The sequence below is a fragment of the Musca autumnalis genome, unplaced genomic scaffold (genome assembly GCF_047663935.1).
Source record: "Musca autumnalis isolate F117 unplaced genomic scaffold, ASM4766393v1 scaffold_4, whole genome shotgun sequence".
Classification (NCBI taxonomy): domain Eukaryota; kingdom Metazoa; phylum Arthropoda; class Insecta; order Diptera; family Muscidae; genus Musca; species Musca autumnalis.
The window spans coordinates 64,347,567-64,419,655 of NW_027411977.1; the positions used below are offsets into that span (position 1 = coordinate 64,347,567).

A 72,089-nucleotide genomic window follows, 5' to 3' on the forward strand; every position below is an offset into this window, starting at 1 on the left:
CGAAGATGGGTTATATCGGTCCACTCCTTCCGGTACCTCCTCCACAAAGGTTCGAAAATGTGCGGAAAATTTGTGGGCACGATAACTCTTGATCGGAGTGACCGATTTGGTCCATACTTTACATATCTTAATATATCTACCAGATAGAGATCAGGTTCGAATATGGACTATATTTGTCCACTCCTTCGGGTTTCTCCTAAACAAAATTTTGGATAAATTCAATTTAAGACATGCTCTCGATTCATTTTAGTTTTTGTTGAAGCCGCTTGCATTCACGGCCCCCATACGGCGGTACAAGTTGCATGAGGGGCAAGTCCATACTTCCTGAGAAAATAGCCTGAAAGGTACGCCGTGTGTAGTGGTTGGAGCGCAAGATAACTCTCGAACATATCTGCCAATTCGGTCCAAAATGTGGCCTTCGTAATATTTTGTGCAAACTTAGTTTAAGTTCGAAGATAAGCCATATCGGTCCACTCTTTCAGGTACCTCCCCCACAAAAGTTCAAAAATTTTCCGAAAAATTGTGCGCACGATAACTCTTGAGGGGAGTGACCGATTTGGTCCATACTTTACACATCTTAATATATCTACCAGATATAGATCAGGTTCGAATATGAACTATATTTGTCCACTCCTTGGAGTAACTTCCAAACAAAATTTTGGATAAATTCAATTTAAGACATGCTCTCGAATCACTTTAGTTTTTGTTGAAGCCACTTGCATTCGCTTCCTCAATTACGACAGTAAACGTTTTTTCAGGGGCAAGTTCATACTTCTTGATAAAACAGCCCGAAAGTTGTAAAAACCCCCTATGGCACCATATGTAGTGGTTGGAGAGCTCGAACCGAATACTGCGTTCGTCCACCCTTTGGATATTGTAATATTTCTTCAAATATTAGATGGAATTCGAAGGTGGTGCTAATAGGTCCACTCCTTCCGGTACCTCCCACAAAAGTTCGAAAATATTCTCTAAAATGGTACGCGCGATTTCTCATAGACGTAGCAACCGATTTGGTCCAAACTTTGGATCTCTAAATATTGTCGAAACTTAGTTTATGTTCAAATTTGAGACATTCCTGTCCAATCGTTGTGGTACCACCCACACAAATGTTCAACATTTTAGTGTGGTTCGAGGATGCTTTGGACATTTTTACCGAAGGTTTTCCTAGTGGCCCTGTTTACAGCGATATTGTTTTTTGCAGGCTAGTGTGATAAAAAAGCCATATCTAACGATATCCCTGCAAAGTTTTGAGCTTTAATCCTATCCATACTTTTGTCGGTGCTGAACAATTTCGGAAGCAAAATCGTTCAGATATCGTTCCGATTTTTATACGATTTTTGTAGGGGAATTCGTTCAGATTTCGTTCCGATTTCAGAGGAAATGTCGGAAGTAAATTTCCCTTCCCATTACAGAACATTTTTTCCATAAGCCGAACTAAGAAAAGATCTCTGTTGCTTCGCCTTTTGGAATACAGCGTTTTTCGGTCTCGCCTTCCACTTGTTCGCTCCATCGAAGCCTTGGCCTGCCAGTTCTACGTTTGCCGCCATGTGGGCTTTTTAGCGGGATCATTATCGCTTGGAATACCGTTGAACGTTAGGGGCAGTCGTAGGCTGCTTTATAATGGACAAAAAGGTGGTAGGTGTCGATCTGCATTTCTTTGGTTTTTTCCAGGATTTGTTTTAAGGTAAATATCTGGTCAATGGGTGATTTGCCCGGTCTAAAGCCGCACTGATAGGGTCCAATTAGTTCATTGACCACAGGCTTTAGTCGCTCACACAATATGCCAGATACTATCTTATATGCAATAGGGAGCAGACTTATGCCCCTGTAATTGGAGCACGCAGTCTTATCTCCCTTCTTGTGGACTGGCCATAAGATGCTCACGTTCCAATCGTCGGGTACGCGTTCCTCCTGCCAGATGGTGCTAACTAGCTTATGCATACACCTTATCATCGACTCCTGCTGCCTTATTATTCTTTAGCGGGATTATTGCTGTCTTTACCTCATCTTTGCTGAACGTATACATTTAATGCCATCTTCTGGGATTGGATCTGTGGCATATTCGTCGTCTTCGTTACTATTGGACACCAACAGTTTGGATAAATGCTCTTTCCATATCCTGAGCACACTATCTGAATCAGTTACCAAATTACCTTGCTGGTCTCTACAGGAGGATGTGCCTGTACCAAAGCCATCAATTTGATGTTTTACTCTTTGGTAGAACTTTCGGACTTCATTCTGGCTCCTGTACATCTCGATTTTTTCACACTCCCGCCTTTCCATTTCGCCTTTCTCGTGCGCTAAGCGTTGCTACTGATTGTAAAGTAGCCCTATATGCCGCATTTTTCTCTTCGGTACCAACACGACACTCCGGGTCATACCATGGATTCCTCGGTGGAGGTGTCTGGTATCCTAGTACGGATTTTGCGGCTGTTTGCATGGAATGGACAATACTTTGTCATTGTGCTGCTATGTTATCGAGACGAGGAGTGATTTGATTAAGCAATTGGGCCAGTTGAGTGGTATATGCTCTGGCTATCTGTTATGATTGCAGCTTACCGATGTCTAACTTTCGTATTGTGTCTGTTCGTACTTTATTCGCTACGTTTAGACGGGTACGTACCTTTGCTGCAACAAGGTAGTGGTCCGAGTCTATGTTTGCACCTCAGAACGAACGTACGTTCAGCATGATCGATGAATGCCCTTCATCTATCACAACGTGATCAATTTGATTACATGTTTTCTGATCCGGAGGCAGCCAGGTGCCCTTATGAATGTCGAGATGCTTAAATCTGGTGCTGTTAACTTCAATGTTTTTTGCCGCAGCAAAGTCTATCAGCCTCATTCCGTTGTCAGATGTTTCACTTTGGAGACTGAATTTCCCGACTGTTGGTCCAAAGATATTCTCCTTTCCAATTTTGGCATTAAATTCGCCTAGAATAATTTTAATGTAATGGACAGGACAACAGTCGTATGTTTCTTCAAAGCGCTCATAGAATATATCTTTGGTCTGTTCGTCTTTGTCTTCGGTTGGAGCATAAGCTCAGATAGAGCTAAAGTTGAAGAATTTTGCTTTTATCCGTATTGTAGCAAGTCTTTCTTTCACTGGAGTGAAGATGGAGACCAGATGTTTTAACATCCGACCCACTACAAACCCACAGCCAAACTCATGCTTTGTGTCTTAGCTGCTATAATACAGTATGTCACCTTTATGTTGTGACGCTTTTCCCAATCCATCATATTTCCTGTATGGCACTAATGTCGGCCTTGTACTTTTCCAGTACATTTGCCAATGCATAAACTGCACCTTTTCTATAAAGAGTGCGAACATTCCAGGTGCGCAGATCATGGCCCTTTAAACGTTTGCGGGGGTCGTCAACTTTAGAGGGGTTTGTTTTTTTTTTTCTTTCGTTTTTTTCATAGTAACTCAAGTTTTTAACTTTCTTATGGGTGAACACGTGGCGCATGTTAGCTCACTACCTTTAACGGTTATTAAAGGTACCTCCCCAGCTGACACCAAGGGGAGTTCAGTGTCCACTTGAGATGAAAGAAGGACCATTATAGATAATGGATTTTGCCATGTTAAAGCCGGTCAGGACCGTTCCTTGGTATCTTTCATCCCCTACGCTACCCTTACCTGTAATTCCCTGAAATCTGTACGAAAATTCGGAACAAAAAATTTGCATTCCGAATTTTCCAAGGATTTTCTTCCGATTTCGTTCCGAAATCGATCCGACATTATGTCAACCACTTCATGCAACTTTCTTTAAAATACAGTGCCCGGCATAATTATTTTGACAAAATCTACATTTGTCTTAAAGGGCATATAATTATTGTCAGCATTCATATAACGGGATATTAACAGCTTAGGGCTTTTCTTTGTCCTCTCAGCTAAATAAAAATAAGTGGATCAAAAAAAGTCCAGCTTTATTTGTGATTAGGTAGGCGAATGTTTAAAAAGTGAGGCAAACGCAATACGGCATAAGTATTTTGACATGTCATAATTATATTACTTTTGGTACTTAATCGAATCTTTTGGTAACAAAATTAATTGATTTAGCTAAATTATTAACATTTTAGAGAAAATGTACTTGACAGTCATAGATTTTTAATTCAAATAGGGAATGTTGGTGTCAAAAATTGTAGTGATATTTAAAATTACAGTTTCGGTAATAAATGTGGCTAATGTTTAGACATTGCTGCAGTTATCTATTTATTTTGTTACAAATAAATCTCAAAATACTGAAAACGATGTAAATATGCGCGATCTCGGCAGAAAATGTGAAATTACTGAAGTTGTTCTCCGGTAAATAGAGCAGAATTGCAAATCTTATCTCACTTAAGCACACAAATCTTCATCTACTGAGAAATTTCGATGTCAAAGCAAACTCTCTATTAAGACTAGAACCTCTAAACATTAGAAAAAAATCAACGTGAAGTCATTTTTTGCTATTCCACTCGGTTGATAAATCACAGCCACAGAAATTGTCAATTAGATTTTCGATCAAAATCATTTGCACCCCATCAATCATTGCGGTGGAGGATATTATGGACTGATAAAAATGTATTTGAACATAATTCATTTTTAAATACACTTTTCAGTAAGCTTGAGTCAAAAAACCGCCAAAAAGTTTGATATCTTTGTGAAATAAATGCCCTTCTGATGCTACTGTCATGCCCAAATGTTCCCAGGCATCAGAATAGGTTGATCCACCATTTATAATACTGTGATATTTAATTTTTATCGATAATGCTGTGGACTGTAATGAATATTTTCGCACTTTAAACAATTTTTCACAACTACATGGTAGTAAACTGATCGAAGTGTTATGTATTCATTTGCAGAACACTGCTACTATGGTAAGGCTGAATTTTGTGGTGCAGGTTTGGAGCGTATTTCGGGTTCAAATTAAAAGTAGTTTCATCCAAATGACACATTTGTAAGAGAAAATGGTTCCTACTCTCATTAAAAAGTGGAAATCCGCAAAATATTCCGAGATAATGGGAGAAAACCATCGAAAATGTTGTTTAAAGACAAATTTCTTCAATATCCCTATATCCTTGAAATATCGATCCGTAAATGGGTCCATAACGGTACAGATGTTTGTAAAACACGTTATTTTTGCCGTAACTAATAATAATCATAAGTATAAACAAAACATTTTTAATTTTTGAAGTCTAAAAATCAATAAAACAATTTTGTCAAAATACTTATGCCACGCAGTGAAATTGTATTTACATTACAAAAGTGCAATCGTAAATTTGAATTGCTAAAATTTATTACTAATTTTAAGTACTCTAGTAAAGGATTAGCCAGAATATTTTTTCATATTTTTGTTGAAGTCTAATCCGGTAAAAAACCAAACACATAATTTTTTCAAACTTGACAAAATAATTATGCCGGGCACTGTATCATTACGATTTCAGATACGACATCAGATGTAGCGTCCGAATGTTGTTCGGATCCCGTTACGATGTCGATACGATTGGTTTGCTGGGTAGTTTCGCTGTTAGTAGGCAACTCATCAGACATATCGGCTGTGTAGTGGCTTCTCTGTGATTGAACTTTTCTTCTTTCAAATGCAATTTGTTTTTGGTGATGGATTATTTGTCCATTCGACCCGTATGGCTTTCATGACAAACGCTTAGCGCTGCCTTTGAAGGTTTTGTGTTTGGCTCTGAACGCTGTGATAACACAAGATGTCGAGAATGGGTGCACCTCATGTGTTGCTCTGTATTCGTTCATGTGATAGGCATGCTGCGTGAACATGTCCCTCAGCTAGTCTTTGTCGTCAGCAGAATACTACACTTCCCAGTGTCACAATGTTTGTTCAACATGAGGCAATTGGTCCTATGTAATGGCCTGTGGGGTATATCGCTGGCTGAGCAGACTGATGGCTCACGGCTATAAGCGAGGATTTTTAAAGAATATTTTTTCAGACACCATCACGGCTATAAGCGTGGATTTTTAAAGAATATTTTTTCAGACACCATCACGGCTATAAGCGTGGATTTTTAAAGAATATTTTTTCAGACACCATCACGGCTATAAGCGTGGATTTTTAAAAAATATTTTTCAGACACCATCACGGCTATAAGCGTGGATTTTTAAAAAATATTTTTCAGACACCATCACGGCTATAAGCGTGGATTTTTAAAGAATATTTTTTCAGACACCATCACGGCTATAAGCGTGGATTTTTAAAGAATATTTTTTCAGACACCATCACGGCTATAAGCGTGGATTTTTAAAGAATATTTTTTCAGACACCATCACGGCTATAAGCGTGGATTTTTAAAGAATATTTTTTCAGACACCATCACGGCTATAAGCGTGGATTTTTAAAGAATATTTTTTCAGACACCATCACGGCTATAAGCGTGGATTTTTAAAGAATATTTTTTCAGACACCATCACGGCTATAAGCGTGGATTTTTAAAGAATATTTTTTCAGACACCATCACGGCTATAAGCGTGGATTTTTAAAGCATATTTTTTCAGACATCACCACGGCTGTAAGCGTGGATTTTTAAAAAATATCTTTTCAGACACCATCACGGCTATAAGCGTACATTTTTAAAGAATATTTTTTCAGACATCACCACGGCTATAAGCGTGGATTTTTAAAAAATATTTTTTTTGGCGGCCGACCTAAACGTTGCCTCGAAAGAACAATCAAAACGATAGTTCGACTATCGACAGTGTGCCAGTTCTACAGGCTAGATAAGGGGTAATTTTTTAACATCTTCTATTCTATTTTGAAAAGTTATTTTATTACCCCTCTTGCATATTCCAAGATTATGCCACAATATTTGTGTCGCTTTTTGCCCTTACGCGTCCTTAGATACTCTTGTCTCTGATTGTTTATGAAATCCTGATGACAAGAACCCCATTCTCCAGACTGTGGCTGGTCATTTCCCATTAGACTATCTGTATCACGGGAGCAGCCTAGCGATCTAGATAATTCAATCCGGGATTGCTATACTTCCGAAGGATTAAATAAGTTATCATTGAGAATAAATTTGCCCATACGTTTTTTTTTTCAAGTGTAAGATAATACATAACATTTTAATTGTCATACAATCCGGCTACTTATTGTCCACATTATTTACTTCCTTTAGAACAGCAGCACTCAGTGAGAACGACAAAAGAGAAAACATGTGTTACGCCCCATTAAAAAGTGCAAATTATTAGTTGATAGTTCCGCCAGGTGCTAGCTAAAGCCACTGCTATTTGTCTTTATGGTTATGAATTGATCAGAAAAATTCCCAGCGTTTGCTTTTAGCATACCCACACACATTCACAAGAACACATCATGTTTCTCCATCCTTCAACAGGGGGTTCATCAAAAAACAAGTTAGATTAGTTAGTTGCCCACTGAGATTTTACAATGTCCCTTTGGACATTATGCGTAGAACCTAAACAAAAGTAACCTTCATTTAGGTCAAATGGGGTTTCTGGTGGATGCACACATGCGTATGTATGTAAACATTTGTGTACATCTGTTCGAATACATATATTTTATTACACGTATAAAGTTATCATCATTCGCTTTACCATTAATTTATCCCGCCCTATTGGAGACTATTAATTACCCATCACTTGCTGGAGTAGCAGGTTTCTCTCTGTTGTCGTTGGTATCTCCCTCTTGGGGTTGCCTTTCGATTTTCTTGTTTAAGATAGGCGAATGATAGGTGGTGCAGTCTTCTGGTCTTCCCCCCTTTAGGTAATTTTATGAATTTTTATTATTCATTTGTAATTAATTCACTATTTCTAGTCAATTTATTGTTGTTGTGTTGATGGTGCTGCTGCTGATGATGACGACGATGATGCCTTTTGCACACCTGCTAGAAATGCCTCCAATCACTTCATGCGTAAAGTTGTTCCTTTGTTAATATTTCTGTGATTTTGCATTTTTCTTAACATCTGGTTTCTGTGGGATTCTTCTTCTTAAACATATTTTATCATTATTGATGAACTTGCATGGAATTAAAATGGAAAGACGATGTTTTTTCGCAGTATTTGGGGGTTTGGGGAGTTAAAAGAAGTTTCCTTTAAGGACTGTCATATACATACATATGTAACAGCAAATCGATGCACAGTGGTCCCACATGTATGGGAAGGTGCGACAAAAATATTTTTAATCGTCGGATCAATCTGATTTTTTCAGTATATGCTAAAAATAATTAAAAAATACTTTAGCCAAAAAATTATCAATATGGGTCCAGTTTTTACTATAGCCCTATGTAGCGGTACCACCCGATTTCAGGTATTTTGAAGCTTTTATCTACATTTTCGGCCCTAATTGGCTGTACTTTGGTATTTGGGGTTTCCAATAGTCAAAAACCTTATGCACCAAAAATTGTGGTTTTAGGTCCAGGTTTCGGTATAACCCTCATATTGCGGTACCTCCCTATTTCAGTTATTTTGAGGTTTTTATCTACATATTCGGTTCGAATTGGTTGTAATTTGCTATTTGGAGTTCTTAGTGGTCAAAAAACGTCTACGACTGGTATCGTTTAAAGTAAAGGAAACAAATTATACCATGTGAGGTCAGAATATTTCATGGTAGGGGATATAATTAAGTTCGGTGCGACCGAACTCTACGTTTTTACTTGTTTTTCATATTATATGTAGCATCATACATACATATATCAAAAATATACAAATGTAAAAAAATACACTCATAAGTAGATCCCAAAGCAAAAATGTCTAACCCCCCAGTTTATGTATTTCGAAAAGAAAATGTGTGCGCATGAAAGACACCCAAACTTTAGTTTTTGAAATATTATTTCATTTGCTTTTGCTTCAAAACAAAAAACAAATTTGAAATACACACTCAAATTTGGTAGTTTTTCTTCCGCATTCTTCTAAATCTTTAAAGAAAAAAAAAAACAAAACAATCAATTAAAACACAAAACAAAGAAGAAACTGAGAATACAGTAATACGGCATATTCACTGAAACGACCAGAGGCATCGTCAGTATTTTTAATGTCACACACGGAAATGCAAATATATGCAGCTGGAACCAAATTTTTTGTAAACTTGACACTATTTCGAACATTTGTCAAAAAATTTGGAGAGTAGCGAAGGATGGCGAAGTTAGTAAAACTCAACTTCAATTTTTAGGACCTGGAAAAAAATCCACAAAAAAGTATTATAAAAAATGTGATTTCCAGCACATTTTATGCGAATAATGTGCACACATTTTTATGTAAAGTTAAGTAGAACAACTTATACTAAAACTTCCATTTCGAAAAAAAATAATTTTATCCTTTCAATTTTGAGTTACTTGCCTTGTATGAAGTCACAACCTTACTGATGTTTTTAAAGTTTTTAAGAGATCATACGTAAATGTCAACTTCTTCTGTTTTGTTTTGTTAAATACCGTTATAAATTACAAAAACAGTGCTGGAATATTAAAATATGATAGTTTTATAGAAAACTTACTGAATTGTCGCAGAGAATTGCTGATATAGATTTTTCGATTTTTGTCGCAGGTTGGGACCAGTGCGCGATGTTCTTAACGTCGTACAGTGGCTCAGAATCATTTTTTCTGGTCAAAACTCGGTAACTTTTGAACGGATAGAGATATTTTCACATTTCGACAGATAACAGTATCAGCTTTCCGATGCATTAAAACATTCGAATTCTGTCTAGTAAATGCAGAGGAATTCAAGATCAAAGGTGCAAAATTTAGTTTTTTTCATATTTTACTTCAAAATATGAGTTTTTTAAGCTTTTCATATGTTCTAACTATTTAAAAAAGGTCAACCGCCAACAATAAAACCATAAAAATACAAAAAAAATCTTAAAATTTTTTTCCAAAAATAACTCTTATAAAAACTTATATGTGTATGAAAAAAGTACATTTGTGTAAAAAAAGGTATAATTGTCGGACTTCATTCTGGTTCTTGTACATCTCGATTATTTCACACTTCCGCATTTCCATTCCTATATTTTTCCTGCGGTTTTCCTCCCTCCTTTTCTTCCGATACCTCTCCCGTGCGCTACGCGCTGCTACTGATTGTAGTGTAGCCATACACGGAGGAAAAAATTACCTCTCTAACATATGTCCCAAACATATTTTGCAGCAAACATATACATACATACATATATGTTTGCAACAGTCCCTAACAAATATATGTTTAGGTGCAAAAAAATATTTGTTTGGGTGCAAACAAATATTTGTTTAGATGAAATATAAATACAGACCCAAAATCCACAAAAACATACACACATCTATAAATGGTGGTAGTTTTTCTTTTATTGAAATGTATAGAAATACCAATCTGAAATGATTATATAATATAAATAGGTACATCCATATTTCAAATATATGCATGTATGTATATTAAAAATGTATTGTTGTCATTACCAATTATTATAAATTTCGTTTCTTCCTTGTCCAATAAAATACTTCCATTCACCTTTTTGATTCAATTATAAAATTTCCAATTATAAAATGTATTGAGCATTTAATTAAAAAAAAAATACAATTTCTTTAAGAAAACACTGATCACTAGTTTATTCATGCACTTTACCGTCTATACTCAACGACTGCCTTGGGGAAACTGAAGAAAAAAATGTCTTTGTCGCAAAAAGAACAAAAATAATTCATACAATTTTTTTTCTTTTCCTCTTCGCTTGCTTGGTTGGTTTACTGTTACAGAACCCTCGCCAGGGGTAACAATCTTGACGCGATGCGAGGGCTTAAGGCCACAATCTCCCCCACCCAGTTCTGGAAACTGGGCCGAGGAGATTGTGGTCGACCAAAGGTTACCCACGTAGTGATCTCCTACGTAACAGAGATCCCCTAACGCCGGGGTGTTAAGCGAACCCGTGCCTATCGGTGTTCAAGGTTTGCAGTAAGGGTACCTACTGTAGTAGAACGGAGCCTCATTGAGATACCTGACAAGTCCTTGCCATGGTACAGGAGGGCTATGCCATGGTCGACCTCCATTCCCCCATCAATTCAATGACGCATCGATTACAAAATTAAAACTAAAACAAACCCACCAAAAACCCCAAAAAATAAAGATGCCGACAAAACCGCAACGCCCATGGACTATGATATGACCACACCAGACAGAACATTATCTTCGGGAGGGGACGGACTAGAGTCACCAAACATGGGACTGGTTGAGGACAGTCTTGCCGAACAGAGTAGGCAGCTCCTGGCCATGTTGGAGAGGATGGTTTCCCCAGGCCCTAGTCGGAGCTGTGTTTCTGAAGAGACCGAGGACAGTTTATCTGATGACGAACTAAACAACACATTTGTTCCAGCAGCTGCAGTCACAGATAAACTGTCCTCGGGCTCAGCGGAAACTACAATTCTTGCGGATATGGAACCATCACAGACCCGGGATAATTGTACATCGGCCGAAGCCGATAAGCCAACCTTGCACAGGCAGGATGCCACTGAGGAGGGTACCACGACCAAAGCCTCGGACGACAAAGTTCCGACAACGACCAAGGCTTTGGACGACAAAGTCCCCACTACCTCAGGCAACACAGCAGGTCGACTGGCGAAGGATAAAGGGGCTTATCGGAGGTCCTTAAACTATCATAGGAAGTGCATCGGCATGGAATCTTCTGCCATCTCGGTAAGGGACTGCAAGTTGATCAGGATTAATCTCAGGGTGGTGAGCAAATTCGGAAGGAAGTACCCTCACCTACCCAGGAGAAATCCTGAGATCGATAGGCTCTCCCTTATCCAGATGGTCGACAAGATACTGCTGTCAACGTCATCATCCACTCCCACTACCTGTAAAGGTCAAACCAAGAGCGATGGTGACTTGATTCAGCCTCCAGGAAAGCCTGAACTCCTATGTAGGAAGCCCCAAAACACAGAGGAGGAGAAAACTCGGATACCTGTCCCGACGACGGACTCTACACCTACGAGTGTGGCATCTTCCAACCCCTCTTCATCGAGAAATCCGGTGAAGAGGGTTAGATCCACAGAGGAACCACACCCTAAGGCCAAAAGACCCATTCCGAGACAGAACTCCAAGCCATCCACCTCCTCTGTCCGTTACCAAAGGAACGAGAGCGAGAAGTCCACCAATACTAAGGCAACCTCTAAGGCCAACTTAAGTCACAAGGTGACTCCTAGCTCTCCCCCCAAGAGTAGCGGGACGGGGAATAAAAGGACTGTCAGACCGCTTGTGCCAGACGAATTGCGCGTAGCGGTCATCGACAGAGCGGATCCTGAATGCAGGATCAACGACAAACACTGGCGGCTGATTGAAAATCAGCTGCGTGAGATAGTGTTTGCTGGCGAAGGGGAGCCTCCCAAGCACACACAATTCGGCAGTGCAGCTCCTTTCAGAGGCATCAGGATCGTCTGTTGTGAGAACAAGGAATCCTTGAATTTCCTTGTTAACACAATAAACGGCCTTGGTGAACTCTGGGAGGGCTGCCAATTGGCGGCTGTGGGTGTAGACGAGGTCCCCAGAAGAAAAGTATTGTCGGCGTGGGTACCCCCGCCTGCGGTGGACCCAACAAGGATTCTGACGATACTTGCCAGACAGAACCCTAACCTCCAGACCAGCTCATGGAAGCTCATCAGCCACAGTCCGGAGGGTGAGGGTATGGCGATAAGGGTGTCAATTGACACACATGGGCAGGAATACCTGCGGGCTCGAGAGGGGAAACTGCACTTTGGCCTAGGATGGATAAGATTCCGTCTAGGTCAAAGACAGTAAAGGAACGACGGCAGCAGCCGCTTCGCATTATGCAGATTAACCTGCATCACTGCACAGCGGCTGCTGCTGAACTTCTACTCTCCCTCTCAAAGTCAGAAGTTGACATCGCTTTAGTCCAGGAACCCTACTTATATAAAAATAAGGTTGCTGGGCTAAGCGATAGCAACTATACTATCTTCGCCACATCCAACGGAGACAAGGTAAGAACCTGTATAGTTGCAAAGAAGAACTTGAATTTAATGTATCTCTCTAATTTCAGCGCTGGAGATACAATGGCTGTAAAAATGCAAGATGTGTCACAAAAATCTACCATCTTTGCAATAATTTACATGCCATATGAGAGCCCTGACCCACCCGGCCAACACGTGGAGAGACTTGTAGAAGAGATGGGTAGCAACTGCCTCATTATATTGGGGTGCGATGCCAACGCCCATCACTTCCACTGGGGTAGCAGCGACACGAATGCACGGGGTGAGTCCATTTTCGAATTTATCTTAAAACATAATTTGAGAATATGCAATAGGGGAAATGAAAGTACTTTCCAAAATATTATAAGGGAGGAAGTTATTGATATAACCCTCGTAAACAAAGACGATTCCCATATCACGGACTGGAAGGTATCCGAAGATTGCTCCTTTTCGGATCATCGGAAGATATTTTTCAAAGTCTCAGTTGATGGAATTCGGCAACCACCACATAGGAATCCACGGAAGGCCAATTGGGACAAGTTTTCAGAGTTAGCAACTTCAATGCTGGGGGTACCCTGTTATCCTACAACAGCCGCAGAAGTTGATAACGCTGTGAAACATGTAACAAAGGTTCTGGTGGATAGCTATGAGGCCTCCTGCCCACTAACTCACCCTGGTAGGAGAAATCAACCGGCCTGGTGGTCAAAATATCTTGCCAATCTAAGGAAGATTAGTAGGAGGCTTTATAATAAAGCAAATAAGTCAAAGTTGTCAACCGATTGGGAGAACTACAGAGTATCTTTCAATAAATACAACAGTGAAATTAAGAAGGCTAAACGCAAATCCTGGATTTGCTTTAGTGAGACTATAGAAGGAGTAAAGGACGTGGCTAGATTCCGTAAAGTATTATCAAAGGACCCCAAAACCCATTGGTAGTATTAAACGGGCTGACGGCACATGGACGAACTCAGGCCTAGAGACTCTAGATCTCCTTGCTACCACTCACTTCCCTAACTGCATGGATGTATCAGAACTAACTGACGTTCCAACGATACAAACCCATGCCACCGTAGATGCAGATGTGAGTGCTATTGATGAGATCATCAGTCAGCCAAAAATAAGATGGGCAATAAACACCTTTAAGCTCTTTAAATCACCCGGACCAGATAGAATCATACTCGCAATGCTACATAATGCCTTGGAGTCACTGATTCCACATCTGGTACGTATCTTCAGGGCTTGTTTGTGTTTATCGTACATACCGGTTCTATGGAGGGAAGTGACTGTGGTATACATCCCTAAAGCGGGAAAGTCAAGCCACACACTTCCAAAAGACTATAGACCAATTAGTCTTTCCTCCTTTTTACTAAAAACTCTAGAAAGGCTGCTGGACCTTGGCATTAGAGCCAAGTTTTCAGCCACAGACCTAAGTTCCGCCCAACATGCCTAAAAGGCAAATCGGTGGAAACAGCATTTAACGAGGTAGTTGGACACATTGAGAGGAATATGGATGGCTCAGACTATACGCTAGCGGTATTTCTCGACATAGAGGGGGCCTTCAATAACGTTAGACTTGAATCCATACACAGCTCTCTAATAAAACTAGGTGTCTCGACTATACTGGTCAATTGGATTGACGGCATGCTCAGTAGCCGAATAATCAATTCAAGCATCGGTGGAAGTTCCATTCGGAAGCAGGTCACTAGAGGTACACCTCAAGGTGGTGTAATATCACCACTACTGTGGCTTCTAGTGATAAATGAAATACTCAAGGATTTTGATAGGCAGCGCATAAAGACGATCGCGTATGCAGATGACGTTGTCATCATGTTCAGTGGGAAGTTCCCACAGACACTATCAGAACTCTTGCAAGGAGCTCTAGTCAAATTATCTAGATGGGCACTTAACAACGGACTCGGAGTGAACCCATCAAAAACAGAGCTAGTATTGTTCACAAATAAAAGGAAGGTCAGACCATTCACCCTACCAGTGCTGGATGGAGTTAGTCTTGAACTCTCTTCGGAAGCCAAATACCTCGGCGTCATTCTTGACCACCAACTCGGCGTCATTCTTGACCACCAACTTACTCCTGCAAGAACTCCATTGGTAAGAGTTGGGGCCTGAGACCAAGGGTCGTTCATTGGATCTATACGACCATTGTCCGCCCAATTCTTACTCATGGCTCTCTGGTTTGGTGGAACGCTCTGAACAAAAGGACATATCTAAACAAACTGAACAGCGTCCAAAGAGCGGCATCAATTCTAATAACTGGTGCCATGAGAAGCACTCCACAAGCTGCCTTAAATGTGCTACTAGATCTACACCCACTGGACCTAGTAGTGCAGGAACAGGCAGCAATGAGTGCCCTTCGGCTGAAGGAGCTAGGTTCATGGCGCAGTTCGGAACACGGACGAGCTGCAGTCCTACGTCGATTCGGACTACCGAATCAAAACTTGCCCAGCTGCAGCACATCAAGGGCAATCTGGCCAGTCCCGTCGAAGACAAGAACCGCCTCACTGCTCTCAATGAGGAAACCAGACCTGAAACTAGCAGTGGGGATCATCACGGGTCTTTGCAGAACGAGATCCATGACAAGTAAATGAGAAGAAGACTTGGCCGACTACTGTAGGCTTTGCGAGGATGAGGAAGAAATAGAGACGATTGAGCACCTTTTATGCCGCTGTCCTATGCTCATTTCCAGAAGACTGTGTACCATGGGGGTACACACCATCCAATCACTAACAGCATTTAGCCAAGCAGAGCCGACCGATCTACTTCACCTTGCTAAAGGCCTGAAATGGCTCCAACGTACTGGGATTGCAACAAACACCACCTCTGCACAGTAGCGTTGTCTAACGCATTCCAGCTACATTTCATTTCTCATACACAGGCAACACACCATCACACCATATCATCACACCATATCACCACACCTATGGTCTCTTTTAAATCACACCCATAACCATCAATTCACCAACAATCATCACCACTAACTAAGATGTCAAAATGTCATACACAGACCGGATCAGAACCCACAGAACCTACATCCACAACCACATCACCTTGTGGATGAATAAATCGCCTTTGGCCTCATATTACATACACACCACCAAAGCAAAAACAAACATTTTCAACCTCCCGTCGGCGCTTCTACGTCTTCTATTGCACTATACGCACAGTTCTTTGTTATAACATAAGCAAGAGCCCTGTTGTTACACTCTATGACAAAAATCATCTCTCCACACCTAAAAATATGTTCTAACATAAAAAATATGTTGGTACCCAAACAAATAAAATTGAGATATGTTACAAAATGTTGCAAACATATATTTGTTCGGATCCAAACATATTTCCAACATATATTTTTCGCATTTTTATCTTCGGTAGGTCTCTGGTATCCACGTTTGGATTTCACTACTGCTTGCATGGAGTAGACAAGAATATTTGTTATGCCATGGACATGGCAACGGTCATATCGCTCATTTACTCAAAGATTGTCATAACTCAAAAAATGCGTTTTCTGAGTTAGCAATTTCTATTTTTTCTACGACCTTGACTTTATCTTGGGTCAAATTTTCATGTTGATATATCTAAATCTCAAGGAGTTACAAATTACCTCCAGTAAAACAAATGCCATATTCGAAGTTTCAGGGTAGCTGAACATATATAAAGCGAAGTGTGGGGCGGGCCTGGGCAGATGTTTTGCACGATGTCATCGATCCTTGCCCTATAGGAATTGAGACGGCGTACCATTCTGAACGTAGTTGACCAAAGCTACTCTGGGTTGTTGTGGCAGATGACTGTTGCAGTTCTCAGATCGGCATTCTGACAGGTTTGAATAATCTTTCATCGCGTTGCACTTATATTCATGGACCACTCAGGCACCGCATATCTTACCACAAACCGACCTATCGCAATATATTGGCCACAAGGCCCTTCACAAATGACATCTAAGAAATTACTTGGGCGCCAAAATCGTACAATCACCCGCGTACGTTACGATCAGAAAGCCGTCTGGAGGGGGTGGAATACACGAGGGGTAGAGATTAAACAGTTCCGGAGATATCACACCACCTTGAGGAACTTCCCGTTTCATAAAACGTGACCGAGGTCCCATCTTGATTTAACGTTCCTTATGGCATTTGCAACATCATGCATTGTAAATTGTGGTGGTTCCTCCTCGGCAGGAAGAGATATAATGCGACGCAATGCTCTTCTCTTCGCCCGACAAATTGTCGATTAAAATATCTTGCGCACCTCTTCGGATAAGTCTTCGCAACATCACCAAACGTAAATGAAGTCATATCTACCTTATTTCCAGGGTTCGAGAGTGACTTAAATTGTACCCCACTTATTCTGCCTACAATGTTGCATTTCTTCACATGATTTAGCCACTTGTTACGCTTATGCTTACCGACCAACCTGTTAACTCCCAGTGGTCTTGTGGTCACAGGAAGCTCATCACACTCATTTGCTAGTCCCGTCACCTTGGTCTCACCTTGGCTATTCTACCAGCAGGAACGATTATACGGAGAGCGCCTTTCTTCTATCAGAACATCAATTAACTTTCCAATAATTGATAAAAGTGCGTTCAGAGGTGATTAAGTCGGTCGGTCTGCTTATGGAAACCATTATAGGGAGACGGTGTGACCAGAGAGAAACGGCGGTTGTCAGGTGAGATCATTTGTCAGACCAGTTGACACGGTGTTTATAACTGGCGAACAGTAACTTACTTACTTAGCTGGCCCATTACAGAACATTTGTTCCATAGGCCGAACTAAGAAAAGATCTCCAATTGTCTCTATTTGTTGCTTCGCACTCTGGAATACCGCGCCTTTTCATCTCATCATCCACTTGTTTGCGCCATCTATTCCTTGGCCTGCCAATTCTGCATGCACCGCCAAGCGGTCCGTGTTTATACACCTTTTTAGCGGGTTCATCATCGCTCATTCTTATGTCGATGTATAGCAGATACAGCTCGTGGTTCATGCGACGTCGGTATTCACCGTCAACGCAGATTGGTCCGTAGATCTTTCGAAGAATTTTTCTCTCAAACACACCAAGCACTGCCATGTCTGCTTGCGCAAGTACCCAGGCTTCGGGGCCATACATCAGCACGGGTAGTATCAGTGTTTCGTAGAGCGTTATTTTTGTTTGACGAGACGTGGCTTTGTTTTTAAACTGCTTACTTAAACCAAAGTAGCATCTGTTGACCAATACAATTCTTCTTTTTCTTTCACAACTGATGTCGTTTGTTGTGTTTACGGAGGTGCCGAGATAGACGAAATCTTTTACTACCTCAATATTATAGGAACCAACTTCCACAGTCGGTCCGAGCTCAATGGACGCATTGCGCGTCGACACCATCAACTTGGACTTCTCACTGTTTACAGCCAGACCCACTTTAGCAGATTCTCCTTCGACCTTCATAAAGGTATGAGTTACTTCTTTTACTGATCGGCCATGATGTCTATATCATCAGCACAAGCAAGTAACATGTGACTATTGGTGTAGATTGTGCCACTTCTTTTGACGTTTGCCTCTCGTAAAACCTTTTCCAGCAGGATGTTGAAGAGATCACACGAAAGGCTGTCTCCTTGTCTGAAACCTCTTTTGGTACCAAACTCTTCGGAGAGGTTCTTTCCTATTTTAACTCAGGACCTCGTGTCAGTTAAAGTCATTTTACAAAGCCGGATGAGCTTTTCGGGGATACCAAATTCAGACTTGGCTTGGAATAACTTTGAACGCTGGGGAACTGCCTTTAACACCCGTTAAAGGTAGTGAGCTAACATGTACCGCGCGTTCACCCATAAGGACGTTAAAAACTTGGGTTTGGGCGTCGGGTTAGTAACCCTCCCCTAGAAAAAACAGCCTACTATGCAAAAACGAAAGAAAAGAAAAACCAACCCCTCTAAAGTTGACGAACCCCGCAAGGACCATGATCTGCGAATCTGCAGCTGAATGTTCGCACTCTTTATAGAGAAGGTGCAGTCTTCGCATTGGCAGACGTACTTGAAAAGTACAAGGCCGATATTACTGCCATACAGGAAATACGTTTGATTGGGAAAGCCGTCACAACAACACCTAAAGGTGACGCACTGTATTATAGCTGCCATGACGTAAAGCATGCGTTTGGTTGCGGATTCGTAGTTAGAGGCTGATAGACTTTGCAGCTGCAAAAAACATGGTAGTTAGCAGTACCAGATTTAATCATCTCGATATTCATAAGGGCAAATGGCTGTCTCCAGATCAGAAAACAAGAAATCAAATTGATCATGTTGTGATAGATGGAAGACATTCATCGAGCGTGTTGGATGTACGATCGTTCCGAGGCGCAAACATTGATTCGGACCACTACCTTGTTGCAGCAAAGGTACGCACCCGCTTAAACATAGCAAACAAAGTACGAACAGGCACAACACGAAAGTTAGACATCGGTAAGCTGCAATCACAACAGATAGCCACAGCATATTCCACTCAACTAGCCCAATTTCTTAATCAAAGCACTCCTCATCCCGATAACATATCAGCGCAATGGCAAATCATTGCCCACTCCATGCAAACAGCCGCAAAATCCATACTTGGATACCAGAGACCTCCACCAAGGAATCCATGGTATGATCAGGAGTGTCGTGCTGCCACCGAAGAGAAAAATGCGGCATATAGGGCTACTTTACAATCCGTAGCAACGCGTAGCGCACGAGAGAGATACAGGGAGAAAAGGTGAGAGGAGAAACGTCTTTTCCGCAGGAAAAAAAGAGAGATGCAAAAGCGGAAGTGTGAAAAAATCGAGATGTACAGGAGCCAGAATGAAGTCCGAAAATTCTACCAAAGAGTCGAGCATCAAACTGATGGCTTTGGTACAGGCACATCCTCCTGTAGAGACCAGCAAGGTAATTTGGTAACTGATACAGATAGTGTACTCAGGATATGGAAAGAACATTTTTCAAAACTGTTGGTATCCAATAGCAGCGAAGACGACGAAGATACCACAGTCCCAATCCCAGAAGATGGTATTGAATGTATACCGCCCAGCCAAGATGAGATAAAGGAATAATAAGGCAGCAGGAGCCGATGGCTTACCAGCCGAGCTGTTCAAAACCGGTGGCGACATGCCGATAAGGTGTATTCATCAGCTAGTTAGCACCATCTGGAAGGAAGAACGAGTACCCGACGATTGGAACCTGAGTATCCTGTGCCCCGTCCACAAGAAGCGAGATAAGATTGTATGCTCTCTAACTATAGGGCATAAGTCTACTCCCTATTGCCTACAGGATCGTGTCAGGGATATTGTGCGAACGACTAAAGCCTATGGTCAACGAGATAATTGGACCATACCAATGCGGCTTTAGACCTGGCAAGTCCACCGTTGACCAGATATTTACCCTGCGGCAAATCCTGGAGAAGACCCAAGAGATGCAGATCGACACCTACCACCTTTTTGTCGATTATAAAGCAGCCTTCGACAGCCCGCTGCGTTCAAAGGCGAACAGTGACACTCTCCACTAATTCTTGTAGGGTCTTCCCCATTGACCGTGCAAATCGTAGAGCTATCAATCTGCCGAGCCCCCAAACCGCTCTGGTCATTACCTAGAACCGAATATTACAAATCATGATGAGCATTAATGCCTCCCTAAGACCCGTCGATGACGACCTTGCAAAATCGTGTTAATGTTGTGCCTATAACCTGGAGCACAGCGGAATGGCGGGATATATAAGTTAAGAAACTCTATCGTTGCGATTCCAAACCTTACTGCTACCCCCATACATTCCATATGAGGTTTAACAGTGTAATTAATCCCAACCTCCAGTTCTGGTACGATCTTTCAACAGTACGTTGTAGCCATGACAACGCTGTAAGCCGTAGTTGTTGATGAGCTCTGTTTCCTGTACCGCCGAATCCAACGACCGATTGTTAAAAATGTTCGTTGTGTCTCACATGTACAAGTACAGAGCAAGCCCTGAGATCGACCTACATCTCACGGCAGCTTGAGTGTGGCGGATGCAGATGTGACAATCCGAGCACATACATATTGGTCCTGGATTTTCGTACATTCCGGCATATACCAACAAATCTGGAGAAGGCAGCGCCGGACACGGGTAAATCCCGTCGCCATGTAATAATAATTGTTCCACAACATCACATAAGGAACATAGAGGAGTTTTTTCATATCATTGAGTGCACCCCGATTCAAATTATTTCAATGATATTGGACCTACGTTTTGTCTTAAGAGACCACTTGCAGAGAAGTCTTACATGGCGGGGATGCTAAGGAAATGTCGCCAAAATATGCTGAGCGGCATTTTTGCCCCCTTTGAAAATTTGATGTTGCCTGGTCTGGGAATCGAAAGGGGCATTCGGCGTACAAGGCGGGTGTGCATATCATTGCATTGTTCGGCTCATAACGTGCTGCTAACCAGTCAATCCGATGTCATGTCGGCATTCTTCAACTGGTCCCTTCACCTACACCACGAATTTAAAATGTTGTGCTTAAACTTCTACCACTCCTTATGGTATTAGTTTGCGTATATCGAAATACAGTCGAATTTCTCTATAAAGCACTTCCCTGCAACGAATACTTCTCTATAACCAAGTTGTTTTTAAGGCACAAGTGGAAATTCTTCAACAAAATAATCTCTTTATAGCGAATTTTCTCTATAACGTAGTAACCTTCGGTCCCCAAGTGCTACTTTATAGAGAAGTTCGACTGTAATTCTTTAAATGTGGTGTCGTATTATGGTTCAACTTCCTTCTAGCGACGTCCAAGCCCCATTTTTGGGTATATCGCTTAAGAACAATTCTTGTAATGTGGTGTCATACTGGAGTCCGCGTCGAGATAAAAAGGAGTTGGCATACCATTGAGCTTTATATACATATTAAATAATTTAACTTTTTATTTTCAAAATTTCATATAACTGATATCTGCATTAATTCTACAGATGTTGACCGTATAAATTTTCGTTTCCATGAACAAAAAATCCCAATAGTAATACAAAATAGCAATAATATTGCAAGCAATACAAAGAATACTAGAAATTTGCTTAGATCAACCGGTTTCCACCGTCGTTTTATGCCCTCTTGAGGCTCGTATAGGCATCAATGGGACATTCATTTTGATTTTGTAAACACCATACGGGTTGCAATGCTTCAGCGGCAATACCATTCTCTACCAAACGTTCACGATGTACCAACATACGGGGTTCAGCTTGACGCCAGCTATCTTTGCTATCGGTCCACAAACGTTCAGCCATAGCACTGGCACGTGGCCAAAAACGTTGGTCCAAGGTGTGTTCATCGATTTGTTCTGACCATATGGCAGCCTCAGCACCCATAACAAGTGGTACATAATCACCGGCAATACGTTCCATGCGATTCTCATAGACCTTTTGCCAACCAATATAGGGGGAACACCAATTGTTACCATCCGTTACCCAACCAGCACCACCACAATCAAAATAGAGAGCATCATAATTGGAAACAATGACACGGAAACCTCGTTTCAAAATATCTGTAACTTTTGGATCCATACCGGTGGTCCATATTTGTATTATATACCGTTCTTTATCCAAATAATCATCCAAATAGGGGACATCGGTTAGATGGCTTGTCCACAAGGTAATGGGCACCTTTTCTCCTCCCGAAACCTTGTCAACTCGTTCCAAGGCTTTGGTTTGGAAATGACCCCATAAACGTATAAAATCACTTTCCTGTAAACCCCAGCCTTGCTTCGAAGTCATCCAATTACGTATTTGTTCACTGCTATTCCAGCAATTTACAGAAACTTCATCACCACCCATGTGGAATACATCAGGCTTGAAGAGATCGAACATTTCCTGGTATATGTCTTCCAAAATGGAATACATTTCATCTACAGTGGGATCCAATTGGCCACAAGGTGGTTCAACGCAATAATCTTTCCATGGTTGGGCATTGAAACAGGCGGTCATGTTTTTGTGTTGCCAACCCTCACCAACATGGGCTGGAGCATCAAATTCAGGCATAACACGTATACCTCGCACTCGGCCATATTCCACAATCTCGGCAATATCTTCATGGCTATAAACCTTGCGTGGGGAGTAGGCACCTAATTTGTACAATTCTGGACGGGATTTTACCTCCAAGGGGAAACTGTGGGAATCGGTAATGTGCCAATGGAATGTGTTGAGTTTTACCATGGCCATGGCATCTGTAAATGAAAAATATACAATGTCAGTGTTATGCTGATAAAGTGTTACTTGATTTTTACTTACCCAATGTCCTCTTAATAGCCTTGGTGGAATAGAAATTTCTCGATGTATCCAACAACAAACCACGCCATTTAAATGCTGGCCCATCTTCAATGGATGCCTTGGCCAAAATTTGCAATTCACGCCTAATATCATCATAGACAATCAATTGACTCAGGGTCTCCAAACCATGGCGGGCACCAAAATAGTTGTTGGCCGAAATTTTAACCTCAACTTGATTATTACCCGTTGTCACAATGTCCAGCTTATAACTTTCATCTGTATTTAAAGTTAAGCGTGGCACTTCTTCATTAGCCCTATTCGTATCATCCAATTCAATGGTAATTTTCAAGGGATGTCCTTCTTTCCGCAAAACATTATGATTTGGCACCTTATTGTTTAATATATCCATAAAACGTTCCCGATTAGCATCCCACAATTTTGCTTGTTTCGTATATGAAGGCACATTGAATTCAATTGAATCTTTACTAATGTGCAGTAGCACATTATCCATGTTTACATTTCCACTTGGCTTAGGCCAGAGAGTACCAATAGTGTCACCACAAAACATACGACATACTGGTAGACTGATGGCGGTATTCCAGTTCTTTTCCGATAATTCTTCTTTCATACATTTTCCCTGGCGGCACACATATCCATAAATTAAGCTGAAAGTTGAGGGGAAAGGAAAGGAAAGTACACAAAATGATTAGTACACAAATTAAAAGATGGAACATGTTCTTATATCCAATGTAACCAATGCCTAAAAGCTGATAATATTGTGTTGTATGGTATCTAGGAAATATATCGATCCACTCTTTCAAGTACTTTTGGAACATATAAAGTATATTTTAAGGGCTGTTCCAGAATCTTTTTGGATTTTTACCGAAGATTGTCATTGTGGTTCTGATGGCCCAAATGGACAATAGTTCAAAAACTTTGCCGTGCAAAGAATAAAATTTTTACATTCCTGTTCGACGATCGTTTTAAAATTGTTTCCGACGTCAGTGCATGTGGTTCTTTTTGCAACGATTAACGGACCCAAAGCTGCTATGGTAACCAACTTCAATGGTTGGTTGGCATAATAACTGTTGGAAGGAATGGCTCCAAAATAAGGTCCAGATACAATATGGACCATTCCTTCAGGCACCTCCTCCACGAAAGTTCAATACTTTTCCGCTTAAACTAAGTTTAAGGCAACTTAAATAGTACTTGATTATGACCACATCTTTTGTAGGATAAACAAATACTTTCCCAGATATTGGCCCCGAAATGTTCAAATATGTATGTAGGATAACTCCTTCATGAATAGTGTAGATTTTATAACGATGTGCTACAGGGTGCCTATATAATCCCTTTGCAGCGGGTTCCTTCTACCAGATTGACCCAGAACCACACAACATCTGTGTTCCGGCCAGCGACTGCCACCTCAGTGTACATATCTTTGTATTGGTTGGAAGCAGCATATCCCGGAATGCCTGCTCCAAAAAGAATGGTCCGTGCTCGGAAGGAGGAAAACCCAGGACCATTATATTTGTCCTCGGTTTGTCACATCCGCATGTTCACCCATATCCATCCTTCGCCCATATCCAACCTTCAGGAGTGAGTGCATCTAAGGGCTTGCTCTGGACTTTCCCACATGAGGGACTACGACAGGGACTATGTTAATGCATGCTGCGTGAAAACAGTCCCCAGTGAGTCGTCGTCAGATTACGAAACTCCCCCGCAGTACCCCCAACAGAAACTGCACACGCAGTATTTAACACCAACCGTTGTTGTTCCAATCCCAGAAAATTCATGCTTTTTGCAATTTAATTGCAATAGACACCGAGTTATGATCGAGGAACGTCATGAGTGGACGACATGAGTCGGAAGAATATCAAGGTCGCGACGGTGCAGGAAACCGAGATCAACAACAACTGCAACTTACAGCGTTCTGATGGTTACAACGTACAGAGGAAGGATCGTACAACGTACAGAGGAGGTGGGTGATTAGCTTTTCTTTTGCACCAGTCTGTTCAATACAGACCTATCTCGCTTGGGCCTGATTCTAATGACCAGTACATGGAATGTATGGGAGCAGCAGTAGCTATGTGTGGAACTGCCAACGTAGAGTTGCTGAACATCCCGCCGATAAATAGCTGTACCTCAGGTTACATGCCTGATATTAGCCCGCTTTTGGAAGGTAATAACCGTCTGTACTTGGGGACTTTAATGCGCAACATGAGATATGGCATCCGGCCCTCGGAGAGGTACAGAGCTGGCTGAGCAGATTGATAGCTCTACGTTTTGCTCGGTCAATGAGGACGCCCCTACCAGAATTAGAGAGTGTCACTGTTCGCCAGACATAACCATCGTGCCACCTAGTCTAACAAATGGTGTCACCTGGTAACCCGTAATTTCTCTTGGATCAGACCATCTCCCCATAATTGTCTCCATTAGAGAGTTCACCAATCACCACTTCAGAGAGCTGCCCAATTCTACTTTTGTTCGGGTAGCGGAAAGGACGTTCCGAGATATCACCACTGCTGCTGCCGCTCCCCATATACCTGCTGGTCGAATACCCGAAAAGAGACCAAACTTCCCAGCAGAGGCGACGGGACTATTAGCGTGATTAGTAGCGAGCCAACCCCAATAACCCCAGAGTCAGGGAGCTGACACTGGAAGTTAACAGGTTGGTCGGAGAGCATAAGCGGAACAAATGGTTAAATCATCTGAAGAGTTGCAGCATCGGAGCCGGTATCAGTGAATTGTGGGCAACGGTTAAGTCACTCTCGAACCCTGAACGTCACGTTGACTGACCCGAAGAGGTGCGCAAGTTATTTCAATCGACAGTTTGTCGAGAACCCCGGGAGTGACAAATCTGATATCTTCCTGCCGAGGAAGAACCACCACAGTTTACAATGGATGATGGGCCCTGATGGAATTTCCTATATTGCTGAAACATGTGGATGAGCCAAGTGTGGATTATCTCAATAAAGTTACCATTTATCGCTAGCCACCCTTATTGTTCCCGATATCTGGAAAATGGGCAAGTCCCCCTACTGAAGCCAGGCAAGTATTCCAGAAAAAGTGAATCGTACAGTCCGATTTCGCTTTTGTCACCCGTAGCAAAGACCCTTGAAGCCTTAGTCCTCCCCAGCGTCAGAAATTGCTATCCACTTGCCGATTATCAGCACGGATTCCGTAAGCAGCACAGCACGACAACAGTGCTGCACTCCATCTCCACACATATTTGTCGAAGACTCGACCAGAGTCCGCAGTGTGATAGAACAGTGATGATGACGCTTGACTTACACTGTGCAACATTTTTAAGGTGATCTTGTGCAAACAATTCGAAGTTAGGATTTTTTGAAAGTACAGACCCAAACGACAAGAAACCCTAGTTTGGTTTTGTTGTGTCAAATCCAGCTCGGATTTTATAGCCCCATCTAAACATGGTTAAATATTTTTAAAGAAATTCGGTGCTATATCTCTGAAACCAATGCGAATCTTCTTCTGACCTCTGAAGCAAATTTGTAGATAAGGACAAGAATAAAATATTTGGAGAAATAATGAACTCGAAAAACTACACTTAATGCCTCAAATTTCAAAATATATGCAAAAGTTCCAAAATTTTTTTACATTTCGCACTTGGTTCAGCTCCCAATGTTTAGTCGTTGTACGTACTTTCAAATAATGCATACTAGAAGTTGTTTGCATTTTCAGTGTTGCATAGTGTTATCAAAAGCCTTTGATACTGTCAGGCACACCACGCTGTTTGAGGACATTGAGCAGACAACATTGAGCATTCACACTGACGCAGTTGCGAAGGCCATAAGCAAATATAGTGTGAATAAAGCCCTCGGGGTACATCACCCATCTATCACAGCTGAGAAGCGTCAGCTGGCACGACAAACGAGAGTATTTTTGGCTCAGCTACGATCGGGATACTGTAGTCGCCTAAATTCTTAAAGGACAAAGATCAATCGCACCGTGCAAAACATCTGCCCAGTATGCAACTGCCCTGCCAAACTCCAGTGGACCTGTGTGTACATCCCATCGAAGCAGCCACTTTCCTGGAACAGGGGATAGACCCAGAGCCAGATTGAGCAGAAGAATAAACACACAAACGCACAATAACACTCTGCAACACGAAAAAAATTAACCATATTCTGACACCGCAGCATGATATAAGACAAAAAAAAGAAGACACGTGTCTCGGCGTTTCGTCCCATCACTTCGAATTTCGCGGTTATGGGCTTCCAAAAGTCAGAGGCCTTGGTATCAAAAAGGATCAAATTGTCAGTCTCATATGATAGCATGATATAAGACAAAAAAAAAAAGAAGACACGTGTCTCGGCGTTTCGTCCCATCACTTCGAATTTCGCGGTTATGGGCTTCCAAAAGTCGGAGGCCTTGGTATCAAAAAGGATCACATTGTCAGTCTCATATCTCCCAAACTATTAAGAATTTTGATTTCCACTCCGAGGCAAAGTTGTAGTACTTGTCATAAGGAACAAAACTTGTCAATACACAAAATCCTTCAAAGGACATCTTCAATGTTATAACTATCTCATGTTATGGTTAAATAATGATAAGCATGGCATGGAATATTGTAAGCACGAGAAAAAATATTTATAAAATACACACTTTTCAGGATTTTTGTTATTTTGACTTTTAAGATAGATTCATAGAAAGTTCGTATGCTCTAAAAAGTTGTTTATTGTGATGTCAGATAGTCCCAATTTACATTAGGCGAGTTTACTTGCGGCAATTGTCAGTTTGATGGAGAGAGAGGTGAGGTATATGGTAACCCTTTACCTCTCAACACCCTCTCTCACCCACAAACTGACAATTGCCGCAAGTAAACTCGCCTAATGTAAATTGGGACATACATTTGTGTACTTGGTTGTTTCCTTGAATTTTGAACGGTTCGTGCCCTATGGATTAAAGCACGAGAAAAAATGATTAAAAACACATTTTTTCAGGTTTTTTGCTATTTTGACTTTTAAGATCGATTCATAGAAAGTTGTTTATTGTGATTTTAAATACATGCTTATAGTTGGTTGTTTTCTTGAATTTTGAACGGTACCCTATGGACTAGGTTTTTTTGTTATTATACCCTCTGCATTTATGCTAACGAGGGTATATACACTTTCATACGAGCAAAATGTGCCTCATCGAAATAATCGTTTTAGACCCCAGGAGTCGATTGAGCAATGTCCGTCCGTCTGTCTGGCTGGTGCGCACCATAACTCTCGAACGGATTAACCGATTTGGTCCAAAATTTGGCTTTCGCAATATTTTGTCCAAACTTAGTTTAAGTTCGAAGATGGGCTATATCGGTCCACTCCTTCCGGTACCTCCCCCACAAAAGTTCGAAATTGTTCGGAAAAAACGACGGTACAAGTTTCATCAGGGGCAAGTTCATACTTCCCGAGAAAATAGCCTGAAAGATGCAAAAAGCCCCTATGACACCGTGTGTAGTGGATGGAGCGCAAGATAACTCTCGAAAGGATCTGCCGATTCAGGCCAAAATTTGGCCTTCGTAATATTTTGTTCAAACATAGTTTAAATTCGAAGATAAGCCATATTGGTCCACTCCTTCAGGTACCTCCCACTCAAAAGTTCAAAAATGTTCGGAAAAATTGTGCGCACGATAACTCTTGAATGTAATCCAAACTTTGTACATCCTAATATATCTACCAGATATAGATCAGGTTCGAATATGGACTACATTTGTCTACTCCTTCTGGTACCTCTCACACAAAATTTCGAATAAGTTCACTTTAAGACCTGCTCTCGAATCACTTAGATTTTTGTTGAACCGATTTGCATTCGCTACCTCCATTACGACGGTAAACGTTTTTTCAGGCGCAAGTCCATATTTCTTAGGAAAACAGCCCGAAGTGTGTAAAAAATCCCTATGTCACCATATGTGGCGGTCGCAGAGCACGAAAACTCTCGATTTGGTCCAACTTTGGTCTTCGTCATATTATATCCAAACTTAGTTTCATGTGGCAGTGCCGGCCCACAACTACCGGTACTACTCCCCAATATTTAAAAAATGTCTCTGAAATGCTAGGACGATATTACTTGAATGGGACAACCAATTTGGTCCAAACTTTAGATCTCCTAATATTTTGTCAAAATTTAGTTTAAGTTCTAAAATGGCCCATATCCATCCTCCCAAAGGGTACCTCCCACACAAAAGTTCAACATTTGTGTCTTAGTACAGTTAGTTCCTAATCCACATTTTTGTCAGGAAGTTCAAATGTCCAAAAAGGGCCACAAAATTCGGAAGAGACCTTAAATACATGCGATCTGTCCGTAGGTGAAAGTTTCACTTCACATTGGCTGAGGGTATATGGCAAATAACAAAATTCCTTTGCAATTCCATTTGAAAAAAATTAAAAAAATTTTCGCGAGCACATCTACGATTTTTGGTATAGACTTAAAGGAAAAAAATTTGGTTTCAAACCAGCTCGCGTTCACGAAATTGGCCGATGCGCGCAAAAGCTATAGCGGCTTTTATCCTCTTATAAAGAAAAAATATTTTAAAATTTTTATTTTTTATATTGAGAAAATGTAAGCATATATCAGTAACAGCATTTGATATCCATCCGTAGATGCACCAAAATTTCCAAAATGTGTTTTTATTTTCGCGGAAAATCAAACAAATTAAAAAAATCTAGCAATAAATTCAATTTATTCTAACTCAGAGTCCGTATAAACCTCTAAAAACTAAATTAAAAATAAACAAGTAAAAAAGCATTAAGTTCGGCCGGGCCGAACTTTTCATACCCTCCACCATAAAATATTCATTCCTGTCCCCAACTTTAAGTGAGTACGTTAAAATGTCAGATAATGTACATAAAATGCTTCATTCGGGAGGCCCTTTTTTATGGTGCCTATATCTAACTGTTGACAATTTTGGTGGGCTAGAAATTGGGAGGTACTGTTATATAGGGGTTATAATAAAACATGGGCCTATGTTGAAAGTTTTTGATGGGAGCCTTTAATGTGAAATAACTCCTAATTCGGTTAAAAAATTTAGCTAGAATCCTCAAAATATCGAAAATCGGTACATAACGTGGGAACTTCAAATGTCATTAACAGCTAGTTCGGAGGTATCTGGGCTATACGAAAATATGAACTTAAATGAACAATTTTTGTTGACTTTTAAATTTCAAATTACAGAAAGTTCGTCCAAAAAATACAGCTAAGGTACGGAAAATCGGGAGGTTTGTTTTGGGGCTATACAAAAACATGGACCTACCTTCGGTTAAAAATTGTTGATGCAGATGTGTGGTGACCACTACAACCTTCAAATGTCAAATTACAGTTAGTTCTGTTAAAAATTGTGGCTAAAATTGCCAAATTACTGAAAATTGGGAGGTACCGTTACATGGGAGCTATATCCGAACATGGACCTATGTTGACAATTTTTGATGGAGAGGTGTTGTGACCACTAAGAACTTCAAATGTCAAATTACTGCTAGTTCGGTTTAATATTGTAGCTAAAATCATCAAATTACTGAGGGCTTTCTTGACAATTTTTGGTGCAGAGGTGTGGTGACCACTAAGAATTTCAAATGTCAAATGTTCAAATTACAGATAATTCGGTTAAAACTTGTTGGTAAAATTCTCAAAATACCTGAAATCGGGCGGTAACGTTATATGGGGGCTATTCCAAAACATGGACCTATGTCCACTAGTTATATAAATTTATTGACATTTAAGAACCCTAAATGTCAATTGATAGCTAAATCGGTCTGAAAATGTAGATAAAAACGTCAAAATGCCGTAAATCGGGTGTACTGTTATATAGGGGCTATACCAAAACGTGGACCTAGGTCCCCAACTTTTGTTATATAAGTTTATTGACATTTTAGAACTTCAAATGTCAAATTATAGCTCCATCGGTCCGAAAATGTAGCTAAAAACGTCAAAATGCCGTAAATCGGGGGGTACCGTTATATGGGGGCTATACCAAAACGTAGACCTATGTCCACAACTTTTGTTATATAAGTTTATTGATACTTAAGAACCCTAAATGTAAAATTATATCTAAATCGGTCTGAAAATGTAGCTAAAACCGTCAAAATACCGTAAATCGGGGGGAACCGTTATATGGGGGCTAAACCAAAACGTGGACCTATGTCCACAACTTTTGTTATATAAGTTTATTGATACTTAAGAACCCTAAATGTCAAATTATAGCTACATCGGTCTGATAATGTAGCTAAAAACGTCAAAATACCGTATATCGGGGGGTACCATTATATGGGGGCTATACCAAAACGTGAACCTATGTCCACAACTTTTGTTATATACGTTTATTGATACTTAAGAACCCTAAATGTCAAATTATAGCCAAATCGGTCTAAAAATGTAGCTAAAAACGTCAAAATACCGCAAATCAGGGGGGTACCGTTATATGGGGGCTATACCAAAACGTGAACCTATGTCCACAAGTTTTGTTATATATATTTATTAACACTTAAGAACCCTAAATGTCAAATTATAGCTAAATCGGTCTAAAAATGTAGCTAAAAACGTCAAAATACCGCAAATCGGGGGGTACCGTTATATGGGGGCTATATCAAAACGTGGACCTATGTCCACAAGTTTTGTTATATGTGTTTACTGACACTTAAGAACCCTAAATGTCAAATTATAGCCAAATCAGTCTGAAAATGTAGCTAAAAACGTCAAAATACCGTAAATCGGGGGGTACCGTTATATGGGGGCTATACCAAAACGTGGACCGATATAGCCCATCATCGAACTTGACCTGCCTGCAAACAAAAGACGCATTTTCCCAAAATTTCAGCGTCCTATCTCCATTTTTGTGGATGCTAGAGTGATTACCACAGACGGACGGACGGACAGACGGACGGACGGACGTGCTCAGATCGACTTAGAATTTTACCCTGATCAAGAATATATATACTTTATAGGGTCGCAAATGAGTATTTCAATGCGTTACAAACGGAAAAACAAACTTAATATACCCTCCATACTATGGTGGAGGGTATAAAAAAATAGAAAAAAATATTTGAGAGTTATCCAACTATTTCGCTAAAATCTAATACATAAATTAAAGTATACTGCTAAAACTTTATCAAAATATATGGTTTACCATCGTGAAAGCTTAACTGCTTACTGTGATTACTTATAAGGATAAGAAATTAAGAGTAATATTGAAATTGCTGTCATTAAAAAAATATGAAAATTAAAAAGCCTGTAATTCGCGAATTAGTTAAAGTCGGCTGATGCGCATCCGATTTTGGATCCGGTTTCGTCAGCGTCCATCAAAAATACGTCATTATACACCTATTTCAAATAGATTCTTCAAAAACCGCGGATGTGCCGCCACATTCAATTTTTGGCGAAATACCTATATTACACGTGTTTTCGAAAATATTATATTCGCGAGTATAGGTTTCCATTTATGTAAAAATTTTTAAAGAAAATCGCGGTTTAGTACGCGGATTTGTCAAAATATATGTTTGCTGATTTTCCGATTTTCAAGGTATCTATATCCGCGGTTTTAGTAGATGAATTCGATCGCGGAAGGCTTCATTAGAACCGTCGCGTAAAAAAACTAAATTCACCCGGGTTTCAAAGAATATTGAGTGACAGTTGTAAATTTTACGCGCAAAAAATATGTTTTGTAAGAAAATTCACGCATGAAATTTTGGCCTTTCGACTTCAGTTACTAGGATGCTGTAAGGAGCACACTCATGAGATATGCACCAAACGACGTAAAATCACGAGTTCTATAATCGTGTTATGAGTTTGGAATATGATCTTCTTGCGCGTCCGAATTATTAAACAAATTCAAAAAACCCCGAAATTCCGGCTTTAAAATGTCAGCATCAATTTTAGGTGGATGCAGTGGATATATCGAAAAATCATGCACAGCTATGTTATTGCCCATGGAGTATTCTGTGATTCATTCTTTGGGAATAGGTCTATAAAATGTAAGGTTAAGCCAGAAATCGCATGGGAACATAAAAAACTTGTTGGTATGCTCCTAAAAGTTGTTTATTGTGATGTCAGATATATTTTTGTAGTTGGTTATCATTGAATTTTGAAGGGTTTAGGCTCTATGGACGAGAACCTGAGAAAAATCGATTATCTAAGACTTTTTCCCCATTCTGACCTTTCAGAATGGCTCCTTGGAATTTTGTTTATTCCACAAAATTATGTATTGAGATTTAAGGCATATTTTAGTAGTTGGTTGTTTCTTTAAATTTTGAACGGTTTGGTATCTATGAACCAAAATCGAAGAAAAATCGACAAAAATTTAATTTTCTTATAGTTTTGTTGCTATTTTCACCTTTAAGGACTGCTCCTAGAAAGTTCGTGCAGTCAAGAAAGTTCTTTGCTGATGTCTACGGTACAATTTTGTAGTTGACAGTTTCCACGAATTGTTAGCCGTTAGATGTCTATGGACCAAAAACCCGAAATACAATTTAAAAGAAATTTGACCTTGACGATTTTTGACCTTGAAGATGACCTTTGATTGATTTTGTGTATTGACAAGTTTTGTTCCTTATGACAAGTACTACAACTTTGCCTCGGAGTGGAAATCAAAATTCTTAATAGTTTGGGAGATATGAGCCTGACAATGTGATCCTTTTTGATACCAAGGCCTCCGACTTTTGGAAGCCCATAACCGCGAAATTCGAAGTGATGGGACGAAACGCCGAGACACGTGTCTTCTTTATTTTGGTCTTTTATCATGCTGCCGTCTCATGACTCAAAAAATGACACACGGTATAATAAACACTATTACAACAACACAACAACAACAGGTTGCCTATAAGGACTATCTTCAAAATCGTCGGAACATGGCAAAATGTTGTGCTGTGCACACCGGACACTGAGCTTTTGTTAACCATGGAACCAAACAAGGAAAAATAGAAAACGGTTTAGGACCTGTAACGTGACAAAATTACTACTTATGGAAAATAATTCTCGTTCAATTTATACCTTAGGCCACATAAGCATTAAGCTACAAGGGTTGGGACAAAAAACTATTCTAAATCCGCCAACTTTCACCTTGGTGTCATAACGTCTTGTTAAGGTCTGCCCATTTCGTTGGAGTAGCTGATATATAAACAGGGCCTTTGGGTAAGCAGTTCCATAGGGTCTTCATAACAGCTGTTCCACTGGGCCTTCGTTCCTGACCATCTACAGCCAAACGCCGAATATATCGTATTCCCGAAAAACTACAGCCGTACACAAAATACATCATGTTCCAGATCATCTCGTTTTCCGATCATCTATAGCCGGAAGCCCAATACGTCGTGTTCCCGATCATCTACAAACGAATACCCAATATGTCGTGTTCCCGATCATCTACAGCCGGACACCCAATACGACGTGTCCCGGATGGTCTACACCCGAACACCGAATTTTATAATTATGCACTCAGCCTTTAGGCTAATGAGGGTACATACACTTTGATACGACCAATAGTATGTTTGGACGAAATGCGCACGATATTTCTCTAAGACAGTAAGACATATCCGCCACACAAATTTTCGCAAAAGTGCAGTTTAAGAGCTGCTCTCGATTCCATTTTATTTTTGTTGTAACAACTTGTATTCGCTGCCTCCATTGCGACAGAACACATTTTTCAGGGGCAGGTCCACACTTCCTGAGAAAAATGGCTCAAAAGGCGTAAAAGCTTCTATGGCATCAAGTGTAGAAGGGATCAACCGATTTGGTTGAAATTTTGGGTATCGTAATATTTTATATCGGTCCACTCCTTCCGGTACCTACCCCACCTAAAAGTTTTCGCTAAAATGGTGCGCACGATAATATCCGAAGGGAATAGCCGAATTGATCATAACTTAATTCCAGGCATAGATCAATTTTGAATATGGTCTAAAACTTGTACCTCCCACACAAAATTTGGTAAATCTACAGTCAAACAGCTCGTCTCCGTTCGTTGTGAAATTGTTTGCAACAAGTTCTTCTTGCGGGCAACGCAATTAATTTCGGGGACAAGTCCTTTCTTCCTGAGATAATGGCCCGAAAGCTCCATAATTTCTTACAGACTCGGATTTTTCCGAATATTGAATAAATGGGACTCGTCTGGTACATGTTATGCATGCAGCCCTAGGTACAATGGGACATTTTTTCCGGGACAAGTCCATACTTCCTGAGAAATTGATCCAAAACCCAAAAAACTCCTATAGACGACAGATGTATTGCATATACAGATCACTGTCGGCACAACTGATTGATTCTTTCTTACTTGTTCTTCTGCACTTTTGCAACTGAACTGAAACTATATGGAGACATTATTGCATTAACTTGATCATACCCTTGTGCCAGACATTGAAAATAACACATGAAATTATTTTAGCTTTTAGGTGAGAACGGAAGTGAAGGCGCTTTCTCGCTTCTTACCCATAAGTTCATAACATTTTCATGAAAATTTGCATAGTCTGGCACAAGAGATACTTACGGACTATTCTGACAATCTAGATTCCAATTAAGGTAGTAATACCCTAGACAGACGGCAACGTTAATTTGCATTAACTGTCTTATAGCTTATTTAGACTGGCCATAAATCCTCGACTGGATTTAATAAATCCAGTACAAATCTCATTGCATTTAGATATACATTTTGGAGGATTTAAATGGCAGTCAGCTGATTTTTGTTCATAGCACCATTACCAAGGTAGATGCATCAGCCCAACTGAACGAATGTGAAACGTCAAAAGAATTTTTTTGTCTCAAAAAACATACGTCAAATTACAAATGTATTGCTTAATAATAAAAATGTTAGCACATTATGCTACTAATGCTAACTAAAGAGCAAATAAAGAATTATTTTATCACAGTTTGCCAATCTAAAATAAATAAACGAATTATTTTATCGTTTAGACATGGAAAATATTAGTCTTGGTTGATTAAAATCAACTTTGTACATCAAAACAAATTTAATTTTTCCGCCTTGTTTGCAAATTTTTACATTTTAAATTATTTTTAGTGTAGCAATTCACCGATGCATCTACATTGTTTCTTGTGCCAGCTTGCAACTTTTTGTATTTTCTAGCAACATGTTGCAAAAAACAGAGTTGTATACGAGGCTTTATGCCAGATTTAAAACAAATCCACTCAATAGGAGGATTTATTTTTGTATGGGAAATCTGGTAGATTTTGGCTTTGGATTCCGGCTAATGGTGTCATATCTAAATGGCATATTAATTCAAATTAATTCGTGCATTATCCACATTCTTAATGCACAAAATCAAAGGAAATTTGAACTGAATTTAGGTATTTCAATATAGCAATGCTGTAAAAGAGAGCCCATATTCATGTAGGAGAGAGAGCATATTCATGCTCTGAGACCATGGCAGAACTACCAGGTAGTGGTATCACACCAGCTGAACGAATATGAAAAGTCAAATCCCTTTATAAAAAAATTATTTTTGTTGTAATTTCCCCAACAACATTAAGAAAGTTTTGACATAACATATTCAAAATTTTACAATGCCACTACCTGGGTAATTGTGCCATGTCTGAGACACAATTTGCATTGAAAATCAATTGTCTTTTGTCAAATTTCAATGTTTATGAAAATAAAAAGGAAAACAAATCAGAAATTTTCGCGTTTCTTTCAAATAAGTAGTGGTCTTTCTCGAATAGATTAGCAGCTAATCGTTTTTCGCTCCTTCTATCAAATCTATTTTTAAAATTTTTATTTTCACAAGCATTTCATTACCCACCATACCAATTCTATCGAAAATAATATCTTCTTCAAATGTTTCTTTAGAGTTATATAATATAATGTAAAAGGACTCAAAAATATCGCGAATAAATTTAATTTATTTTTGCATTATCGTGGTGAAAAGGTCAATGGTAGAAAGTATATTTGTTTCGAATATTTTGGCGAACTTTTGTAAAACTTTATGAAATGGTCTGCTGGGTACAAACAAAAAACACAAACAGCTGTTTCATAAATGCAGAAACTATCGTCTGTCAGGGTAAAAAGTTAATTCAAATTAAGGAATTTTTAATGCAAATTAACTCTGCCGTCTGTCTATGGTATTACTTTAGTTTAGAATACTTGGTTATTTACTTTCAATTGTTCCTCTCTATTTATCAACAAATTCCACCCACTGTGTACCCGATATTCATCGATTTGGTACAGAAATTTAATATATTCTACGTTTACAACTTTTTGACAGTTGAAACCCGAAGTAAATGTCATACAAACCATATATGTAGGTATGTATTTTTTATTGCTTATAAGCCTTCGTTGACAACATTCACATGCAACAATAGAAGCCAATGACCCCATCCATGGATGAAGAAAAATTGTCTTAACACCAGCTCTCAATGTTGCGCATGCTTCGTGATTGGTGTTTCAAAATTCTATTCTACCTTTCATACACTCCGTGCATTAGTATTCAAACACTTTAAGAATAGAAAGAAAGTATAAACGCCGCATACATTTCTTTTTCAATTTTTTTCATTTTGATGTCAAGCAAAACAGGTATTGAATATGAGACAGATCGAGTACCTCAAAGCGGTAGTGGGTGAGTGGTTGATAAGGCCAAAATAAAAAATACGTCTTTGTTGCTCACTAAAGAAATCAATGGATTAATTAGCATTTTATGGTTATGATATTAATGTCTGTGTGTGTGTGAAATAATTCAATCAACACGACTTACGGATAAACTGAAAACCACAATATGAAATGTTTGGCAAAAAAGCTAACAAACATTTTGCAAAGAAATTGAAATTTTCGATAATAAAAGTAACTTATTTGATTTAATGATATATTGGAACTGAATTTAATGATAAAATTAAGTGAATTTAAATCCATAAATTCTTGGCAATATTGGCGACTAGTTGCACTTGAATTGTTGACATACTTACAGTCAATGGCATTGCACTTGGTTATCAAGAGATTAGAAAATAAATCAATAAACAATAAAAGCTAAACTGTTGTGAAAGGTCAGCCAGCTAGTTAGTTACTTTGTCGGCTAAGACGTGGATTTTGTTCAAAGCACCCACAAAATTTATTTCGAAATAATTACAAAACACTTTAGGAGTCATCCATGGTTGGAAGATATTACTTATATTTGTGTAGAAGTTTTTTTTTTTTTTTTTGTTGTTGCATACTTACTCTTCAGGTGATCCTGATGAAATGCCAATATTTAATGCCAGTAATAGACTAGTTAGTGTTATTAAAATTGTCATGCTTGTGTTGCTTTTGGTGGAGTTACAGACCAGAGGGATATGTCGATGGCCTAAAACTATTTCGTTGTAATGGTTATTGTTGTTGTTGTTTATTGTTCACTGTTAACGCAGGCACTTTAACAAGGCTGTAGAAAGATACTGGCGGCCGTAAACAATGCCAGCACACGACTGAAATACAAAAACCAAACAAAGTAAAATCAAAGCTTAAAAATACAACAATTATTTTTAGACATGAATAAGGTATGTTTTTTGTTTTTCTTTTTTTTTTTTTCATTTTTGTATTGTTATATTGGCTGGCATATGATGATGAGATACCAACCAACAACAGCCAGCCAGCCACAAGAGATACTCTAACACGACCACTGCCACTTGGCTGTTAACGTCTTCAAGCATAGGTTTTTTTTATTATTTTTTTTTCACTTGGTTTTTTACTCTTTTTTATATCTCTTTTTTTGTTTTGTTGAAACAAAAAGAGAATTATGTTTTTTTTTGTTTTAAAATTGTTGTTTGTTTAAAGATAGCAGTAGCATGAAAAACATATTTTCTAATTAAATTTCATTTTGCTTGCCACTTTGTTACAAATAAAAGTTCGTTGTTTCAATAATTGTGAAGATTTGTTTGCCTTTTTACATTTTTGTATATTGAAAAATTATTCATTAATTTTTAAACTTAAATGCAAGATATATCGGGCGGTATCGCGGAACAAGCCAAGTTTAAGGCCCGATCACAGGTCTTTTTGACATACATATCTACAGTCGATAGCCCTAGCGCCCGAATTTATTTTCAGAGCCAACCAAGGCAATATTGGTATCATTTTGAAGCTTGTAAAGACTAGATTCGGGCGGTATCGCTATACCGTGTCTCTCAAAAACGTATCAACATATTTACATATTTTCCAAATTTAACATTTTTGCGAAGCTCAAAAATTGTGGTGCCCGGACTTAACACCAAGACGATTTTTTAATTTCAAAATTATTTTTTCTTAATTTCGAAAAAAGTGATTTCATATTTTTACAAATAAATGGTAATTTCTTTAAAAGCGAAGCTATTTTGTTATTTTTTTAATTTTAGCCGCTTTCCAATTTAGAAAAAATATTTTCATATTCTTACTACAGCTTTACATTTTCTTAAATTGTCGAAATATTTTAGTAAAAAATCGGGCGATTTTTTTTTTCAACAAAATATGAAAATATTTACAGCCTGTTTCGCTATGCCGAACGATATAGAGGGAGCCTTCAACAATGTGAAGCTGGAATCCATTCATAATTCGCTCACTAACGCAGGAGTTTCCTCTATCCTTGTTAGGTGGGTTGATGAAATGCTGAAGAGCAGAATCATCAACTCCCATCTAGGAGAGAGTTCCGTAAGGAAAAAGGTTTGCAGGGGTACGCCTCAAGGAGGAGTTTTATCACCCCTCCTCTGGCTCCTTGTAATAAACGAAATTCTTTTAAATTTCAACCAACTAAGGACGAAGGTGGTAGCCTATGCTGACGATGTTATCTTCATAAGCGGCAATTTCTTGTCGACCATATCAGACCTTATGCTGCGTGCTTTAGTGCAGCTGTCTCGCTGGGCTCGCACCAATTGACTTGGTGTGAATTCAACGAAGACTGAGCTCGTACTCTACACGAAGAAGCGCAAAATTCCCGATTTCCCGCTACCAGAGCTGGACGGTGTTGCCCTAAAACTCTCATCGGAAGCCAAATACCTCGATGTTATCCTGGACCAACGCTTAAATTGGAAAAGGAATACTGAGGAGAGGGTTAAGAGGGGTTTTATGGCACTCTATTCCTGTAAGAACTCCATTGGTAAAAGTTGGGGTCTCAAACTAAAGATCATACACTGGTTGTATGATACCGTGGTTCTCCCAATTCTTACCTATGGTGGGCTTGTCTTGTGGCATGCACTCGGGAACAGTGCACTTCTGTCCAAATTATCTAGTGTTCAAAGAGCCGCATCTCTGCTAATCTCTGGAGCCATTAGAAGTACACCTCAAGCCGCCCTGAATGTGATACTTGATCTCCAACCTCTGGACATCACTATGTTACGTGCCACCTACAGCGGCGCTACGGTGTGGTACCAGTCAGCTCAGGGGGGCCATCTTCAGGGCGGTCCCAACCCATACACCAGTAGCCCTAGGGGACGAACAATTATATATGATAACTACACTAACATAAAAATGAAACGATCACGAACACGAGTCCACTCGAAACAAAGGAGCTTGACGTACTTGCCCCCACACTTCGCCCGCCCATCCTTGACCCTTAGATCCATGGAAAAACACAACATCATTATAAGGGCCCCACCTCCCTCAAACACTCACATCAGGTCAAACTCACCTCTCCTCTCCCACAGATAGAACTCAGAACATCAAGTTACTTCATTACATTCAAACAGGAATACAATTTATTAAACTTATCATGATTAGCCTTAAATCTAACAGATAGCCGATAATAACAAAAAAATGAATTCTTGGAACACTAACGCCAAGAGGGATGTTTTCTATGAAGAAGGCATTAATTAGTTCAGATTACCCTTACCTATTAATGGAACCCAATGATGCCAAATTTTTAGGCCACTAATTGCTACTAGATTTCCTACCTAAGAGAGCTCTTTTAGGGGGACCGTGAGACACTTCAATTTGTCCACACAACTTTAAGCAAATCTCGAAAAATTGGAAATAATTCCATATAGTTTGGGGTAACCCTACTCTCAAAAAAATCAAAAAAATAAACTGGAGTTAATGTCCCTCACAATAATAAAGAGATCTGATTTACGCTTAACACTTATTAGACACCACTTAAACAGCACAACTTAACCTAGGTTATTGTTAATAATGATAATTGCAAAATTTAGTTTTTTTTTTTAGTTAGACGTTTTGATATTATTTCATTATAGGTTTTTCATTTTCTCAAACAAACAAAATCTGCATTGAGTCGCCCTTTTTTTAAACTTTCATAAATTCATTGTACTCATAAACATTCTGTTGGCAATTACTGGATTTCATTATCTTCTTTTTTCTTTTTGTATTTCTAGGCAACGATTTGGTGCGCCGCGGTTTTTCGGGCTTGGGACTAGATCACTTTGGCTACTTTTTACCTGGATTGTCCATACCGAAACTACTTTTGGATCGGTGCGTTTTCCTCCAGGGAATCCCATACACTGGTCCAGATGGATTTAGCAAACAACAACCTCATCAATACTTCTTTGTGAAAGGAATGAGCTGACCTCTCCGCTTAGATAGCCGGAGAGGTCAGTGAATGACATCGATTTCTGTTTGGCGATATCTTAAAATAAATACACAAACACAAATCACCGTCACTAACTGGGCACCAAAAATATATAACCAACTTACAATTTGTTTTTATCGCCCACAACATGGGTTTAAGAAAACTATATTTTTAATAAATGAAATTCACGATAGCTCGCTTGTTTTATTTGAAAAAATGGGGGTTCGCTTTCTTTAAAAAAAACGGATAACAATTACCGTCTGCGGCACAACTCTGGAAAATGAGAGCCATTTTAACCATTTTGGCCCTTTTATACTCCGGAAAACACGCTTACATTTTCCTCATTTTCTTATCCTTCCGACATTTATTTTGTTATGATTGTATTCCAAACTAAGAAGGCCTATAGACCCCACATGGTTGCCTTTTCGCCATACGTACAACTTTATGAACTACCTCTGTCAATGCAACTGTGTACATGGCATCACTTGCCTAACACCTCCCAGCATGACTGTTTCCGTTTTTTTCTTTTTTTGCCGATGGGAAGTGGAGAGTCGCTGCGGGCCTTCAACGTTTTTTTATTCAAATTTAACTAAATAGACATCAACACGCAACAACTATCAACTTTCAGGCGGCGAGGACGGCTTTCAGGCATAGAGAGGCAGGTATGTGGCAGTGTTCACGATCTGGACATGCAAAGGTCCTCTTCCCCTTCACCGATTTACTTGAGTTCAGTGGAGCCGATCACATCAGTGATTATATACCCACTGTACTCAACTTCAACCAAATTAACGTCACAATCCCAAGCAGAGATGCCTGGTCTAGTGGTAGCCCTACTCTTGGCGGTCTGGCCATCTACACAGACGGTTCAAAGATGGAGGATGGCACAGGTGCCGGGGTCTTCTGCGAAAACCCACAAATTAAGCAATCCTTCAAACTCAACGATAACTACAGTGTCTTTCAGGCAGAGATTTTTGCAATTAGGAAAGCAGCGGAGATGGTCAAAGAACTTGGGAGTATCCTTAAAGGACCGGCGACTATTTTTGTCGATAGTCAAGCGGCCCTTAAGGCTCTCAAGTCATGGACCATAAACTCAAAAGCTATCCTCGACTGCAAAAACGCTCTGCTTGAAGTACGCAACTTCGTTGGTCTTTGCTGGGTTCCAGGACACAGTGATATAAAGGGAAACGAAGAGGCGGATGAACTAGCACGGGGTGGCTCTCAATCGACTGACTTGCCAGTTGAGTCATCTATCAGACCACCAAAGTGCTACCACATCCGGAAACTTCGCGGTTACTTCCTTGAGAAGGCGGGGCAAAGGTGGCAAATGGAAACTGGCTGTAAGGTATCCAAGGCAATCTGGCCCAGCTATTCTCAGCATAGAACCAACTCTCTTTTCTCACTAAATAAGTTAGGGATAAAGACCACTGTAGGTCTCATTAATGGTCACAACATGGTCAGGTCCCTAACTTCTAGATGGGACAACAGTAGTGTAGACTATTGTATGCTATGTCAAGATCCAGAAGAAACAGAGACGGTCGAACATCTACTATGTAGATGCCCCTCGTTACTCACAAGGAGACATCGATTCTTCGGTAGATATGAGATAAATACTCTGACTTTCTTCCTTGACATAGACTCCATCTAATTGTACCAATTCGCCAAAAATCTCACATGGCTGGCAAACAAAACTAATTAATCACTGTTTTTCTTTCTCCTTCACACAGGGGGATAGAAATCGGCTCAACACTGAACAACACCCTCAGCGGCAACACACCCACATCACACCCACATCACATCCACTACATCATCATCTTTGCCACAATCACAGCAGCCGCGCATCCATATCCATTACTCATCGCACCCATCACACCAAACCACTCTACATCAACAAACCTGCAATAGACCAACCACCGTATATTACTTCAGAATATACCAGTCACCACTTTCAACACCCATCTTATAAATCAGCATCCATCATCATCACATCCAACCCACCAAAACCACTCTACATCAACAAATCTGATGCTTACCAATCACCGTTTCATCTTTATAGACCAACCACCGCACACATCCATCATCACAACCTCAGCAACAACCTATAAACTCACATCCATCATCACAGCATCACCTACACACTCAACTTCACAACAAATCCGCAATAGTCCAGCATCTATCATCATCACATATAGTCCAACCACAACACACAGTTTCATTAAGGATGATCACAATGGACCTCAAGGTCTCCGAGTGAAGTAGCTGCCAACAACGGTAGCTGCGCGTCCTAAAACCAAACCAAACCATGCCGAACGAAAATGAAAACGAAAGAAAAACAACTAAACTCGTGTATGATTTTTATACCCTACACCACCCTGTGGTAAGGGTATTATGTGTTAGTGCATTTGTATGTAACATGCCTAAGTTCGCCATCAGACCATCTGCTTTTTAACATGTATGGCATCAGCTGTTCTGTATATTAGTATACCCAAAGGGTGACGTAGGGGATGGAAGATACCAAGCAACGGTCCTGACCGGCTTTAACATGGCAAAGCCCAGGATTTATCTTGGTCCCTCTTTCATCTCAAGTGGACACTGACCTTCCCGTGGTGTCACCTGGGGAACTGCCTTTAACACCCGTTAAAGGTAGTGAGCTAACATGTGCCGCGCGTTCACCCATAAGAACGTTAAAAACTTGGGTTTGGGCGTCGGGTTAGTAACCCTCCCCTAGAAAAACAGCCTACTATGAAAAAACGAAAGAAAAGAAAAACAAATCCCTCTAAAGTTGACGACTCCCGCAAACGTTTTAAGGACCATGATCTGCGAATCTGCACCTGGAATGTTCGCACCCTTTATAGAGAAGGTGCAGTTTACGCATTGGCAGACGTACTTGAAAAGTACAAGGACGATATTACTGCCATACAGGAAATACGATGGAACGGGAAAGGCGTCACAACAACACCTAAAGGTGACGCACTGTATTATAGCTGCCATGACACAAAGTATGAGTTTGGTTGCGGATTTGCAGTTGGTCGGAGGTTAAAACATCTGGTATCCAGCTTCACCCCACTGAATGAAAGACTCGCTGCATTTCGATTAAAGGCAAAATTCTTCAACATCAGCTTTATTTGCGCTCATGCTCCCATTGAAGACAAGGACAAACAGACCAAAGATATTTTTTACGAGCGCTTAAAAGAAACTTATGGCCGTTGCACTGCCCATGACATTAAAATTATACTAGGCGATTTTAATGCCAAAATTGGAAAGAGAATATCTTTGGCCCAACAGTCGGGAAATTCAGTCTCCAGAGTGAAACATCTGACAATGGTATGAGGCTGATAGACTTTGCAGCTGCAAGAAACATGGTAGTTAGCAGTACCAGATTTAAGCATCACGATATTCATAAGGTCACCTGGCTGTCGCCAGATCAAAGAACAAGAAATCAAATTGATCACGTTGTTATAGACGGAAGACATGCATCAAGCGTGTTGGATGTACGATCGTTCCGAGGTGCAAACATAGACTCGGACCACTACCTTGTTGCGGCAAAGGTAGATTAAACGTAGCAAACAAAGTGTGAACAGATACAACACGGAAGTTTGACATCGGTAAACTGCAATCACAACAGATAGCCACAGCATATTCCACTCAACTGGCCCAACTGCTTAATCAAAGCACTCTTCGTCCCGATAACATATGAGGACAGTGGCAAAACATTGCCCACTCCATGCACACAGCCGCAAAATCAGTACTTGAATACCAGAGACCTCCACCAAGGAATCCATGGTATGACCAGGAGTGTCGTGCTGCTACCGAAGAGAAAAATGCGGCATAAGGTGCTTCTTTACAATCAATAGCAACGCGTAGCGCACAAGAGAGGTATCGGGAGAAAAGGAGAGAGGAGAAACGAATTTTCCGCAGGAAAAAGGGAGAGATGGACAAGCGGGAGTGTGAACAAATCGAGATGTACAGGAGACAGAATGAAGTCCGAAAATTCTACCAAAGAATGAAACATCAAACTGATGGCTTTGGAACTGGCACATCCTCCTGTAGAGATCAGCAAGGTAATCTGGTAACTGATACAGATAGTGTGCTAAGGATATGGAAAGAGCATTTTTCCAAACTGTTGGTATCCAATAGTAGCGAAGTCGACAAAGATACCACAGATCCAATCCCAGAAGAATGTATACCACCCGGCCAAGATGAGGTAAAGACAGCAATAAACCGGCTGAAGAATAATAAGGCAGCAGGAGCTGATGGCCTACCAGCCGAGCTGTTTAAAACCGGAGGCGACACGCTGATAAGGTGTATGCATCAGCTAGTTAGCTCCATCTGGCAGGAAGAACGCGTACCCGACGATTGGAATCTGAGCATCCTGTGTCCCGTCCATAAGAAAGGAGATAAGACTTTATGCTCCAACTATAGGGGCATAAGTCTTCTCCCTATCGCATACAAGATAGTGTCAGGGATATTGTGCGAACGACTAAAGCCCATGGTCATCGAAATAATTAGACCATATCAATGCGGCTTTAGACCTGGCAAGTCCACCATTGACCAGATATTTACCCTGCGCCAAATCCTGGAGAAGACCCCAAAGCAGCCTTCGACAGCCCGCTACGTTCAAAGGTTTTCCAAGCAATGTCTGAATTTGGTATCCCCGCAAAGCTCATTATACCCTCAGCATTTATGCTAACGAGGGTATATACACTTTCATACGGGCAAAATGTACCTCATCGAAATAATGGTTTTAGACCCCAAGTATGTTTGGACGAAATGTGTTTCAGACAATTTGGAGTCGATTGAGCAATGTCCGTCCGTCTGTCTGTCTGGCTGGCTGGTGCGCACGATAACTCTCGAACGGATCAATCTATTCGATCCTAACTTTGGCTTTCGTAATATTTTGCCCAAACTTAGTTTAAGTTCGAAGATAGGCTATATCGGTCCACTCCTTCCGGTACCTCCCCCACAAAAGTTCGAAAATATTCTGAAAATTTGTGCGCACGATAACTCTTGAAGGAAGTAACCGATTTGGCCTATACTTTGCACATCTACTAAACTTAGATGAGTTTCCAAAATGAACTCAATCGGTCCGCTCCTTCGGGTACCTCCCACACAAAATTTCGGATAAGTTCAGATTAGGACCTGCTCTCGAATCGCTTTTCTCTTTGTTGCAACAACTTGTATTCACTGCCCTCCATACGACGGTACAAGTCTTTTCAGGGGCAAGTCCGTACTTGCCCCTGAGAAAATAGCATGAAAGTTGCAAAAAACCCCTATGACACCGTGTGAGTGGTTGGAGCGCAAGATAACTCTCGAACGGATCTGCCGATTCGGTCCAAAATATGGCCTTAGTAATATTTTGTCCAAACATAGTTTAAGTTTGAAGATATGGCTTGGTCCACTCCTTCAGTTACCTCCCCACAAAAGTTCAAAATTTTTCGGAAAAATTGTTCGTACGGTAACTCTTTCTTTAATCCTTATCAACATTTTTGTCGGTTCAAACGCCCAAAATGTTTAAAACCCCCTAAATACATACGTACATACGAAAAAAATTGTTTCAATATACACAGGCTGAGGGTATATCTCTGTCGGCAAAGCCGACTGATACTTTTTTTACTTGTTATTACAAATTTTAAATTAGTTATAAATTTTACTATGAAATACATATGAAATTAAAGTTAATTTTTAATATCCTAATACATTTAAAAAATTGTATTTAAAAAATACAGTCGAACTTCTCTATAACGAATGCTTCTCTATAACGAAGTTATTTTTACAACACAAGTGGGAATTCTCACACAAAATTATCTATCTGTAACGAATTTTCTCTATAACGTAGTAATTTAATTCATCGGTCCCCAAGAGCTGCGTTATGTTACGGCACCGTAATTGTGGTCAATAAAATAACAAATTTTTCCAATAATACAACAGTAACATTTTTTTCGAATCTTTAGGATATAAGTTTATTTAGATTTGCGTATCCCGATTTGTTTTAAAAAATCTATTTTAATTTTGATAATTTTGAGCTTTTAAATCTAACTATTAAAATTAAAAAAAAAATAATTTTTATTTTCTTTTTAATTTTTTTATTATTTATTTTAATAATATATCAAAATAAAGTACTAATATTGCAAAAATATAACATAATTATTACAAAGTTTCAAAAAATACAACAAAATCCTCAATACGTATTTCTTCATTCAATCTTCGTCATCCAATAGTATGGTCTTGGTTTGAAAACGCATACGTTTGGTATTTTTAATAATGCCATTGGTGAGAAGATTTTTTCCAGGACCAGGACATGGTAATTCATTCCAAATACGTTGCAATTGTGCAACGGCAGTAGAATTATAGTCTATTAACTTTGGCATCATACCACTTAGTGGTGCATCTTTAGAAGATGCGTCTAAATCGATTTTATGCAACTTCAAGGTAGGTACTTTTTTCAACAAAAGTTTATCCAATGCTGTGTTATTATTATCATTAATATTAGCCGGTGTATTTTCCAATTCAAAACAATTTGCCGATGTGCTATCATCTCTAAGCGCTAGAGAACAACCACGTTTTTGTTGTGAACCTTCAGAACATTCAGAAGATTTTCTCTTCAAATAGGTATATTTGTTAATCGTTGGCGGTGGAGCTGGGCAAATTTTTTCCGGTTCCTCTGGATGACAGCCGTAGTCTACTCCCCTCAACCAATTAGCATAACGTTCGGGTTGAAAACGTTTTACAAATGTCTCCATTGAAATTTTCACCATATCTTTGCGGCAATGACATATTGATGCCCTTTTACCATATTCGATCCAACGTTTTGAGGCAAAGTTCGTAGATTCAGCTCCATTGAAACCGTGATTAAAACCAGCATGGTAACCATATGGAAATGTTATCATTATTTCACCAGCTTCTTGTGTGATTCGGTTGTAGGGTATTTTATTTTGCTTCAGTACTTGTGGACTGATTAAAGTCATTTTATGTCTCAGATGAGCATTACAGTTCTGATAGTTTTCATAGAAAATACGATTGGCTAATTTCTCCAATTGTCGCCCATATGCTGGCGGTATGGCATACCATGTTTTGGGAGCACCAAAATGAAGATAATTTATTGAATATAGATCCATATCTTCGGTATGCCAAGCAAATGAACTCTTCCACATGCCAAAATATAAATACGCAGTATTCACCCCATCAATTTCTATGCCATAGTCTTTATTGACATAGTCCAATATCGTTTCCAAACGATCTATATTCCATACATCTAGATCGGGATCGCTCAGCGATCCCTTGACATCTGCCGCATACATTGGTGCTATATATGTGACATTTTTCCAATATTTGCGTTCAAGATCATCATAATCAAAATGTTTGGGAGTTTGATGACGTTCCGATTCAGCCAATTCCTTAAACTGACGCAATGTCATGGACTTCTTTAAAACATTAATTTGTTGGTATTCTCCTTGTTTGCCAGACACCACCTGGGAAATTGGTGCCGGTATTGTCATGTTGATGTTGTCAATATCATAGCCATCTGACCTAGGTTTCCATTCCGGTGGCGGTATAATTTTTGCAATGCCACCTAAATGGGCACCCCTAGACTCCATATAATCAATATAAGCTGAAAAATTGTTGAACTCTTCATAGCTGGGACGAAATGTCATTATACGTGGTATTTTCTTGCGACATCCATCTTCTGAATTGCTGGACATTTTTCAATCGAATTGTGTTTTAATATTTTTTGTGTTGCGTATTTTATGTTCAGGAAAATAAGCCGGCTTTGCTGGGTTTGCTGTTAACAATGGGGAAAATGAAGAAGAATTAGGTCACCCTTTTATTTGGAACAATCAAACTGGCAGAAAATAATTTTAAAAGGTAACTTAAAGTGTCTTTATACATACATAATTATTTTCTGCCAGTAATTTATGTACAAGCAAAGTAAAGTTCAGCAGGACAAACACTAAATTGAAACTAGATCAGGACATAGAAAGAGAGAAGAGACAGACTTCTTGCAAACTATGTAGCAACAGTAGAGCAGAGACTACCACATTTAAAGATTTATTTCAATTTCAAACGTTCACAGTAGAACCCAAAAGTATGAATTTTTCTTAACAAAAATATTGTACTAAGGAACGATATCATAAGCTTCAGTATTGTATCTTAGGCAATGATCAGTAGGGAAAAATTTAGAAAGTCTGACGACATCGTCTGGAAATTTTTGTTTTTGTTTCATATAACCCTAGTATTCCCTACTCGACGGTTTAGGTAAAGTGACCTTATAGACATCATATAACAGGACAGATCGTTCTGTGGTACGTTATGCGGCGCCGATGTGATCCATGAATACAAGTACAACGCAATGGAGGAGTATATATACCTGACTCATGTCTGTATGCGGAGATAAAGATTGTTCACGTACGTCACCTTAACAATATGCTTGCGTCACAGTGACTGGCACTGCATTAAGACTTGCTAAACTATTTCCACATACATACAAAAAACATTTATAGTGCGACAGCACTGGTAGAAGAGATTACGTGACGTAAGGCGTGAAGTCCTTGAAAATTATACTGTTTTCTTGAAGACTCAAACTCACAACCTGATGTAGTGCATACATATATTTAACCGACAGTTTATTGAGTCCTTCATCGATGAATTTTATATGAGCCTGGATCCAAAAGGTGCTATTCATTTTTTGATCCAAATCATGTCATTTACACCAATGCTTTGACATGTCATTTTCACCAACCCTTTACAATGAATTATCATTACGATGATAGTTTTAACAGGGGGTGACGTAGGGGATGGAAGATACCAAGCAACGGTCCTGACCGGTTTTAACATGGCAAAGCCCAGGATTTATCTTGGTCCCTCTTTCATCTCAAGTGGACACTGACCTCCCCGTGGTGTCACCTGGGGAACCGCCTTTAACACCCGTTAAAGGTAGTGAGCTAACATGTGCCGCGCGTTCACCCATAAGAACGTTAAAAACTTGGGTTTGGGCGTCGGGTTAGTAAACCTCCCCTAGAAAAAACAGCCTACTATGAAAAAACGAAAGAAAAGAAAAACAAACCCCTCTAAAGTAGACGAACCCCGCAAACGATTTAAGGACCATGATCTGCGAATCTGCACCTGGAATGTTCGTACTCTTTATAGAGAAGGTGCAGTCTTCGCATTGGCAGACGTACTTGAAAAGTACAAGACCGATATTACTGCCATACAGGAAATACGATGGATTGGGAAAGGCGTCACAACAACACCTAAAGGTGACGCACTGTATTATAGCTGCCATGACGTAAAGCATGAGTTTGGTTGCGGATTTGTAGTTAGTCGGAGACTAAAACATCTGGTATCCAGCTTCACCCCAGTGAATGAAAGACTTGCTGCAATTCGAATAAAAGCTAAATTCTTCAACATCAGCTTTATTTGCGCTCATGCTCCCACTGAAGAAAAGGACGAACAGACCAAAGATATATTTTACGAGCGCTTAGAAGAAACATATGACCGTTGCCCTGCCCATGACATTAAAATCATTCTAGGCGATTTTAATGCCAAAATTGGAAAGGAGAATATCTTTGGCCCAACAGTCGGGAAATTCAGTCTCCACAGTGAAACATCTGACAATGGTATGAGGCTGATAGACTTCGCAGCGGCAAAAAACACGTTCGGTAGCAGTACCAGATTTAAGCATCTCGATATTCATAAGGGCACCTGGCTGTCTCCAGATCAGAAAACAAGAAACCAAATTGATCATGTTGTGATAGATGGAAGACATTCATCGAGCGTGTTGGATGTACGATCGTTCCGAGGCGCAAACATTGATTCGGACCACTACCTTGTTGCAGCAAAGGTACGCACCCGCTTAAACGTAGCAAACAAAGTACGAACAGACACAACACGAAAGTTAGACATCGGTAAGCTGCAATCACAACAGATAGCCACAGCATATTCCACTCAACTAGCCCAATTGCTTAATCAAAGCACTCCTCATCCCGATAACATATCAGCGCAATGGCAAAGCATTGCCCACTCCATGCAAACAGCCGCAAAATCCATACTTGGATACCAGAGACCTCCACCCAAGGAATCCATGGTATGATGAGGAGTGTCGTGCTGCCACCGAAGAGAAAAATGCGGCATATAAGGCTACTTTACAATCCGTAGCAACGCGTAGCGCACGAGAGAGGTATCGGGAAAAAAGGAGAGAGGAGAAACGTCGTTTGCGCAGGAAAAAGAGAGAGAGATGGAAAAGCGGGAGTGTGAACAAATCGAGATGTACAGGAGACAGAATGAAGTCCGAAAATTCTACCAAAGAGTCAAGCATCAAACTGATGGCTTTGGTACAGGCACATCCTCCTGTAGAGACCAGCAAGGTAATTTGGTAACTGATACAGATAGTGTACTCAGGATATGGAAAGAAAATTTTTCAAATCTGTTGGTATCCAATAGCAGCGAAGACGACGAAGATACTACAGTCCCAATCCCAGAAGATGGTATTGAATGTATACCGCCCAACCAAGATGAGGTAAAGACAGCAATAAATCGGCTGAAGAATAATAAGGCAGCAGGGGCCGATGGCTTACAAGCCGAGCTGTTCAAAACCGGAGGCGACACGCTGATAAGGTGTATTCATCAGCTAGTTAGCACCATCTGGCAGAAGAACGAGTACCCGACGATTGGAACCTGAGTATCCTGTGCCCCGTCCACAAGAAGGGAGATAAGACTGTATGCTCTAACTATAGGGGCATAAGTCTACTCCCTATTGCCTACAAGATCGTATCAGGGATATTGTGCGAACGACTAAAGCCTATGGTCAACGAGATAATTGGACCATACCAATGCGGCTTTAGACCTGGCAAGTCCACCATTGACCAGAAGACCCAAGAGATGCAGATCGACACCTACCACCTTTTTGTCGATTATAAAGCAGCCTTCGACAGCCCGCTGCGTTCAAAGGTATTCCAAGCCATGTCTGAATTTGGTATTCCCGCAAAGCTCATCCGGCTTTGTAAAATGACTTTAACTGACACGAGGTCCTCAGTTAAAATAGGAAAGAACCTCTCCGAAGAGTTTGGTACCAAAAGAGGTTTCAGACAAGGATACAGCCTTTCGTGTGACCTCTTCAACATCCTGCTAGAAAAGGTAATACGAGAGGCAAACGTCAAAAGAAGTGGCACAATCTACACCAATAGCCACATGTTACTTGCTTATGCTGATGATATAGACATCATGGGCCGATCAGTAAAAGAAGTAACTGATACCTTTATAAAGGTCGAAGGAGAATCTGCTAAAGTGGGTCTGGCGGTAAACGGTGAGAAGACCAAGTTGATGGTGTCGACGCGCAATGCGTCCATTGAGTTCGGACCGACTGTGGAAGTTGGTTCCTATAATATTGAGGTAGTAAAAGACTTCGTCTACCTCGGCACCTCCGTAAACACAACAAACGACATCAGTTGTGAAATAAAAAGAAGAATTGTATTGGCCAACAGATGCTACTTTGGTTTAAGTAAGCAGTTTAAAAACAAAGCCACATCTCGTAAAACAAAAATAACGCTCAACAAAACACTGATACTACCCGTGCTGATGTATGGCTCCGAAGCCTGGGTACTTGCGCAAGCAGACATGGCAGTGCTTGGTGTGTTTGAGAGAAAAATTCTTCGAAAGATCTACGGACCAATCTGCGTTGACGGTGAATATCGACGTCGCATGAACCACGAGCTGTATCTGCTATACAACGACATCAATATAGTTAAACGTATCGAGATGCAGCGATTGCGTTGGCTAGGCCATATCATAAGAATGAGCGATGATGAACCCGCTAAAAAGGCGTATGAATACATGCCACATGGCGGTGCACGCAGAATTGGCAGGCCAAGGAATAGATGGCGCAAACAAGTGGATGATGAGATGAAAAGGCGCGGTATTCCAGAGTGCAAAGCAACAAATAGAGAGGAATGGAGATCTCTTCTTAGTTCGGCCTATAGAACAAATGTTCTGTAATGGGCCAGCTAAGTAAGTAAGTTTTAACAACGTTGGTCTCCGACAACATCAAGCCTATTGTAAATAATTAATCTTATATATTTAGAAAAATCGATGAAATGGGTTCAAATGCTGATGAAAATATCGGATGTTTCACGACTTTCTTCGCATTGGTTCAAATGCTAATGAAAAGATGGGATCTTTCACGAATTCGTTTGAACCAATGCAAAAGATGCCATGAAATCACGTCATCGCATAGAACCCCTTCCTTCAAATTTTGCTAGGATATATTTTTTTAAACAATATAGTTTTTAAATTTAGCATTATTGTTTGGCATTTTAATATTTATTTTAGGTTTTATTAGCATTATTTTAATGCTGATTTAGCTGCAATACTTTTTTAAATCTGGTCGTATTGGCAGCCACAGATCCACTGGAGATAGATGAGTAGTTTTGGCGGGCAGTTGAAAAGGTGCTTTGTGTCGTACATATGCCATTATTTGTGAGATACAGTCGGACCTCGATTATCCGTGATGGTCAGGACCGGAGGCATTACGGATAATCGATTTCCCCGGATAATGGAGGCAATGATTTTATGTAGTTTTTGAACATAGAGAATTTCCAGTTTTCGTTTGTTTACCTTTTGTTTACTTAATCAGATTAATTGGAAAGTGTGTTTTTACTCCCCGGTAATGAAGTTTATAACGAAAATAGAACAAATGGAAAAAAAGTCCAACATTTCTTTTCTATCACGGATAATGGAGGTTCCCGGATAATCGATTCACGGATAATCGAAGTTCAACTGTATTTTAATTAATTTAATAAATCGAGTTATATGATCTAAGAAGATTTTATTGAAAAAAAATTTTCGATAGAATCTTCTTAGGTCCTATAGCTCAAATAACTGCGTCTAACACGAGTACTAGAATACATATCATTTATATGGATTTCATTTTATTATTTTTATATTCTTATAAATTAATCGTCATTATGCCTAGATGTATGCTACATATATATCGTCACCATAAATGCCCGAAGACGTAACCGACATGAAAATGGAAATTCGTTTTTTGACGTAATCTGATACATAAAGCTAAAATACATGCTCTGGCAAAATTTCAAGCTTCTACGTTCAAAAACAACGATCCTATTCAAAAAATGGCATTTAAGAAAATGGGATAATATTGCAGATTTTGTTGTAATGGAGGATCTCAAAACTAAGCAATTCAGCGGTTTTGGTTTCACTACTTGTTACCCTTCGTATATGATCGATAATATCCCATATACTCGCCTTCATAAGATTAATATTCCGTAAAACAGTTTTTAATTTTATAACGTTTTTTGCTTCTCCTGTAAAGTATTGGTTTTGTGGGTTACGTCTTCGGGCATTTATGGTGACGATATATTGTTTCAAATATATTCACTAATGGTTTTCTGCTGTCGTTTTACAAAAAAGCCACAAACAAAGCGGCTAAAAAAATTAGGCCTTATAATATTTAATAAATAATATAAAAACAAACTCACGACCACATAGGAGCTTCAAGTGAAATTTATGCTTTTAGGTATAAAGGTAAAGAAATGAGAGTTCGTTCGGAACAAATTTCCTTTAGCGGCAGTTCACAATTTTGGCTTATCTTTCCTTTACCGACCCACCTCAGAAAATTATGAAAAAATTACCACAGATAGTGCTTTTTATCCCGATTCCAACCATGTATTGTTTTGTTGCGGAAATGTACACTTCCCGAGATATGGGCCTCCAAAGTTTCACAAAGGCCCTAGTATAAAATGTTGGCAAACCACCGCAGAAAATTATGAAAAAATTACCACAGATAGTGCTTTTTATCCCGATTCCAACCATGTATTGCTTTTGTTGCGAAAATGTATACTTCCAGAGATATAGGCCTCCAAAGTTCCACAAAGGCCCTAGTCTAAAATGTTGGCAAACCACGGCAGAAAATTATAAAAAAAATTACCACAAATAGTACTTTTTACACCGAATCCAACGAAAATATTTAATTTAAAAGAAAATGTTGTTCCCGTTCCCAAGATTTGCACCTGTCCATAGGAGACAGTCTTAAATCCCGGCCGAAGGCCTGTTATTTAGAGAAAAATAGGTTAGGGCCTTTGTGGATCTTTTGAGGCCCATATCTCGGGAAGTATACATTTCAACAAAAGCAATACATCGTTGGATTCGGTGTAAAAAGCCCTATCTCCTGTAATTTGTTCATAGTTTTCTGCGGTGGTTTGCCAACATTTTAGACTAGGGCCTTTGTGGATTTTGGAGGCCCATATCTCGGGAAGTATACATTTTCGCAACAAAAGCAATACATGGTTGGAATCGGGATAAAAAAACACTATCTGTGGTAGTTTTTTCATAATTTTCTGCGTTGGGTCGGTAAAGGAAAGGAGTTCCACAATTTTTTATTTATCTTAAGTTTCTTTTAATAGCCGATCTTCGGCCGGGGATTTAAGACTTTCTCCTATGGGCAGGAGCCAATCTCGGGAACGGGAACAACATTTTCGTTCAAATTAAAAATGGTCTCTAAGTAGCAGGCCTTTCAACAAGGGAATTTTCGGAATTTCAGAGTCCCATATCTCGGGAAGTAACATTTACCCAACAAAAGTTATACAGCACTATCTGTGGTAATAATTCCATATTTTTTAAAATACTGTCGGTAAAGGAAAGGTATGCAGTTCGTTCTTCTTCACGAAAGCTTTAAAACTACACTAAATAAGTTATAATATTTCTTCCCGTACAAAAAGTGCGATTTGATGCTGCTCCGCTCCTGGATAAACGTAACAATCCATTCAGCCTTGTTACGGCATTGGTGGGGTGGCATTGGTTTGGTAGGAAGGCGTGGTGGTGCAACGAAACTATTATTTAGTATATTAGTTCCCGGATATTTTTGTTAATTTTATAATGTCCCTCCCCATCGTCCTTTACTACACATAACTTTCACTACAATTTACAATTTGATTTACCTTCTTACGTCAAAAAGGCGTCACTATTACAATCCACGAAAAATGGATTTTTGTAGCAATATTTTAGTGTTTGTTTTTTTTATTTCATTTATTTTTTTGTGAAAATTTATTTTTTTCACTACAAAGAAAAAACATAAACACAAAAACAGCTGTTTCAAGAAGGACGTTCAGAATATAAAATGCAATAAGTGCTGTCAATTTTATAAAAATAGAAGAGGAGGAACAACCAATCAACTAAAGATACGTTCACATCATGGTGGAATAATAAGGTGTAATGCTTGGTTTACATTTACGAAATCCACTCGATTTCAACTGTCAAATCCATAGGTTAAACGTCAAATGAAATCCAGATGAGATTTCATTTGACGTTTGAGCTATGGAATTGACATTTGAAATCGAGTGGATTTCGTAAATGTAAACTTAGCATAATGCCAAAAACTGCTGATCTTCATACCAGTTGTCAAAATGGGTTATTATGAGTAAAATCACATACAAACAAGTAAGAAAGTATCAGTCAGCTGAGCCGACAGAGATATACCCTCAGCCACGTACCCGAAGAAAAAAAGTTAACACAATACTTCTGTAGGTTTTTTAGCTGTTGGGAAAATTTTCCAGGATGGAAAGGGCCGCAAAAAACTAGATGTTGCAACACAATTCAGAATGATCCAAGACGAGTGCATTTTTTCCAATCTTTGTGTAGGGTGTACCCATAGGAGTGATCCGATGTAGTACATATTCGGACCTAATACAAATCTGTAGGAAATATTTTTTTCTTTATTAGTCTATGGATATTTTCCGTACAGACTATATAATTAAATATGTTGTACTTAATTTTCTGAATTTAAATATATTACAATTTTACTTTTCAATTTACAAAGTTTGAGCTAAATCGATTTCTCTCTTAAAGGGTTATTTTACACATTAGCCAGTTTAGGTGGTGCCGGTAGGATTTTCTGGACCTTTTTGGGTCATTATCTCAGGAAGTATGGACTTTCCCACGAAAAAAAATTACAACGTCGTAACAGGGGCCGCAAGTGCAACCTGCTGTGTCACAAATTAATAAGATCAGAGAGGAGTTGTTAAACTATACTTTTTCCAAATTTTGTGTGGGAGGTACTCAAATGAGTGGACCGATATAGTCCATATTAGAACTCGATCTATGCCTGAAAGTAATATTACCTATAGCAAAGTTTGGCTCAATTCGGTTATTCCCTCCTAGAGTTATCATGCCCACAATCTTGGTGAAAATTTTGAACCTTTGTGGGGAAGGTACCGGAAGGAGTGGACCGATATGGTCTATCTTCGAATTTAAACTAAGTTTGGAAAAAGACCCAAAATTTTAACGAAATATGTTGATCCATTCGAGAGTTATCGTGCACTCCAACTACGACACATGGTATTATATCGACACCTCCAAATAATAGTATGCTAAGTCTAAAAAGTGAGTTTTGCAGGAGAAGCTCTCAATGTTAGGAATTTTTTTTGAAATTCAGTACTATGCTAAGTCAATATTTGTTTATAACTTCTGTTCGGATTGTCCGATCATTACCAGAATTAGACAGAATTTAAGTTTAAGGACGTTCGACACCTCCAAATAATAGTTTGCTAATTCTGAAAAGCGAGTTTTGCAGGACAAGCTCTTAAAGTTTGGAAATTTCTTTGACCTTCAGTACTATGGTAAGGAAATATTTGTTTATAACTTCTGTTCGGATTGTCCGATCATTACCAATATTTGACAGAATTTAAGTAAAAGGACGTTAAATATAAAAATGTAAAGAACTTGAAAACATGCTAAGTCGACTTAGCATACTATTGTTTGGAGGCGTCGATATGGGCTGTTTGCAGTTTTCGTGAGGATATATGGACTTGCTCCTGAAAAAAATTATATCGTCGTAATGGGGGTAGTGAATACAAGTGGCTGCAACAAAAATCAAAGCGATTCGAGAGCAGGTCTTTAACTGCACTTAAGCAAAAATTTGTGTGGGAGGTACCCGAAAGAGTGAACCAATAGGGTCCATATTGGAACCTCATCTATGTCTGGTAGAATTGTCATGATGTGCAAAGTATGGACTAATTCGGTTACTCCCTTCAAGAGTTATGGTGCGGACAATTTTTCCGAACATTTTTGAACTTTTGTGGGGGAGGTACCTGAAGGAGTGAACCGATATGGCCCATCTTCGAACTTAAATCAAATCTGGACAAAATATTTCGATACCCAATATTTGAACCGAATCGATTGATCCGTTCGAGAGTTATCGTGCGCACCAGCCAGCCAGACAGACAGACGGACAGACAGACAGACGGACGGACATTGCTAGATCGACTCAAAATTGTCTGAAACGGATATCGTACAAACATACTTGGGGTCTAAAACCATTATTTCGATGAGGCACATTTTTGGCCGTATCAAAGTGTAAATACCCTCTTTAGCCTAAAGGCTGAGGGTATAAATATAACCAAGCAATTCACATTTGGTCTGTTCCTTTACTTCTGAAAATGGTAAAACCGGCAAAAGTAGTAAAAGTTGAAAACTGCTCCCATATGAATTGTATTGTGTCTGAAGTAAAGGAACGCTTTTCGAGTAAAAAGTTGTAAAACTTGAAGATTCTTGAACGTAAAGGAACAGGGCTATTAATGCATTATTGTGAGCAAATTTGACGTTTGACTTGATTTGATGTAATACCCCAGACAGACGGCAGCGTTAATTTGCATTAACTGCGGAGCAAGTTGAGTTTAAGCATTAAGCTCGGATAAGATTATAATTTTTTCTATATAGCCGGCCTTCGGCCGGGGATTTAAGACTTTCTGCTATGGACAGGTGCAAATCTAGGGCAAGGGAACAAAATATCTTTTAAATTGAAAATTTTTCTCCAAGTAGCCGACATTTAACAAAGGAATTTGCGGAACTTCGGAGGCCCATATCTCAGGAATTATGAACTTCCGCAATAAATGTTATATATAAATGTGATCAGGGTAACGAGTCCTATCTGTGGAAAAAGTTTGGTCCCGATCCGGGCTTAAGCTCTGTTCCAGAACTAAAAACTTTTTAGAATTTTTACCACTTTTACACATTTTGGGTTCCCGTACACAAAATTTATATGAAAATCGTTTACGACTTTTACCACTTTATAAAGTACGGGAACAGGCCATTAATGCTTAAACCCATCTTAAGCCAAAAAGGAAAGCAAATCAGCAATTTTCGCGTTTCTTTAAAACAACGGCAGCGTTAATTTGCATTAACTGCCTTAATTCAAATTAATTCGTGCATTATACCCTAGACAGATGGCAGCGTTAATTTGCATTAACTGCCTTAATTCAAATTAATTCATGCATTATCCACATACTTAATGCACAAAATCAAAGAAATTTAAACTGAATTTAGGTATTTCAATATGGCAATGCTGTAAAAGAGAGCCAAATTCATGTAGGACAGAGAGCATATTCATGCTCTGAGACACAATTTACATTGCAAACAACAACAAAACAGTTGTTTACCAGCAAACAGCTGTTTCGTTAATGCAGCAACTGTCGTCTGTCAGGGCAAAATTAAATACAGTTCTTAATGCAAATTAACGCTGCCGTCTGTCTAGGATATTATCCACATTCTTAATGCACAAAATCATTGAAACTGAATTCAGCAATTTCAATATGGCAATGCTGCTGAAAATCAATTGTTCCATGTTTAAGAAAATAAAAAAGGAAAGCAAATCAGCAATTTTCGCGTTTCTTTAAAGAGTAGAATAGCAGCTAATCGTTTTTCACGCCTTTCAACAAATCTCTTTTTAAAAATTTTATTTTCACAAACATTTCATTACCCACCATAGCAATTCTATCGAAAATTATATCTTCTTCAAATGTTTTTAAAGTTCTGCAACATTTTTATAATATTAAAAAGACTTAAAAATATCACGAATAAATTAAATTTATTTTTGCTTTATCGTGGTGAAAATGTCAATGGTAGAAAGTGTATTTGTTTCGCATATTTTGGCGAACTTTTGTAAAGCTTTATGATATGGTCTGCTGGGTATAAACAAACAACACAAACAGCTGTTTCATACCCAGCAAAAAAGTTTGGAAGTAGTGCAATGCAGAGTTATGATTTCAATACATCCTTCGATGCAGTCCACACGGAGTTATGAAAAATGCACTCCGCACGATACATTTTAGAAGCACTCGCTTATAGATCCCTAGCCAAGTAAGCCAATTTTTTTATCCCTACAGTCGTAGTCTTTTATTCTGAACACAAAAAATAGTGTCTAAAATTATAAGAATTTGTTAAAAAAAAATAAAGAAATACAAACTAAAGATACGAACATTGTATTAATTCACGAGACGCAAATTATCTTTGAAGTGGAGTTGGAGTTATTTTGTCAATCTGAGCTGGAGTAGGAGGAAAAATGAAAAACCATTTGGATGATGGATCAAAATCAATTGCGGTGTCAGAAAATGGAGAGCAGAGGAAGTAAACTCAGTTACGATCAAATTAAATGGAAAATTTGTATAATTTGTGTTAATGTAATAAAGTTAATATTCTTGTTTTACACGAATAAGCAATGTATTTTATTTATTTTGGGATATTTGCAATGGCTTGCATTTTATAGCATCTTTAGACTGCATCTAAATTCAATCCAAAACACTACATTAAAGGCTGTGATTTGGATCGAAAATGGAGTGCATCCTAGCTTTGTGCCGGGGAAGCAAAATGGAGTGCATCCTAGCTGCCCGCTCTCTTGTAAAATTCATAGGTGAATTCATAGGAAAGGATGTACTCCAGCGACAACTGTTCTAGTGATTTAACTGCATCCGCGGATGCAAACTTTTTGCTGGGTAAATGCAGAAGCTATCGTCCGTCAGGGTGAAAAATTAATTCAAATTAATATGCTGTTTATATTAGAGCTTTTTGCAGGGTTAACCTTCTTTATGAGGATTTGTTTGAAATATAGACAATGGAATTGACATTTAAAACCCAATCGGTTTGTTAAATCCGGTTATATATAAACGGGGTATAATACATTTTTAATGCCTAGGGTATAACACCTTCTTATTCCACCATGGTTCGCATTAGCGCAGATGGAATTATAACTGGGCTTTTTTGTCAAGTTTATAGCTCATTTAGACTAGCCATAAATCCTCGACTGGATTTAATAAATCCAGTACAAATCTCATTGCATTTAGATATACATTTTGGAGGATTTTAATGGCAGTCAGCTGATTTTTGTTTGCCCATCTGATCGAATTTGAAACGTCAAAAGAATTTTTTGTAAATTGAATTCGTCTCAAAAAACATACGTCAAATTACAAATTTATTGTTTAATACTGAAAATGATAGCACATTATTGGTCTGTTCCTTTACTTTTAAAAATGGTAACAGTGGCAGAAAATGGTAAAAGTGGTAAACTGCTATCATATAAGTTGTATGCTATTAAAAGTAAAGGAACACTTTACAGGTTAAAAATGGTAAAAAATGGTAACCTCAGGCACGTAAAGGAACAGAGCATATGCTACTAATGCTAACTAAAGTCCAATTTACATATGCATATTAAATGATTTCGTTTTACGAAATCCTAGAATCAAATGAAGTGTATTTACATCTGTTTTTTGCGTCATTTGCTTACGCACACAATCGCACATACACACTTATACAATAACACAAACACACTCACACAATATATTTATTCAGAAAAATAGGAATTTCACAACACAAATGTGTATCAAATAATCCAAAAACATAATTTTTACAAGTTTTTTAACCATTTATTTTCACTTTTGTCATCGTTTGAGTATTTTTGTTTTTCTACAACACATACAAACAAAGACATCATAAAACAGTTGCATTTTTTGGTAGTTTATGACGAAAAAGCAGGGTTGCGTATAAAAGTATGGTGTTTTCGTGCGTTGTTTAGAATAAATTACGTAGCTATCGTCATTTATTTTTATATGGTAAATGACGCAAAATGTTGCCTGTTTTAGCAAATAAATGACTAAACAGCTCTAAATGACGAAAAAGTGGCTAATGTAAATTGGACATAAAGAGCAAATAAAGAATTATTTTATCGCAGTTTGCCCATCTAAAATAAATAATCGAATTATTTTATCGTTTAGACATCATAAATATTAGTCTTGGTTGATTCAAAATAAATTTGTACATCAAAAAAATTTAATTTTTCAACATTGTTTACAAATTTTTAAATTTTCAATTAATTTTAGTGTAGCAATTCACCGATGCATCTACCTTGTTTCTTGTGCCAGCCTGCAACTTTTTGTATTTTCTAGCAACATGTTGCAAAAAAACAGAGTTGTATACGAGGATTTATGCCAGATTTTGGACCAGGATGAATGTTTGGACTGGATTCGGATCGATCTGAAATTTTTATCACAGCTAGGGCTTGCAGTGCTGATCACGCCAATATATATATCATGGGCAGGAAGTCCACACTTCCCGAGATATAGGCTCCGAAAGTTCAAAAATTACCTTGGTTTTGACGATAAGTTTAGTTTATATCGAATTTTTTTCATATATAGCCGGTCTTCGGCCGGGGATTTAAGACTTTCTCCTATGGACAGGGACAAATCTCGGCTAACGCGAACAGAATTTTCCTTTAAATCGAAATTTTTTTTTTCATCGATCCGAATCCAGTCCGTATATTCAACTTATGCCCAGATTTTAAACAAATCCACTCAATAGGAGGATTTATTTTTGTATGGGAAATCTGGTAGATTTTAACCGGATTTAGCGAAAAAAACCTGATAATGCGCTAAATTTCGCTAATGATGTCATATCTAAATGGCATATTACACTCGCTGTTCATAATCCACTGGATTTCACACAATCCTGAAATACACATTGGTAGCCCTGTTCCTTTACGTTCAAGAATCTTCAAGTTTTACAACTTTTTACTCGAAAAGCGTTCCTTTACTTCAGACACAATACAATTCAACGGATTTCGTGTTTTAAATGTGATTTTGGACTCAACGTATTTGGGTAATATGGACCCTCAGAGAGCGTTGTTGTTGTAGAAAGGTGAAATATTTGTGTACGTCCTGTCGTTTTTTTAGGTTTAGCAGTAAAGCTGAAAACAGATACAACGTTTGATTAAAGTTTTGCGTTGGGCGTCGAGAAAAAAACAACAACAACAGGGCGACGACGATACCAAAGTCCAGCGTTTATCTGTTTGCCGGCATATATTTCAAATGAATTTGAATTTTTCGGCATCATGCCTAACAGTGTAAAAACGGCCAAAACGACACAAAACTTTACCCAAACGTTGTATCTGTTTACAGCTTAAAGCTGTGTCATTTTGGCCGTTTTTACACAGTTGGGCATGATGCCGAAAAATTCAAATTCATTTAAAATATATGCCGACAAACAGATAAACGCTGGACTTTGGTATCGTCGTCGCCCTGTTGTTGTTGTTTTTTTTCTCGACGCCCAACGCAAAACTTTAATCAAACGTTGTATCTGTTTTCAGCTTATATGTCGGCAAGCAGATCAACGCTGGACTTTGGTGTCGGCGTCGCCCTTTTGTTGTTTTTTCTGAACGCCCAACACTAAACTTTACTCAAACGTTGGATGTGTTTTCGGCTTAACTGACGCATTAGAGATCACATTTTTAACGAAATACATTGCATACATTTAGGCATTTTTATTTAGTCATCATCATAGACTGATTTCATTGTGCTGCGTTCAGAACTGCGATTGACAATCATTCAGTACTGTTATGTCAACGGGCAATTAGGACACCATAATGTATATATTCTTGATCAGGGTAAATTTTAGAGTTGACCGCACTATGTCCGTCTGACACTAACACTGAATGGAGCAAAACACGCTCCAGTCTATATGTATGAGACCTAATTGAAAGCATATAAACACATTTTTATTTTTTCTTTTATATTTTACATTTATCACATTTCAATTTTACACCCATATATAATTTTTTTCCATCAAAAACTTCGGACATTTCTTTTTGTACAGCTTCTAAGACTAATTTAAATGCGATGTGCCATGCACAATACTGGCTAGAGGATCTTTGTTGATTTATTAAGCGTCCAAGATACAATAGTACATCATAGAGTTCATTCAATTCCTTGGCCCTGACCAATTCGCAGGCATTTGAACATATTATATCTATATCACAACTTTCAGGTAACTCATTACTTTGGAACCAGGCCAGGAATTTTTCCAAACATTTCGGTTGTATAAAAATATTTTCTGAACTTATGGAATTTCTATTATTGTTGCTCTCGGTGTTTACATTTGTACATTCTTCGATAACTGCAGGAGGAGGTGTTACCGGCCGATAGCTTTGATCGGGATCATTTACTTGTTTTTGTTGCTGCATTTGTTGTTCAATTTCCATACGCAAATCGGGTGGTAGGGCAGCCAAAAATTCTGGATCAACCTCCATAAGTGGAGCATCATGTGAAGCAGTTGTTGCGCAATGTAATTCATTATTATTTTGATTTTTCATAGCCTTTTTTCGTTCTTGTTTTTGTTGTGCTGCTCGGGAAGTGGAGGGCAAAAAATCACTTTCATTTAACACACTTATATTGTTGCTGGCTTCAATTGTTGGTTTTTCCTTTTTAGCCGGTGGTTGTGGTTCTTCATTAACTATTTTCTTCATTCCACGATCTCTTAAGATTTCTTTTTGTATATCCGGTGGCAAAGCATTAAAAACTTCCAAATCAATATCGGAAGGTATTTGAAATTCAGCTTCATCTTGTTGTTTTCTTTTGGAGGCTGCATTTTGCAAAAAACCCATAATGTTGGATTTCGGATTAACTTCCTTTGAACTGACAGCGGCTGCTTTACCTCTTCCTCTTTTAGAGACAATTGGCTTTTTATTTTCAGGACTCTTTTTGGCCACAGTGGCCGTTGAAACTGACTCCTTACGTTCCACTTTTGGTTTTTCTTTTACCTTACTAAACATATTTTTGATAATATTTTCCTTGGGTTTAAAGGCTTCCACGGTGGCGCTGGTGGTAGGCTCATTTGTGGTTGCGGACTTCGAGGCTTCATCAATTGCTTCATTAACTTTTATTTCCTTAGGTTTGTCCTTTTGTTTCTCCTTCACTTTTGAAAACATATTCATAATCCTGTTCTCCTTTGGCTTTTCCTGTTCAGATGTTGGTTCATCCAATTTGGAAAGCTGTATCCCAATTCCTCTCAGCTCATGGGGTGGTAAATCCAAAGCTTTCATTGTATTGAGGATATTTCGAGTTATTATATTCAAATCATTGCTGTATTCGGTTAGAGATACAGATTTGGTTATATGATCACATACTCCGTGGCCCATAAATTTTGAGGTCTCAACGGGAGCCTCTTCAGCACGCACCATTAGCTTTAAGGTAATACATTTTGTTTTCCTTTTTATATTCAATAGCCTTCGATGTACCTCTTCGCAAAGTTGTTTCAAGAAAGTTTCCAATTCTTCGTAAGTTTTAAAGCGTATGCCATAATTAACTTCTGCCGATACAGATTTCCGTATTTGACCATATGTTAAACCACGCTGATCTTGACCTCTGCAAAATTGATATAAAGTTTCGCCAAATTTCTTTCCCACCAGAACTTGTATCCGAACCAAAGAAACTTTTTGCAAATCTCCACAGGTTATTAAATTAGCGTCCTTAAGCGTATAAGCTGTACTGCTGCCAACACCTGGTAACTCTCTAATGGGTATCTCAGCCATATACGATTCGACATTTTCACTTTGTAAAAAGAATTGTCCATCAGGTTTAGCCTTTTTCGTTGCCATGCGTGCCTGTAATCTGAAATATGAAAAATAGTTTGTATGTGGGTGAGAGAGGTTCGGATATGTGCTGTGAATTATTTCGTCGGTACCTTTCTGTGTCTTTTGCGTTCAAATTTGCCAGACAACAAATGCAATAATATACTTACTTATTAGCTCCCACTCCGGCTGAACAAGGGCATTGTGTCTTTGCTTTGATTTCATCCCTTATGGCTTTCACAAAATCCATGACATAAACTTTTAACTCCGTCAAAACATCGGTTAAATCCACAAACATTTCATCACAACTAACAGCCTCAATATTAAGTGTGTATTGAGCGATGGTATTGTAAAGAGTAAATGCAACTTCTCGATATGCCTCAAAATCGTATGGTAAGGTTTTCAATTCAGGGCACAGTTTTAATGCCTGTCCTACAAACATGCCATTATGAATACCTTTTGCACGTGCTTCATACGAAGCTGAGGCAATTTCCGACAGTGACATTTTATTCTCAAATCCTCCGCGGACCTTATCGGAAAGTATGTTATTGTGCAATTGTTGTTCGAAACGTTTTGCAAATAATTCCATTTCAACTTTGCGATCAGCATTGGGATGGACAGGGACCTCTGTGGCAGCAGATCCGCCTAGAAAATTTATAATAATAAATACAAATTTCAAGTCTAAAGTCAGTCAGAATCATCAAACCTTTGGAATGGGTCACTGCCACCGGATGACCTCTAAGATGCGGATTGTTTCTTAAACCCACCGAAACAAAGAAACAATCCATATCTATGTGCATGATATAAGATTTCTGGGCGCTAATATCCACTTCAGGTACATTGTTTTCAATTAACCGTTGTTTCAATTTGTTTCTGGCAGGAAATTCTTTATCTGTTTTCTCATCACGTAAATCACTAATGTATTGCTTAAATCCAGCACCCAATGTGGCAATATGGTGTAAACGTGAATTATTAAAAAACTCAGATAAAAATTTTGGATCAACTGCAGTACGTGCTACACCTGATGTATTTCCAGAAGTTTTATTCACTTTAGTTGAATTTAACGTAGAATTATGGCTTGTTTCGAGACTGGTATTGTTGTGGGCACCGAAGCTTTTCCTAATTGAAGCATTAAATAAATTCAAATTGGCTTCAAGTGAATCAGAGTCGGTTGAGAGTGCGCTATTAGCCCCACTACTACTTGGCCCAGGCTGCCCAATGCTTATATCTGGTTCCTCCTTTTTCTTTTTAATGGCAAAACTAATTGACGGCTGTGAAGTTTTTTGATTGGTATATAGCAAATATTTGCTATAATCCAGAATCCTTTTTTCTTTTAAACAATCTACGACCCATTGTGGACTTATTATTTTACTGGTATCCATATTTCGCACCTTAACATCAGGTAAATTAGATGCAATGATGAATGTAGTATGTGATCGTTGATAATGATGATAGGTCCCGCCATGCACCATCATAATGCGTTTAAGTTCATCCGACGAAGGATTAGTTAAGCCATTAACAAATATTGATATGCCATTGAAAAGATTGGATTGTCTGAATGGATCACTGGCTGCACTAAATTGTTCCTCTAACTTGGTGATTTTGGCTTCCATATAACCACCCTAAAAGTAAATAGACAAATGGAAATTGTTTTTAAGTTTGAAAGACAAATTTACAATTTAAAATAAATGTTTTTCCCATTTACGAGATTCACACCTGTTCCCTGGTCCAAGGTCCTGCGGCTTAGAGAAAAATTACAACTTAAAAGAGGCATTTCCCCATACATATTCTATACTGGTGGCATGACCTTCTGACAATAACATCTCTATCGATTCGAGTTTAGTAAAAGCCTTTAACTCATGGTTCAATTTTTAGAAGGTTGGCAGGTTCATGAAATTATAAAAAAAAACAAATCTGATGCCGGTTTGCTTATAACTTCAAATGAATAATAACAAATACAACAGGTTTTGTTTATTTGAAATATTGTCAAATATTTAAATTGAAATATTTTATGTACAGTTTGACAACAAATGTATTGCAAAGTGCAAAATAATTGTTCGTTTATGGCATGGTACAATAATACAGGTAGCATTATCACGCCAGCTGATGGTAACATAATGTGTCAATTGCATTGAATTGATGTCAAATTTTGATATCTTAAGTTGCCAACCATTGCCGATGCGGCTACCTGTGTATTTGTACCATGGTTTATGGCAACAAATTATGTAAAAACTATACGATTTTTTGTGCAAATCTGTTGCTACTGGTCCTCAAAACAATCCACATCAATACAGTCGTCTCTTAGATTAATTTTGCATTAAGATGCCTTTATAGTACTGACTTATCCTTGCCTGTCTATGTTAGACAGCGTTTGGCTTATTGACTGATTTTGCCCATGGTACTATATTGTTGAGAGGTATATTCTGCCACTTCCCGAGTCAATGTAAATTTAATTATGCTTGCAATAAACAGAGTAGTGTGATTTGTTTTTGCGTCTACTTTTATTTTTGACATTTCTGACATTTCTGACATTTTTCAACTCTACACGGCGAAATCAACTGATTATTCCAATGGCAATTCGTCACATGGATAAATCGTTCCTTGTACGAGTAGCGCGACTCTTTAATGTTTTGCCTAACAACTTAAAAGATTTCAGTATTTCTCAAAGATTGTTCTCAAAACGTCTTCTACCTCACCTAGTTCATATCGTTGGGATTAGGGTCCCAAGGGCTACCCATGGTAAACATTTTGAACCGATCCGAGAGTTGTCCCTTAAGCGACACTTGTTCCCAGATAGGTGAAAGCCGACCAAAAATTCAGAAAGAGCCATGGCACAATTACCCAGGTAGTGGCATCGTAAAATTTTGAATATGTTATGTCAAAACTTTCTTTATGTTGTTGTGGAAATTACAACAAAAATAATTTTTTTATAAAGGGATTTGACTTTTCATATTCGATCAGCTGGTGTGATACCACTACCTTGTAGTTCTGCCATGGAAAGAGCATACAGGAAACTACATATATCTCAAAATGTCAAAAATGGCGTATGGAACACTTAAGCATGACACCGACGATATATCGTTTTGATCCATATAATAATCCTCTTAAAAACTTCATAACATACCCATTCGTCGAATCCATTGTTCCCCATCGTCAACGATTTGTCTTTTTCTGACGAATATTTCCATTAAACTTTGATATTTTCAACTTTATTAATTGATTAATTAATAATTAAGTGTGATGAAATCCGAGCGCGATAGAATGAAAACAAAACATTTTGTTCTTCTTCGTCATTAAAGTCCCACTCACCACATAATGATAGCAAAACTTATGCTTGGCTTACATTTACGAAATCCACTCGATTTCAACTGTCAATTCCTTGGCGTCTGCGTCAAAATACACGCGCACACCCGATTTTTTGAAATTTTTACCACAGGTAGGTCTCGTTGTTCTGACACAAAAATATATATACAATCTCTGGGAAGTCCATACTTCCCGAGATATAGGCCTTTAGAATGGCAAAAATATGTAGCCGAGGGCCTGCTAATTAGAGAAAAATTAATAATTTTAAAATAAACTTTTGTTTCCAATCCCTAGATTCGCACCTGTCCATAGGAGAAAGACTTAAGAACCCGGCCAAAGGCCGGCTATTTAGAAAAAATTGTAATAAAAGAAAATTTTGTGGCCGTTCCCGAGACTTTCACCTGTCCATAGGAGAAAGTAATTAGAGAAAAATGTATAAATTAAATTTTTGATCCCGTTCCCTAGATTTGCCGCAGTCCATTGGAAAAAGTCTCAAATCCCCGGCCAAAGGCCGGCTATTGCAAAATAAAAATATAATTTAAAAGAAAATTTGCAACTTTAATGGCCTATATCTAGGGAAGTATGGACTTCCCAGAAATGTTATATATATTTTTGTGTTCAGGACAACAAGACCCACCTGTGGTAAAAATTTCAAAAAAAAAGTACGGGAATAGAAAAAATGAACTTGTCCAGCCAATCAGACGTCAGCATGCTTACTTGATTCTCATGGTAGAATAAGAAAAGGTAGCAGCAATACACAGCTGACTGAACTGGGTTGTAGTGTTAGTGTCAAATTCCATTCGACATTTTATGTATTTATTTCTATGTTCGATGTATATTAGGGATATATATTTTTGAAGAACAAATTTATTCATCAGAAAAAAAAAACTATTTCCCATAAAGACGGCTTCATATCATTGACATGTAACCTCTTCCAGGTCCGAACGACATGCCGCACACTAAAACATCGCTTATAGAGGCGGTACAATATTTGTTAATATGTGTGGTATTTTGTTAAACTTGAAAAGAATAAAGCCCTAATAAACATGTGCTGTTTTGTTTTCAAAAGCAAATGATTGAAACATCTTCTCTTTTTTCAATGAATTACCAGCGACCCGAAACATTTTTGCAAGTATTCTACTTTCTGCGAGAAATTATGCATTTAGTGGAATGATATGGAAACATTCAAATTGAAAATCTAACGAGTTTTCATTCATGTTTTCCAAAATATTCAATCAAATGTGAAAAAATATTAGTTTTTTAAATTCCAATAATTTATAGACATTTCCTTGTTTTGTTTACATTTACGTTGACACTAAGGTTTACAAACAAAAACAAATTCCTTTGTGGTTGTTGTTCGAGTTGTATTTGTTGTAGTATTAACTTTACCTTGTATTTGTTCTACCATGCTTGATTCTACTCGTTCAAATTTGCCTTGAATAAAATAGGATAAAATAGCGCCTTTCAACGCCATCATTAGGTCTGTACGATAACCCAAAAGTTTGCACAAATTTGTAAAAACTTTTACAAAATGCTGTTCGATAACAAGTTTGCACAAATTTGTAAAAACTTTTACAAAATGCTGTTCGATAACAAACTTGTAAAGTAAAAGAGAGCGAATTTGGAGAGAATTGTGATAGAATTTTGGAGAGTTTTGGAGATTTTTGTTACTGAGAACTTACAAGTTTTTGCAAGCAAAAGCTTTGTTCCAGAACTAAAAAGTTTTTACAATTTTTACGACTTTTACACATTTTACCAGAAAAACCGTTCCCGTAAACAAAAAAGTTGTAAAATGTTCAATTCTCTTTAAACAAAAATGGCGCTGAATGACGCTCTATTTAAAAACTTTTTACTCGACAAATTTGAGCGTGTAAAAAATAGTAACATGTATGCCGGCGTCTGATTGGCTGGTACGCCGACTTTGACATTTGTTCCAGCTTTTTGGACGTTTTTTCCATTTTTGCGTTCCCGAACTTTTTGAAAAAAGTTTTGTGTGACAACAAATTTTCTCTCTTTCTCTCTTTTACAAGTTTTACTATTAAAAAGTACGGGAACAAAGCAAAAATTTTCCTTGTAAGAATTTGCATGTTTGGTCAGCTGATTTAAATTCGAATGTTTTGTGGCGGACTTTGCAATTTTTGGCAAAAACATAAACATTTGGTTATTAAAATAATTACAAGATAAAAAGGAGAAGAGATAACTAAATAAATTGTGGAAAACGACTTATTTTGTAGTTTGTGATGATTGTCCGCCAAACTTCTTGTTTGCTAAATCAGTTGACTTCTTGCAAGTTTTTGCAAATTGTTGTTCGATAACATTCTGCAAATTTTTAGCTTCGAGAGAGTAAAATAAGTGGAGAGAAGTTACTGAGAACTTGCTGAGTACTTGCAAGTACTTTTTACTTGCAAAGTTATCGTACAGACCTATTGTTTATTTTCTTTTAAAGGTCCAATACCCCGTTTGCACTTAACCGGATTAACCCAGTGGGTTTGGGATTTAAATGTCAATTCCATAGCGTAAACGTCAAATAATAGTATTGT

The 72,089-nt window shown here is 38.8% G+C and overlaps 3 protein-coding genes across 7 annotated transcripts; all 3 read right to left on the reverse strand.

Annotated features, from left to right (window-relative positions):
- Positions 1–21,756: 21,756 nt before the first annotated feature.
- On the reverse strand, positions 21,757–56,680 carry Hexo1 (beta-hexosaminidase 1). Of its 3 annotated transcripts, XM_073987280.1 has the most exons (5): positions 56,294–56,341; positions 55,061–55,140; positions 38,270–38,511; positions 23,149–23,792; positions 21,757–23,084 (listed from the first exon to the last, which is right to left on the reverse strand). In XM_073987280.1, exons 3-5 carry the CDS (start codon positions 38,341–38,343, stop codon positions 21,967–21,969), a joined length of 1,836 nt encoding a protein of 611 aa, XP_073843381.1. In that variant the 5' UTR covers positions 38,344–38,511; positions 55,061–55,140; positions 56,294–56,341; the 3' UTR covers positions 21,757–21,966. The 3 variants fall into 3 exon arrangements, with proteins under 3 accessions (XP_073843381.1, XP_073843380.1, XP_073843382.1); XM_073987279.1 differs by lacking the exons at positions 55,061–55,140; positions 56,294–56,341 and adding an exon at positions 56,519–56,680; XM_073987281.1 differs by lacking the exon at positions 55,061–55,140 and having other exon boundaries at positions 56,294–56,421.
- On the reverse strand, positions 47,572–56,658 carry Kdm4A (Lysine demethylase 4A). 2 transcript variants are annotated; one of them, XM_073987283.1, is made up of 3 exons: positions 56,294–56,347; positions 55,061–55,091; positions 47,572–49,350 (listed from the first exon to the last, which is right to left on the reverse strand). In XM_073987283.1, the coding sequence occupies exon 3, from the start codon at positions 49,268–49,270 to the stop codon at positions 47,768–47,770; it is 1,503 nt and encodes a 500-aa protein (XP_073843384.1). In that variant the 5' UTR covers positions 49,271–49,350; positions 55,061–55,091; positions 56,294–56,347; the 3' UTR covers positions 47,572–47,767. The 2 variants fall into 2 exon arrangements, with proteins under 2 accessions (XP_073843384.1, XP_073843383.1); XM_073987282.1 differs by lacking the exons at positions 55,061–55,091; positions 56,294–56,347 and adding an exon at positions 56,519–56,658.
- Positions 56,681–64,392: 7,712 nt separating the features above from the next.
- Positions 64,393–69,576, reverse strand: Rev1 (Rev1 DNA directed polymerase). 2 transcript variants are annotated; one of them, XM_073980476.1, is made up of 4 exons: positions 69,371–69,576; positions 66,953–67,868; positions 66,417–66,891; positions 64,393–66,286 (listed from the first exon to the last, which is right to left on the reverse strand). In XM_073980476.1, the coding sequence occupies exons 1-4, from the start codon at positions 69,395–69,397 to the stop codon at positions 64,408–64,410; spliced, it is 3,297 nt and encodes a 1,098-aa protein (XP_073836577.1). In that variant the 5' UTR covers positions 69,398–69,576; the 3' UTR covers positions 64,393–64,407. The 2 variants fall into 2 exon arrangements, with proteins under 2 accessions (XP_073836577.1, XP_073836578.1); XM_073980477.1 differs by lacking the exon at positions 69,371–69,576 and adding an exon at positions 67,963–68,282.
- Between the last annotated feature and the right edge of the window lie 2,513 nt (positions 69,577–72,089).

Coding starts and splice junctions, on each gene's coding strand:
- Hexo1 (XM_073987279.1), bottom strand. CDS start 38,343: ATGACAATTTTAATAACACTAACTAGTCTATTACTGGCATTAAATATT. Junction 23,793..38,269: donor TCATCAGGATCACCTGAAGA/GTAAGTATGCAA, acceptor CTCAACTTTCAG/CTTAATTTATGGATATGTGT. Junction 23,085..23,148: donor GGCTATTAAGAGGACATTGG/GTAAGTAAAAAT, acceptor TTTCATTTACAG/ATGCCATGGCCATGGTAAAA.
- Kdm4A (XM_073987282.1), bottom strand. CDS start 49,270: ATGTCCAGCAATTCAGAAGATGGATGTCGCAAGAAAATACCACGTATA.
- Rev1 (XM_073980476.1), bottom strand. CDS start 69,397: ATGGGGAACAATGGATTCGACGAATGG. Junction 66,892..66,952: donor GGCAGTGACCCATTCCAAAG/GTTTGATGATTC, acceptor TAAATTTTCTAG/GCGGATCTGCTGCCACAGAG. Junction 66,287..66,416: donor GCCGGAGTGGGAGCTAATAA/GTAAGTATATTA, acceptor TTCATATTTCAG/ATTACAGGCACGCATGGCAA.